Source organism: Furipterus horrens, unplaced genomic scaffold (genome assembly GCF_987537825.1).
Source record: "Furipterus horrens unplaced genomic scaffold, mFurHor1.1.pri manual_scaffold_5, whole genome shotgun sequence".
Taxonomy (NCBI): Eukaryota; Metazoa; Chordata; class Mammalia; order Chiroptera; family Furipteridae; genus Furipterus; species Furipterus horrens.
This window is the reverse complement of record NW_028327175.1, coordinates 4,629,386-4,701,474: the sequence shown is the minus strand read 5'-3', so window position 1 is coordinate 4,701,474 and position 72,089 is coordinate 4,629,386. Positions and strand designations below refer to the sequence as shown.

The 72,089-nt window shown below is 44.9% G+C and overlaps 1 protein-coding gene across 2 annotated transcripts; it reads right to left on the bottom strand.

The window, feature by feature from the left end:
- Positions 1-33,764: 33,764 nt before the first annotated feature.
- On the bottom strand, positions 33,765-71,553 carry EMB (embigin). 2 transcript variants are annotated; one of them, XM_090276129.1, is made up of 9 exons: positions 71,316-71,553; positions 61,798-61,887; positions 49,133-49,319; positions 48,812-48,900; positions 40,464-40,594; positions 38,199-38,475; positions 37,390-37,423; positions 34,484-34,538; positions 33,765-33,914 (listed from the first exon to the last, which is right to left on the bottom strand). In XM_090276129.1, exons 1-9 carry the CDS (start codon positions 71,425-71,427, stop codon positions 33,894-33,896), a joined length of 996 nt encoding a protein of 331 aa, XP_090132255.1. In that variant the 5' UTR covers positions 71,428-71,553; the 3' UTR covers positions 33,765-33,893. The 2 variants fall into 2 exon arrangements, with proteins under 2 accessions (XP_090132255.1, XP_090132254.1); XM_090276128.1 differs by lacking the exons at positions 33,765-33,914; positions 34,484-34,538 and adding an exon at positions 36,167-36,212 and having other exon boundaries at positions 71,316-71,442.
- Between the last annotated feature and the right edge of the window lie 536 nt (positions 71,554-72,089).

Sequence of the window (72,089 nt, the reverse complement as noted above, 5' to 3'; positions counted from 1 at the left end):
AGGGATGCAGGAGTCATCGTCACCGAGTAACAATGTGGGAGAGAGGGAGATCACTCAGCGGTTTCGATGCGACTCTTCCCTGACAGTATATTAAGTTCAGATGGCATGGAAGCCCACTGAACTGGTAGGAATCTGCCATCTCGTACTCTTCGCAATGTATCATAGTTCTAACGCGTTCCTGGTTAGCATGATTGTAAGGTCTTCCTGCCTGTCCTAGTTCCATCTCATCATTCTTCCAGGCAACTAAGGATGTGAAGGAGTGTTAAACTAATTAAACAGGAGGCCATTGGGGTGCAGTGGCTCTCATGGGTCAGTATTCTAACAGACAACCCAAAACCTAAGTCACAGCTAATCCCTGTACATACAATTCTACCCAAGAAAACGAAACTCAAGAACAACCAATCATAGCCGACTAGGCTCCCCTAGATAAAGCAACTGCTAAAGCTGCAGACAGTTCAATAATTTCCACCTTTGCTTCCATGGCTGCACTATAAAGCAGGAGCCTGTCCTCAGGTGCAGCGCAGAGTGCTCCTAACCACTTCTGGTCCGGTGCTTGCTCAAGTTCTTGAAAAGCTGATTGTGCCTTAGTTTGTCCTTTAACAGAAGGAAAAATATATGTAGAACACAAATGCAGTAATATCTGTCATATTTGAAAAAGCTGACCTTGATGATTTTCACCTGAGAAGAAATAGGTGAACTTGGAAAAGTTCCTAGCAAGTTATAAACAAGTGCTAATGCGCCACTAAACAGAACAAACCAACCTTTAGGACATTAAAACACGAAGGCTCTAAGGACTCTACTTACTGACCACCCTTCCGAAGTGGAAATCCATTTTATTGTCTGTCCCTAATTCCTCCTTCTGGAAACAACAGCTCAGTTTTACTTTAAGAGTACCGCCTTTCCTTGTGGGGTGCACCCTCGGTAAAACCATCAGGCAAGAGGGTCCACGTGTGACGGTACAGAAACGTCGCTCCTTCCACATCAGCTGTTCTTCTCTCTTTCCTTCTGATCGGAACTGGCCTCGTCCAGCGTCCTGACTCGCCTGTCTCCTTCTCCCCTGCACCGCCGCTGTCATTAAGGCCTCAGGACAGCGAGGTCTGGTCAGCATCGAACAGGGGTCAGGCCTGAGGACTGTCCCTGCGGCCTCCTCCCGGCACAGCACGCGAGGACGTCCACCGGCCCGGGCTCTGAGCTGCTGCGCGGCACCCCCGTACGCGACACCCCGTGGCGCGGCACCCCCCGTACGCGACACCCCGTGGCGCGGCACACCCCCCCCCGTACGCGACACCCCGTGGCGCGGCACACCCCCCCCGTACGCGACACCCCGTGGCGCGGCACCCCCCCCCCCCGTACGCGACACCCCGTGGCACGGCACCCCCCCCCCCCGTACGCGGCACACACCTGGTGGGGCACCCCCCTGGCGCGTGGGGAGCCCGTGGCTGCGTCCTGGGGCCCAGGGCCTGGCGCCCTATCTCCAGTCCCGCTGGCCTCCGCGCTGGGCCGGGGTCCGTCTGCACTCGTCTCTGGGCCTGTGGTCGGGTCGCCGTCACAGTGTGACTCTGGTGGCTGGATGGGCAAGTCCGGGGGAGGACCCAGGCTTGTCGGCAGGTGGCAGCAACCAGCCCCCGGGTGACAGTCCGGGCAGTGAGTCTGGGAGGCGTCACCGAAACGCCGGGTCCCCAGTCGCTTGCTGGCCCTGCTTTGCACTCCGCTCCTTGCGTGGAGATGCCAGGTGGAGAGGGGGGCTCCTTCGCGAACGTGGCCGTGGATACCGGCTTCCGGATGGTCTCCGAGGTGCACCGGACGCGGGCAGGGGCGGGAGGGCAGGACGGGCAGGCAGGGGACCTCCTTCCAGGTGACGCAGGGGCCCGAGCGCGCATGGGCGACCAGCACGCTGCGATTCGTTATCCTGGAGGGCTGGGGGACCCTGGGCTCATAACCAAAATCACAGTTGTCACTATTACAAACATGTGTTTACACATGCAAATCCTAACCTGAAATATAAAATATAGGCTCTCATAAATTTTACCTCTACATCAAAATAAACACGTACATAATTATTTCATTATTATTCATCATTGTTGTAATTAATACCTTTTCACCATTACGATTAATTTTGGAGGTTTCATAGTCATAGCAGTGATAGCAGCACCAACAACACACCCCGAATACAGTCTCTCTCCCCAAAATTCCCTGGTTATCTCTTAAGGTTGAATTTACAATCTAGTTACCATGTTAGACTATTACAGGTTGGATAACATAACCAATACTTCAGAAGGAGACATGTGAGCTTAGCTCCTGATCTGGGAGAGGAGGTTAGGAGACATGTCCTTCCAGAGGAGGAAGGGGTGTGGGGACTTCACGGGCCAGGAGTGACGGGCAGCAGTGTGTCACCAGGTGTGACGGAAAGTGAGAGACGGCGATGGGAAAGTGAGGGCAGGTGTCTCTGCTTCTCTGTAATCAGCAAACAAACCCCATGAGTATTAGGGGGATCAGGTGGAAATTTAATAACCCTCACTTGGGACCATCCCAATCCTCGTATGCGGTTGTAAATGTGGATTGTGCCATGAAATAATCTTTTAAAATGCAAAGCTGGCTTTCTATGCAATGTCTAAAGCTAGCAGAGTATAAAACTAAAACTTCAAGTCCAAAGACCTCTTATTTCCGTTCTCCTTCGTTTCTACCAGGAGAGGCCTTTACTGTGCTTCTTCAGAAGCCGGGAGTGGGAAAAGATCAACTTTCTGTTTCCCTCCAGTTGTGGGGTATCAGTGAAATTCTCCCCTCACTAAGGGGGCTCTGGGCTTGAGGCTGTGCCTTGCCCGTCTGCTCTGAAATGGACCGTTCTTCACTGAAAGCTTAGTTTGGTTTTTGCTTGGTTCTGTGTCGTGGTTTTTGAATTCAATTATGCCATTTACCTTATGTGGGCGGTGCTGGTGAATGTCTTGGTAGTTCCTTTTCCCTCCTTCCCTTTGTTTGGCTCCTCTTTTCAGGGGTTGATGGGGAGAGTGGAGTCTAGGAAGTGATAATCTTCTCTCTTAGCCCAGAAATACCATCTTTAGAATCTCTATGGAATCTGCGTACTTGATACATAAAATTATTTGGGATGAAACTTTGTAGTAACAAATAAGAGCTTTGAACATTTTGATTACAGTATAGAGTGCCTACAGCTTGGGTCCTGAGCCCAACGGCCTGGGTACAAAGCTCAGCTCTGCCTTTTCCTCTCGGAGGACCTGGGCAAGACTCAACCTCCTGAGACCTCACCTTCCCACCTGTCCGTGCAGCGCAGGAGCACTGCCTTCCTTGTGGACGTTTTCTGAGGATGAAATCATGTAAGGCATGTTGCTTAGCAATATCTGGCAGACAGAAGATGCTCAAGAAGCATTTATGAATCTTATGCCTTCCACCATTAAAGAATCTTGTTCTATTCTTAGAAACATAGAATACTAGAACTGGAAGATACCTTCATGCTTAGTCAATAATTTTAAATGCATGTGGTACTTGATTCTTTCTAGGTGCAATAAATAATGAATAAGATACTTTTGTCCAAATGGCAGGTTTTCTCAAGATGATTGCTTTCCTGGGAGGGAAGGTTATTGAGGAACTTGTGATTGATCTATAGTAAGAGGAACTATATTTAGAATGTGTTTTCAGCTAGATGATGTCATGACTTCAGGTGCTGGGAACCTTCTATATGTCAGTCTGGGGGCTTTTTGGTGGAAGAGGGGAGGGACTTGGAATGAGGTACAGACAAGTGGACTTTAATACTTTGAGGCTTCAAATTAACAACAAATAAATAAAGGTGTTCAGTAGTTGAGCCTCCCCAAGTGACGAGGAGTATCCGTGCAGAGCGTGAGAGTCTGTGGCCGGCTTTCCCCATGCCCCCCCCACCCCCCCCAAAGGCTGGCTGTACACTTCAGCTGCAATTCAGGTGCATCAGCAAGGTCAGGGCCCAGGACAGCAGCTGCCGTCAGACCTCAGACCCAGACCTGATTCAGCAGCCTGACAAGTGCATGTAGTTCTCTTGTCTGAGCTCAACTCTTATTTTAAAGTGTGGCTACATTTTGATTTGTAAGTGGGCAAAAGGGTGGGGGGAGTGATAGTTGGGAAATATTCCATCCAAACTGTTGTGCTGAAAGCATCTTTGTGAAATATATAAGATCCAGACAATTGCATTTGGGTAGAGACTTACACTGATAAAGGTAGGGTTACAAGTTCAATTCCCTCATGGACCAATTAGTTCTTTCCTTCCTCATCCAGGAAGGATTAAGTGCTTAGCACTGGCGAGGTGCAGGCCACAATCTAAGGAGAAATCCATACTTCGTTTGGGTTAGTCTTTGCAATCAAAGAGCATGTTCTATTTGCTGTGCCGTATGACCAAGCTATAAATGTGAGAAAAATCAAAGGACTGGAAAAAGGTGGAGAAATGAATGAAAATGTATTACCCTTTCTGGAAACTAGCCTCCGGAAGAATGAGTTTTGTATTTAAATGAAAGCTTACTCATCTCAACAGACAGTGCTTCATAAATCAGTAACCGCACCACAGCAGAGAATAATAATGCAGTGAAGCATGCTGGTTGGGGAACTCAAGGGACAAAAGACAAAATTGGGCCAGAGATTCACAGTACTTGGGGAAACAGACTTAGGTAGTTACGACAACTTGTTCATGTGACAGCAAAGTGTCCGTGACATTCCAGAAATGGTTCTAAGGGAGAGTTAAAGACCGGGAGCAGGGGCAGACGATTATAGATCCATGCTAATGAAGATCAATATTTTTTTTTATTTCACAAAGCAGTATCAAAATGTTTACTTTAGAGTCTCAAAACTGAGTTATTATCTGTCCAGTTAGGAGCCACCTCCGGATGTTATAGAAAAGATATTCCTATCAATTGTTTGGTTGATCATATTGTGAATTCAGTAGAGATCTTAAAATATAGAATTATCGTAAATGTTTTAAGGTATGCTTGTCCTGTCCAGCATGACACAATGCTCCATCAATCTCAACACATGGGAAGTTCAAGCAGACGACCGCCTAGCCTGGAGGCTCGCGGTCAGGCAAGGTACGTCACGTGCAGAGGCTGCGCGCAACGAGGCGGCGGCCCAGAAAAGATCGAGGCGGAAGCAGCGTCAACAGCAGCAACAACGGCCATCTGCCTTCACCTGTACCAAGTGCGGCAGGGATTGTCACTCCCGAGTCGGACTGCACAGCCATTCTCGGCGGTGCAGATAGACTCTCAGGAAGCTACGCCATCGTCTCTCGAGACGGTCGGCTGCCGATTTAAGGTATGCTTAGATTGATACAAATCATTTATCATTTATTTTATGGAGTTTAAGGCCATTCAGACATGCTCTGGTGGTGATATGTTATGCAAAAATATTTTATGTTTATTCAGCAACAGAAGAATGCCTTGTGAAGGTGGAAACTAAGTAGAATCAATAAGATGGCCTTCCTGGAGAAAAAGTAGGTGTTTTGCATGTTTTGGGACTATTGGTTGCTTGATAAGTTCTTTCCAAAGAATGAATGCCAATGCCATCGCCCAAACCCTAGCCCTCCAAAAAAAAAGGAAGAAAGGAAGGAAAACCAACCCTGTAAAAACCAGCTCAGTGAGCAGGAAGGAACAGCTGATAAATACAGTCAAGTCACAGACAGTTGTGGGAGTCTGGCTGTGGGTAATCAGGAGGCGCGAATTATGGGCTCTTTCAAAACTTGCACTGAATCTGTGCTTCTTGGCTGACAATAGGGAGTCCTGGCCGACCGTCACACACACTTGTGTCTTCCCACAGCTCGTGAGCTGCTTCTCCTGTGGGCTCTAGACACCTGAGGGCCCATTTGCTCCATCCGGTTTCATGAGAATCTTGAAACCTTGGCGTGACGACTTTGGTCAGCCTTCAGGAAACAGGGGTTTCCCTCCTCTTCTCTTTCTTCTCCTTCGGTCCTTCCCTGCTGGCGGCCTTCCAACTCTTAGCGCGTGTTTTTATTGTGTTTGTTTTGTTCTGCTTTGTTCACTGACCATTAGTCTGACTTGCTTTTGCACATAGAACCATTGGCCATCAAAAGCATTTGGACAAAACCTGTTGTAAAAACATATCATAAAGTGTTATTGCTATTTTAATTTTAGGTCAGTTTTAAATACTTGAAATAATTATTAAGTCAGTCAGAAAACTTTTGTGTCACATTAGGTCAAATCCATGATTAAAATTCCAAAAAGGCAAACTTAATCTTCATAAAAAGCAAAAACATCCACCCCCCCCAAAAAAAAACACCTCAATTTTGAAAGAAAACGGAAAGGCACTGAAACATACTTGTGATACTTCGTGGGGCTTTCTCTGCAGAGGCCACATTGGTGACGTGCCTTCCGAGGAGACTGAACACTGTCTAGACAGCTGGTGGAGCTTGGACCGGGTGGCAGTTTTCAGGGTTCAGAACTGAAGATATTAAATTAGAAGCCTTTCCTTATGATTTGACAATTAAGAGACTCTTAAAATTACATTTTTGGTAAATGGCCAGCTCTCTTCAGAACCTTATAGCATATAAATATTCTAAAAGACTTGGGGTCATTGATGGCAGCAGTTGTAACACTTTCTGTCCAACTTTTTTTATCTTCGGGACTATGCAGATTACCATCTATTAGACAAACATTTCTGGAAAGTACGAAGAACAGGCAGTACTTTTCCCCGCGATTTCTCCTATTAAAAACTCACCTGTCTTATTGTTTCCCAAATCCGTGCTCTTCCCGCATAAAGTTGGGGAACTGTATTCTCCAGGGCTGGGCTGTGCATATCCACAAACCATCCTCCCAGCAGGCATGATGGTCGACTCTAGCAAGGAACAGGGAAGCACGTGGTCTTGCTCATCCCTAATAATTTAAGAGTAAATCACACTCACTCTGATCGCAGAGGACACAGAAGACACCGTCACAGCCGGTCAGCTCACATCAGAAAACATGCGAGCCGGTGAGCAACAACAAAACCTCGACTCTGCCACAGGTGTGGCGATCTCCAGGCCAGGTGCGGCCATGCAAGTCCAGAAATCATTGACAACTACGTCCCAGGATTCCGAATGCCTAGCAGTTCCCCGATGGCAACTTCTTACCTCGTTTCGGTGGTGCCCAACGAACTCAGCATCAAAGGGGCGGAGCCATCCACAGGGCTCCCAGGTAATTCTTTCAGTTAGACCAGGGGCGATGCACTCAGTAGTCATTCCATTGAAAAGCCCCTCGCCCGTGGGAGCTGGAAACTGCTCACCTGAGTTACTGCTGAGATGATGCAAATATGGGGAAGAGCATACGAACATCGAACAAAGAAAACTCAGCCTAGAGAACCACTGACGTATAAAGCAATGGCTCCGAACAGCAGGGAAATAGCAGCAGGTGGAAAATGATTAAATTGTCCTAAAGTGATGAGTCTGTCTGTCTCTCGCTCAAAGAAAAGAGAACTTGAAAACTCAGTCTTCAGGTGTCTACTATTCGCCAACACACAAATAAAATGATTCCCTTTCATTTTAGAAACGACGGGAACCCCGGGCTGGGTTATTGCGGTATGAGATCGGGGAACACGTGCCCTGACGTAATCAGTACACACCTGACTTTTAAAATTTAATTTTCTCCTTTCAATGTGCAGTGATGTGTTATCAAAATATTTGTGAGATACTAATCAATGCTTTTTCCTGGCATTTTCTTTTATACCTTCCTTCTTCCTTTTGCTGTTTTCAAGCTACTGAGTCTTTGGTTGGTTGGTTGATTGGTTGGCTGGTTGGTTGGTTGGTTGGCTGTTTTTTACTGTTTGTCTCCTCGGGGCAGGAAAATGGGTGAGGGAAATCAGAGAGGCCTTAGAAAGAGTCAGCCCCACAGACAGGCTGGTGGGACTGCGGGCAGGAGGGAGGGTCCACGTGCCGCTGCAGGAGGGACATGCCTGGCCCCTGCAGGATCCCAGAGCGATGCTAGGCAGATGTCTGCTGTGCGGGGCTGCCCCGGGTGAAGGCTGCATCCTCAGAGAGTCACCCGAGCGGGGGCACAGGCGTGGGGCAGCTGAGAAAGGCCCGCGCTCGCAGGGATGGTGTACAGACAACGGAAAACCCCACTCGGTCTAAGGTGGCGTTAAAGACAGGAACAACCCTAAATTCCATTTCTTTACACCTGACTTCCCCGGGCTGAGATTTCTAAGCAGCTAATAACCGAAATAATTACCACTTTGAAATGTCATCATTCATCCATCTGGCATCTCTGCGATTAGCAGAGGAAGGACCAGCGTGGAATCTGACTGCTTGACTTCAAATCCAGCTCATTCTCCGCGAGGAGCGAAGCAGGCACCCGCCCGCCGCCCAGACCTCGTCCCGTTGGGGAAGGTCTGTCTCCACTGCTGTTTATAAGCTCATCAGATTACATCACAGAATGCAACAGGGGTAGATGCTGGGCAGAAGTAACTTGAAAAAATGTTCCTTTCTGGTAGGTATATCTTGTACAAAGCATATATATGCTAAAATATAGGTATTTTAAGAACTGGGGAAAAGGGGCACAGAGAAATAAAGCATTTAAACACAATAGCACCATCTATAAAGAATCACTTTTAATAATGCCATGCCCTATATTAGAGATACGCTTCTAAAAATGGTGATCCTATATATTCCAGTTAACAATATTATGAAAGAATTATCATATTTATGCATAAACGTTTCCCTCATTAAAAAAAAATTCAAATAGTATGACTTTTTAAAAAATCTCTACTGAATGGCAAATAACTTTCCAGACTTTGCCACCTCCTAATCAGGGGATTAATAGTTCTTATCTAGAAATGTTTTCAATGTGATTCTCCCAACTTCTGGAATAGTATTATGTATTTTTATCATTATATTTAACTTACTTTATTGACTAGCTCAAAAAAAAAATAACTCCAAACTGCTTGCCTGTTATTTCTCTGCAATATTGCATAGGCAGTAGGCGACTGCCATCTGCTGGCCAACTGTGAATTTGCACCGTTGTTATCAAAGGGAATTTCAATTTCAATTTCAGTTTATAAAACCTGGCTTGGGTCTCAGTGCTCCCTTGTGAGGTAAAAATCATGAGTGATTTTTTTAGGGCATTTCAGGTTTCAATTTTCTTTAGTAAGTGTATTATTTCTTATTTTTCTACTCTTAAAACAAAATGATGGGTCAATATTTTAAAAAGAACTATCTTTTAAGTATTTTGTTGATTATATTGTTACAATAGTTCCAATTTTTTCCCCTTTGCTCCCCTCCACCCAGCACCCCCTCCCTAAAATAACTTTTAATAAAGATTTAAACATCAATGTTACTTAAATTTTATTACATTAATTATTTGAAATAATCATTCTTTTTGGTTGGGATACATTTTATAGTATGAGATTCTTGATTTTACCTTTGTCTTCTTGGCAAATGATAAGCTTTTAATAACTATTTATTGAATAAATGAACGGTAAGGTTTGCATTATGTACTTAAAGGAATCCAAATGTACTGGTAATTTAATTTCTAGAGTTTTTACCATTAACAACTTTGTGTTTATTGTTAATAATGTTGACTGAGATGTTCTTTTGTCTTTGAATGTTCATCCTAGAAAATATTAAAACTGATATATGTAGTATAATTTTTAAAAATGATATTAGGGTCAAAAGGACTAATCAGGTTTGAATTTTGCCACTTTCTGGACTTGTGACCATGGGAAAAAACTCTTAAATGTATAATTTTCAATTTCCTTATCCTTAAAATGAGGACAATGAATGATAAATTCTCCCAGTCCTTCCCAAGTCTAATGTTCTGGGCTCTATTGCAATAACTCACCTCTCTGAGCTCAGAGTTGTAGAGGACGGTACTTTGCAGCTACACAACCCGAGTGCCATAGTAACGAATGTCCATAATGATGACCACAAGCATCCTCAGCTCCTAAACGGCCTCCTGAGTCATCCAAGACATCCTGCTGTTAACTTCCCCTCAGTCCTTCCCAAGGAATTCACACATGCGCCCGCACACTCTGGGGAAGTGACAGTCTGTGGGATTCTTCTTCCCCCTTGTTCCAGGATGCACGTGGGCTGATTTTCTTACGAGACCCCGCTGGCCTTTTGAAGAATAGACCCCTACTTGGGCTTTGTTTGCAACCTCATAAATACTGCCAATACCAGAGTTTTTCTGTAACTCCAGTTATCCATATATCTAATAATTACTACTTAGATCTACAAAATACATAATTTGGGATGTTTTCCTGTCATTTGAAACTCCTACGGCCAATCACTTCGGGAATGCCACCCTCCTCTGTGGGGGTGCCTGTCATGGTCTCCAAACGTTTGCAGCTCAATTTCAGTTTTCACTGTGAGAAGGTCCTTACAGATACAGGGGCCATGACAGGAAGGAAACAGTTCTCCAGACAAGTGCCAATGGAGAGGACTCCCCACATCCTGAAGACCCCGTGATGAACTTCCCCTTAATTTATATATATTCCAACTTAGGGTTGCCAGCTGTGTATTTTGCCAAAGACAATTTGTTTAAAGCAACTACTTTTTCTGTCTATATATGGTAACAGCCAGATATAAGAAAATATCAGAATAAAGAATAATCCTTTATGCTTTATAAATGTCATTTTCTAAACAGGTCCCCATATTGGCTTTTTTTTTTTCTGTTGTTGTTCTGTGGTCAGGAAATGACTAGGTGACCACTTAGTCCCAGTACGCTCACACTTGTCCTGGAGTCTGTGCTCTGTGACATTCCCTGGATCTCCCAGATTGCCCAGGAATGGGGGACCACTCCAGGCTCATCATGGGTGGGTGACACTCGGTTTTTTTATAGATTGAGGGTGAAAATTGTCAAAATGACAGAACTCAAGGTGGCCCTCTGAGAAGTCAAGATGTGTAGAGAGGGAATGTCATGGGGAGGAGACGTCCTCAGAGTTCTGTCACACTGTAAGCTGATCCTCCAGAGATCTGATCTGGGTGAACTTGAACGCCACTGCACCAGTTCCATAAACTGTGTAGCCCAGGTGGACCGTGACTACATTTTCTCTGTTTCCTCTTCTTTCCTCATGGGTGCTCCATTGCCCACCACCCTTAATCTCCATATTCTTCTAATAGGAACATGGAAGAGGAGAACTGGGAACAGGGAAGAAGGATGGTGTCCTTAGAAGGCAGTCGTCAAAGTGAGATGCAGTCGTCAAAATGGGTGCTGTAGACACCCTGGCCCACTGTCGCCTAGCTGCCCTATGTGCATTTGTCATCAAACCCAGAGGGCCTGGATCCTGAATGAATGAGTGAATGAATGAGTGAGTGAATTAATGAATGGGTGAATGAGTGAGTGAATGAATGCATGAATAAGTGAGTTAATGAATGTGTGAATGGGTGAATGAATGAATGGGTGAATGAATGAATGAGTGAATGAATGAATAAAAATTTATTCCATATGACTACAACATAGAATATAGGAAGAAATGATTGACCGGGAAAAAGAGTGGGGTTCTTAGGATAAAGAAGTAAAGGGAGGTCTGCTTTTGAATATGGAGAAATTAATGTTGCAGACGTGGTCAGTTCAGGGAGAAGAAGAAAGAGAACATTATAGGGACCGTCAGTAGTGAAGCATAGCTACTTGGAGGAATGCTGTCTCTCTTTGATACGGGATGAGAAACAAAGCCAGTTTAGCCACCACATTCGTTAAGATGCAGATTCAAGGTTAGGTCTAGAACAGGAAGCAGGTTCCACGTGCCTAAGAGGCCCGTGCCGGTCCGCGAACCACTGCGCACAGAGGAAGGTCTAGGCAGACACTGGGCACCAGGATCAACTGCCAGAGGTCTGAGCACATTCGACAGGGGTGACAGTGGGCCTCAGACCTATAGTCTCCAAACGCCTCTCGGCCTGGCTGATGAACTCCAAAGCCATGGGCCTGGCGTTGGCATCTGACTCTGTTACAGAGACTTTTGACCCCTCCTCACTTTAATTGTATCGAATTATGTTTTCTTCTCCCACCTCAATTCCCTTTTCATCTCCTATCCCTGAAGCCTCCTGGGAGTAGGCATGCTACAAAGTTCAGTCTTGGGGTTCTTCATAAACAAACCCTGTTTAGAACTTTCATTAAACCTGTTACATTGTATTTCCAGACTTGTATGTTGAATGACAGAGAGATTTACACAAAAAGTGAGATATTTTTTGTATAATGGGAGCAATGACATCTTCAGGCAAGGTTTGATCCAGCGTATACTCGATCACCAATAAAAAATTCCTTTTTTCTTTCTCCTGTCAGCTTCTGAAATGTTATCTTGATCTCAAACTTGACCTAGTTTTCCCTGGAATATGACATCTTCAGGCAAGGTTTGATCCAGCGTATACTCGATCACCAATAAAAAATTCCTTTTTTCTTTCTCCTGTCAGCTTCTGAAATGTTATCTTGATCTCAAACTTGACCTAGTTTTCCCTGGAATATCTGGGTTCCTACCTTCTGATAGGAAGAAGTGGTTATCAAAGGAGCAGACCTCACTTCCTGTAAAAGAAAGAGATATTTCCCATTCCCTGTAGTCCCACTAAACATCTCTTCACCTCTTATTGACTTAATTGGCCCAAACCTATGCTAATCATCAGGACAGGGCCTGGTACTAATTCATTGACTTAAGCAATGTGGATGAAGTTAACCCCACCCAAACCTCATAGCTGAAAACAGGAAAGGGTACTTGGGAGTTGGAAAGGAGGAATGTGTGTTGTGAAAAAATGATTACATGTCCACTCCACACAGAGCCAGCATTCTAACTCCAGGTTTCCCTTGTCTCCTGGCATTGCCTACCAGTCCAGTTCAGAGAATCTTCATAAAGGTGCCTCTCATCTCAAGGTCCCCTCCTTGCCTTTCACGCCAATAATTCACACCTTGCCCACCTCCTGGGCCTTACCTCCCAATTGACCCTTGACCTTTCTGAATCACATGCTTTGCATTTCCCCTCTCAATACCCTTTTCATTACATTATCGTTTAATTACTGCATCTACAGGGCATCCCCCAAAAATGTATACACAATTTAACTAATTATAAAGTCGGTGTTTATTAGACTACATTTCATTTTCAAAATGTAATAGAATCTACAGGCATTATTTACTTGTTTTGTCAACGCCTGTTTGCAAACTGACGTCCATTCTGGTCCAGGGACTGCTGCCTGTGCGAAGGAATGGAACCGCGAACCTCACGAAACAGCAAAGTGGGGCCCCCCTACATCGCCGTCCCGATGTTAGATCCTGCCTTGATGAGCTCTTGCCAAGCAGGTGGACTGGACGAAGGGGTTTCGCAGAACACCCTGCGCGTTCGCCAGACCTCACACCGCTAGACTTTTTTATGGGGATCCTTAAAAGACAAAGTCTACGCTCTGAACCCCGCAACGGTCGCTGACCTGAGAGCAGCCGTCGGACAGGAACGCATGCGAACACCAAACGGGATGCTTCGTGATGTTTGCGGTTCCGTCGTTTCCCATTTTCGGCAGCGTCTGGACCAGAACGGACGTCCGTTTGCGAACAGGCGTTGACAAAACAAATAATGTCTGTAGATTCTATTACATTTTGAAAATGAAATGTATTTTAACCAACACCGACTTTATAATTATTTAAAGGGTGTATACATTTTGGGGGGACACCCTGTATGTTTCTTTCTATCCACCTGGATGACGAGCACGTGAGCAGCTCGGGATGCGTTTTTCACCCTTCACATCCTCTTTCAGGACCAGTGATCACGCTCAGAGTCTGCACTCAACCCACTGTGGCAGGGCACGTGCTGTTATACTGAAACGGGCCGCATGTTGAGACGAAAGAGCGTGGAGGTGGGAGACAGGCTTGGGCCTTGGTTCCAGCTCTGCCTTCTACCAGCTGGTCGACCTTGCACCCGTTACTTAACCGATGGGCCTCATCTACGAAGCAGGCAGTTTTCCCTGTGCTCTGCCTGTTACAGAACCCCACGGGCTGTTCAGTGATGGGGGGCCGATCGCCTGCCGCCGCCACAAGCATAAGTCTCAACTCCAGAGTTTGGTGAAAAGAAAAAGGATTGTTTATTTAAAGATTATGCAGATTTCGATCTGTGGAGTTCCCAGCTTCCTTGCAAAGAAAGCTTGGATCGCCCCTCTACCTCTCTGCAAGGCTGCGGGTCTCTCTTTCTCTCCCTTTCTCTTTGTAAAGTGCCCAAGTCTCCTCCTCTGCCAGCCGCATGGAACTCTCTGCTTTTCTTCCTCCCCAAATGCCTGCTGCCCTCTCCTTCAATCCCTGACTGTGGCCTGTGATGCAGTAGGCGTGGTAACTGGTTCTGATCACGAGATACTCCTGAGAGCAATCTAAAACACCCAACGGGATTATTACCTAACAATACAGACAAACAGGTCTTGCTTATTCACTGCTCATTATTCCTTGGAGCTGTGGAAGAACCAAAGCTATTTACATAATTAAGACCCAAAGCTATTTACATAACAGCCGTAGATATGCTGTTTCCCTTCCCCCATCCTCCAAACCACAGGCTCTGGGGTTTTCTGGGGGACCCAACTCTGTAACATGCCTATTGCATATTTCATTGTGGAATCCATTGAAATGAAGTATTTTCTAAAGTAAGGAACAATCATGAAGGAATTCGGAGAAGGTTCTGGTGATGAATTCTGGAGTTTTTAGGGAACTCTTCCAGGAGAGTATAGCTGAGCTTATAGGTGTGAGTCCCTTAGAATGGTGGGTAAGGCACCTCAGCCTTCCCCTCGGGGGGAGGGAGGGGAATGGAATTCAGGAATGAACAGGGTGTTTCCCTGAAGCCCCAGAAACCAGCCTAACCAGTACATACTCATTCTTTTCAAATGCGATTGAAAAAAAAGAAACCTTTTGCAATCACTCTTTTGATCATTGGAAATACGGAATTTTCCAACATCTTCAGTGAATTCCTAACTCTGGCCCTACAAAAAATCAGGAGTTAGTTGAGAAAAATAAAAGCAGCCGTTCCCTGTCAAAGCACTTGTATCACGAGGTCACCGAATCGCAGAGGGAAAAGGAACAGGAAGGAAGTGTCTTATCCTTAGGTGAAGAAAATACCTCTACTCTCTCAATCAGATAAGAAGCCAATTTTTCGAGGCCTGTCAAAGCTTTCGCAATCCCCTTTCGATGTGAATTCTTATTCTGTCGCTACATTCGGCATAATATGCATAGAAATGCATTTCGTTGGGCCCAAATCCCAAAAAGCCTTCATTTTAGAAGAGACTGAGGCTACTGTCTCTCCTGTGAACTAAGCCTACAGCGGACTCTTTCCATTGCTGTGATCTTGCACTGTTAGCCTGTGGTTACTGTAAACGAGATACTCCTGAGAGAAATCTCAAACACCCAACAGGATTATTACCTAACAATGCAGACAAACAGGAACACAGATGAGCTCATTCCGGTATGTTTCAAACCCCAGGCCTCTTGACTCTGGCAAACAAATGTGAGCAGTTATAACAACAGGGACAGCAGTATGCCCTTGCTCTGACACGTGAGCCACCTCATTGTAGGAAAAGAACTCTTAGGAGTTATTGCCGATGAGCTTAGCAACCACACAATGAGAACTTTGCTCAATCATCAACTGTTGATCTTACTTTTTTAATGCTACTCAACAAGTTTCCTGAACTCAATGATACATTTTTATAAATGTCAACCTTATAACTATCATAAAAGCAATAAATAATATTATTGTGGTTAAATAATGATAGGTAATAAATATGTGTTCATTTCTTTATTCTATTTACTTAATTGTATCATTCACTAGGTATATGCTTTATTTCATAAAGGAGGAGCAATTATAACAACACTGTATTTCCTCAATACTTACCTTTCAATGTCTTACGTTTAAAGATATTTCTCAAATAAAAGGATTTTATTGCTAGTGGTGTTACCATGCCGCTGGGAACAAAGGGAACTGACATTGAGCCTAATAAACCCGGAAGCAGGAGCCTGTGCTCTTCACCAGGATGCTACAGCTTCACCTGCCAGGGGACCACAGGTGTTTCGCCTCCCCCCCGCCCCCAGTACCCAATTGCCAGGTGGGAGCAGGGGAAGGCAGGCACTTGTACCACAGAAGTCAAAATGGCACAGAGGGGAGGTGCTTGACCAAAGAAGCCTGTCAGTCAAGCCTGAGGAAAGAGGGGATTGGTTAGGGGGTAAGCCCTAGTCAAAGCCTGGAAAGTTTGGGACATCGGTCATTTTGGAAAAGTACCTGGTCCGTGATACGCTCTCCCCCACCACCCCCGCTTCTTTCAACTGTAGCCTGAGTTCTTTCTAGAAACGGACTTGTACTAAGTGGAAATTATATTTCAAAATCTAGTTCATCTGGCCTAGCAGGAGAATGTGCAAATTGTTTTGTCCTGAGACCATGTTCTGTAGTGAGTAACATGAAATTCAATTATTTTTCTAAAGGTTGCTGATAGCATCAGACATATATTAATTTGTTTTTGTCATCAATTTTGTCCACGTTTATGTATTTAACATACAGGTAGAATTGCCTGTCAGTGAGAAGTGACGTGCCCCTCAGTAGCACAGGTGGAATAGGTGTCGGAACAAAGGCCTCTGTATTCTCAATTGACTTTTCTTGTTTTTATTTTTGTTTTTTGTTTCTTTGTTTGTTTTGAAGTAAACGTTAAGGGAATAATCAAGGAAAGATAACCTTGGGAAAATAACACCAAAAAACTGGCGCGCGGTTAGTTCCAAGGTCAACCCTACAGCTACAAACCTACTAAGGTGTCGGTCAGGGGGCCTTACAGAACTTGGATCGCTACTGTGGGCCTTTATCGGGTCTTCCTGCTTTCACTCGTGCACGTCCCGTTCTCCACACGGCAGGTGAACCTTCAATATTGTAGAACAGGCTGTGCCCTGCTCTGCTCTGCCCCTCCCAATGGCTTCCCAGCTCACTGCCTTTCTTTTTCCTTTCTTTCTTTCTTTTTCAATTGTAGCCTGGGTTCTTACTAGAAACGGATTTGTACTAACTGGAAATCATATTTCAAAACAGAATTGGAGCCCACACGTATCCCTCCAGATAAAACTAGCTGGGGCGTGACAGTGGGGTCACGCCGCGGCATGGGCTGGGGCGTCACTAATCAATATCTATGTAACAATATAACCCCCAATAGCTTCACGAATGCCTAGGTTGGAAGGTCCATTTTCTACTTTCTCTTAGCGCTAGCTGTGACCCTAAGGCTGAGTTCTCTTCCATGGAATGTAAGTATAAATGTCTCAGATACTCTTCTGGGATGGAACTTTATAAATAGAAACATTTTCTTTGCTTCTCTGTACTTTCTTATAGTTGAAAAGAGGAGTGGATGGCTAAAGACCCCGAGGCTAAAGCCACCTTCTGAGGATGACGGAACAGCAAGATGGAAGGACCTCTGTTCCTGATGCATTTTGAAGCTGGGCAGCGTGACTCTATCTTGATGTCTTCATATGAAAGAGAATTAATATCCTATCTTTGTTCAGCTATTCTGAATATAAATTTTTCATCACTTGCCGCTGTACTTAATACCGAATTTTCACATGAATGAGAATAAAATTAAGATCCTCTTCATGACCTGCATGTCCCTTAGCTAATTATATCCCTTACTCCCTACCCTTCTTCTCCATTCAGCTGCTGGACTTCTTGCTACTCCTTGGACCACATCAAGCACAGTGGTATCTAATGGCCTGTGTACTTTCTGGCTTTCAGCCTGTTCTCTTTCTCCAGACATGTACATACCATTATTCCAGCCTCTGCTTGGAACCTGTAACCGCTCTATCTTACATAAAAGCCCACGTTAGCCTTTCTTCCCCTGTTTTATTTTTCTTCGTAGCATATATTAATCCCAGTTAATACATTATATATTTTCTTTGCCTTTCTGTGTGTCTGTCTTCTCCACTAGAAGGTAAGTTCCCGAAGGTGGGCTCTTCATTTGTTTGCCACTCTGTCTCCCAGACAAGGGCCATTCCAGTTGCACAGTGTGTACGCATGCAGAGCTGATGGCATGAGATCTGTCCAGCCATGTGATATGAAAAATAGAGACGCTTATTGAAAAAGATACAAGATACCAGAAGTATTGTACACAGGATAAGGACACCTCAGTCCCCTTCAAACTAGGCACCTTGGGACCTCACACCATTCTCCCAGTCATCATCAGCTACTCCTTCATGTTTTCCTGAATCTCATGGATGGTCTGAAATCTTTTCCTTTTCAAAGGTGATTTTAGTTTTGGGAAAGAACAGAAGTCACAGGGCCCCAAATCTGGGATGGAGGGGGGCTGAGTCACCTGGGTGATTTGATGTTTCACCAAAAATCTCTGTGTGAGACGTGATGCATGAGCAGGTGCGTTGTCGTGATGAGGCTGCCAATCACCAGCTGCCCACAGCTGCGGCCTCTGAGTCATCTGAATAGTTTCCATGGAGGAATGTTCGAGCTTAATGCAAAATTTGATGCAGGTTCGTTGCTCTACTTGCTCAGTCATTTTGAAAGTGGCAGCCACACAGTAAATGTGCTCACTCGATGGCATCTACCGCCCCCACTGACTAGTACAGCGAAGTCGTCATTGTTCACGCAGGCGCATTCCAGTCCACTCCTTGGCTGCCATGTTTCATTGAAATCATGCAAACCATTCTCCTTATACTAATAATTGGCTGGACTTTTTCCAGACAGACCTTGTACATGGACTCGGCCAGCTACTATTCTTGTACTGTCATGAAGTACACAACCTGTTACACCCAAGATAGGGTGGTCAGTCGATACGACGTTAGTCATTCTTTGGGTAGTAACTCTGTTAGAGGAATCTTTAAGAATGTTCAAAATGCCACTTGGTGAGTTATTATGTTATCGGTTTCATTTCCACTTAGGAAACAGGACAAATCTTGGTAAGATTAGACCCTAAATTTAGACTTGTTTTTTAATTTGCTAAGAAGAAACCAAAAAGGAAATGCAATGAATCTGCTGTATTCCATTCTGAGCCGGCCTGTTTGACCCGACAAGGTATCATTTAATGTTATAGAATTCAAAATCAGAAAATACACTGATCCCCCACTCCAGTGGGATTTTTGGCTTTGATTGTGTTGTGAACGGGAGTATAATTTTCAGTCACTCTGGAAATGTGTCAGGCCTGGAGAAGCAAACAAGCCTCGGAGGCTCACCTCAGGGGAGCAGTGTGAAAAGCTTTCATTTTCTCTAAGCTTTTGGACGGGTACCGGGACTCAGAGAGAGTGAGCTGTGGGGAGACCTATGCGTGGAGTGGCCAGGATTTGAACAGGAAGGAGGCCTGCTAATGACTCGGTAGCACAGGGCTGCAACATGTCATAATTGTAACCTATGTTCTAGGGCACACTTCCACCCAGTGCGCTCCAGCCTTCGGTGATATCTTAATGACTGCTGTGTCCTGAGGAATTAAGGGAAGGGAACTATTCCACATCTCAGGATGAAGCATTCAAAGAGAAAGCAGGGGTTTCTCCCCAAAGTCAGAGTGCCGCTCTCATCCTGGGTAGGACCGTGCCCAGGATTGTTGTTATAATGCCAAGTGTCAGGATGGCAATTAACCCAGGCAGTGCAGCCCAGGCTGACCGCCACAGCCTGCAGAGGGAGGCTGGAGGGGCAGACCAGAGGGGCCTGACACGTCAGAGCCAGCATGCTCGAAAACGTCAGGAACTGTTAAAACAGAGAATTGGAGAAGGTGTTCATTTCTGCCCCAACACCTCTGGGGAGGCCATCCCATTTTAACAAAGGTGACTGAACTGAGATCTCTTTTATGTGCTCTTTTCTATTTGTATTCCAGGAATTACTCAGCAAAGAAGAAAGCGTTTTTTTCACTTTTTAGTAAAAACAATGTTGCTTTTTTCTCCCCCCAACCCTGCCTGTAGATTCTTTAGACCTGCTTCTTCCATCCGTGTCCGTCTGTGGATATGGATTCCCAGGGACCAGCAAGCCCTGTGCAAGGGAGGCCCTCAGCAGCCATCGTGGGCGGCACACGCAAGCCTTTCTGACAGCGCTTACCGCCATGCCCTGGACTTGAATGAAATACCGTGGATAAAGCACTTGTCATCATGGTCAGCTGGATTTTAAATGGCGCTAAGGGCCTTTTACCAACGAATGCTAAAGTGTGCAGAAATGTTCAGGTACTGTCGTAGACACGGAGCTGACTCAAGGGAAAAGATGGCTCCGTACAACTTAAATTTAGGAAGTGCGTTTCCACGTGTTCTTCCATTTTTATTGTCTTTCGAAACATACAAAACTGGGAGTTGCGGGGAGAAGAGCCTGGGAGGAGATGCGCAAATAAAAGGGGCCTTTTCTCTCAGCCCAGCTGTGACTGATTTCCAGGAAAAAAGCCAGCTTCAAATTATGGCCTCTCTAAATACCTTAACTTCCCTCCCAAATGTAGGTTCTTGGGATCTTTGAGGCTAAAACAGGGCAAGGTCCTGGCTGATGCCCAGCTTCCTCCCTCACTAGAGACTGGTTAGCACCAATTTTGCCCAATATAACTTAGTACTAATATTACGGTGATCGGAACCCGTTTGGCCTGTGAGCTCCTGGTGGGGACCCAGACAGGACCTAGTGCTGTGGCGGACTCCCACGGTTAAAACAAAAAAGTAAGAAGGACAAGTTTCCCCTGTGATGCGTCAGGTGAAGGGCCCAAAATGACACGGTGTCTGTTGCCATTTCCCAAGGGAACGTCACATCTTCCTACTGCCGACGCTGAAGGACACGTTTTTGGATCATGAACTCACACCGTACTTTCCCTGTGAATTGCTGATCTCAAAATTATACCATGGAAAATGGGAAGGCTCTACCGGACCGGTGTGAGAACAGAACTCTAATTTTTACGGCAGGATTTATTTGCTTAATTTTTCTTTTCCCCATATACAAAGATTTGTATTATTTCTGCCATTTCTTCGTGTACTTGCACAACTTAAGAAAAACTTTGTTTTTTGTTTTTTTTTTTAGGTAAAATATATTTATTTCTGTACTGCTTTGGACTCCCTTATCCTGTATTTGGCTAAAGGATTTGTTTGCCCCAACTCAGGAACGTTCAGGGGCCTCCCGAAGAGCGAGATTACAGTGTAACTCGACCGTGGTTTCCTGACATTCGGGAGGCGTTCTCACAGCACAGACGACTCCGTGAAGCGCAGAGCCTACGTGCTCTGTGAGTGGCCTGCCCAACACGAACATGCAGCATGCAGGCTGGCTGCAGTACCATCGGACAGGCGGTGTCTGTCCCGCCTTAGCTCGTGCTCCAGCTGCAGTGACTGGGATGGCCTGGGGACCCCCATCAAGGAACAAGTGTAATTATGATGGGGACATAATGGGAGCATGAATATTTCCTCGGGTATTTTGTGTGTGGACAGGTTTTTATAAACGTGCAACGTTTTGATTATAGATTTATTTCCAAAATAAAACAACTTTTTTTTTTTTTTTTGGTCAGCATACAGTTAAGTAGCCCTTGTAAGGTACGGTTAGTTATAATGAGAAATTTAATATAAATAATTGCCATCTCTTATGTAACTACAAAAGCACACAATAAAGATCCTTTTGATCAAGTGATCTTAAGTTTGTACATAAATATTGTCAATCATTCAGTTAAGGGTGAGAACCTTAGGCCTGTGTTGTCTGTTAGTTAAGAATAGGAAACATATATACAGGGAAGGGCAACAGTAAGTTTACAGTTGTTTGCATCGGAAGTAATACAATAATTAATGAATAATATTAGAAGAAACTCGTGTGTTGCAGACTTACAACCGTCAACCTCCTTCTGCCCACTCTAGATGTTTTTTTTTTCTTCCTGGCAAACACTCTGGTAAAACATTGGCATCTGTGCTCATGGACTTGAAGAGGGATAGTTAGTTACATCCCTGTTCTTTGCCATTTTACTAATGGTTTTAGATGACCTTTTAGGTTGATTTTCTATCTGAACCTCATATTAAAAAGTAAAAACACAAACCAAAACAAAACTCTATCATCTTCTTTTCTAATTCGAATCATTTCATGCTTAGACTATTGAACTGATTTAAACATTTTTTAAATATTTCATTTTGAAAAAATTATAGATTCGTAAGAAATTGCAAAGATAGAACAAAGAGGTCCCATTTATCCTTAATCCCAATCCTCCCAATGGTTACATCTTAAGTGATTATAGTCCAGTATCAAAAGAAGGAAATTGACATTAATTAGTATAACATGTATTTATTGTTCCAAGTCTCTTACCATATACGGGGGGCCAAAAGTAGGTTTACAGTTGTGAGCATGCAAAACACAGCTTATTCTTGTACTATTATCTATTAATTATCATATTACTTATTCGCATTACAGTTGTACACCTGCTTTTGCCCACCTCTGTGTATAGATTCCTATAACCACTAAGATGCAGAACTCACCCATCACAAAGCTCTCCCTGATGCTACCTGTTCATAGTCACATTCACACCCTCTTCCTCCCAGCATTCTTAAGTCCTAACAAACAGATTTGTTCTTTATCTCTCTAATCTTGTCATTTTGACACTGTCCTGTAAATGCAATCATGCCTTTTGAGGTGAGCTTTTTTCACTCAGCACAATGCCCTTGCAATCTATCTTCACTGTTGCATGTATCAATAGTTTCTTTTTATTGCTGAGTAATATCCCATGGTATGGATGTAGCAAAGCTTGTTTAAATAGTCATCTAAAGTAAGACATTTCGGTTACTTACAGTTCTTACCTATTATAATCAAAGCTACGGATAGTCATGTTTGTGTGTGGGTTTGCATGTGTGTGTGTGTGTGTGTGTGTGCAGGCATACTTAGGCATGTGATTGCTGGGTCATATGAAAAGTATATGTTTATTTATTTTTTAACTGCTACATTCCCTTTCAGAGAGAACATGCATTGCCACAAGAAATGTGCAAGAGATCTTATTTCTGTGCATTTGGTATGGTTAATATTTTCCATTTTAGCTATTCTTGTAAGTACGTAGTGATAGCTCATTGTGATCCTGATTTGCATTTCCTCAACGGCTAGCGATGGTGAGCGTCTTTGCGTGCGTTTCTTTTCCATCCATGAGTCCTCTCTGGCAAAACGGGCCTTCATGTCTCTTGCTCATTTTCTGCTCGGATTATTTATTTTGTTGTTACTATTGAGTTTTGAGGTCGTTTCTGTATTAAATATCAGCCCTTTGTTAGGTATGTGGTTTGCAAATATGTTAATCCTCTTAAGAAAGTCTTTTGCGGATTAAAAGTTTTGGGCTTTAATGAAGGATCATTAATTGACTTTTTTCTTTCATGGGTGTTCTTTTGGTGTCATGCCTAGGCACTGAGCCGTGGGTCCCAAAGGTTTCCTCCTGTTTTTCTTCTACAGAGTTTATAGGTTGTTTCAATCCTATCGCTTTGTTATCATGGTAAAAAGAAATGCACACATAAAATTTACTGTGTTAACCATTTTGGGGGGCATACAGTTCAGCAGTGTTAAGTGTATCTACACTGTTGTAAAACAGGTCTGGGAACATTTCATGTTGCAGGGCTGAAACTTCACACCCACTAAACGGCAGCTCCTCCCCACCCCCACCCCCAGCCCCTGGTAACCAGCATCCTACTGAGTTTTTATGGATTTGGCTGCTTTAGATACCTCACAGAACTGGGATCATACAGTGTTTGTGGTTTGTGACTGGCATATTTCACTCCGCATACTCTCCTCAATGTTCATTCGTGTCCCAGGCATGTGACAGAGTGTGCTTTTTTAAAGCCGGAGGCTATTTCATTGTATGAATATACTACTGTTTTTTTTTTTTTTTACCCATTCATCTGTGGAAAGAACATTTCAGTTCTTTCCACCTCTTGGCTGTTGTAAATAGTGCTGCGATGAACGTGGGTGTAGAAGAGTTAGACTTGGTAAAATGTGTGGAGCTTAAGATGAGGTTCATTTTTTCTTTCTTTTTCTTTTCTTTTTTTTTTTTTTTTTGGTATCCAGCTCATCCAGCAGCATTTGTTGAAAAAGACTCTTTGGCAGCCGTTGTCCGGGACGATTTTGAGTTCCGCTCCATTGTTCTGTGTGTCTTCCAGTGCCACACAGCCCGGGTTGGAGGTAGCTGTGTAATAAATCCTTCTTCCTTTTTTTCTTTCTTCTTCTTCTTCTTCTTCTTTTTTTTAGTATTCTTCTACTTTTGTATACTTTGAACATCTTTTCATAACAAAAAATGAAAGGAAGTAAACATTCTCAATCTCTTATTGTGCTGCATCTTTTTTTTCCTTTTTATTGAATTTTTTGGAGTGACATTGGTTAATAAAATTATATAGGTTTCAGGTGTACGATTCTATAATACATCGTCTGTATATTGTGTTCACTACCCCGTCAGGTCTCCTTCCATCACCATTTCCACCCCTGCCCCTCTAACCTCCTTTCCTTCCGGTAATCACCATACTGTTATCTGTGCCCGAGTGATTTCTCCAACATCATTCTGGTTTTCATAACTGTTTTAGTTATTGTATTTATTTTCCTTTTCCAAATAAACTTTAGAATAATCTCACATTTACCTTTAGGAAAAAAACTCACTGGGATTTTTACAATTACATTAAATCAGTGTATCACATTGGAGAGGATTGATATCTCTATACTTTGAGTCTTCTAGTCATGAACACCGTGGCCTTTATTTATTTAGATCTTCTATGATTTCTTTCATTAATGTTTTGTAGTTTTCAGCATAGGAGTCCTGTGTATATCTTGTTAGATTTTTAACTAAGAGTTTTATTTTTGATTTTGAGAGATTATACTTGCTATATTTTTAACTTCAGTTTCCATGTGGTCATTGCTTTATATAAAAATGCAATTCATTTTTATGTGTCCTCCTTGGGTCTTAAGACACGAATGAATTCATTTATCAGTTCTAAGAGAGTATGGTGTATTCCTTGGGATTTTTTATGCTGACCGTCATGTCATCTGCAAGTAGGCACAGCTTCCTCTCTTCCTTTCCAGTCGGTGGGCCTTTCACTCCCTTTCTTGCGTCATGGAGCTTCCCAGAACCTCCTACAGCGTGTTGTCTGGCAGTGGGAACAAGGACCCTCTGCGTCGTTCCCAGTCACTTAAGAAGAAAGCCTTCCTCCACCTGCACCGTGACGTAGGATGTCATTACAGGATTTCTGCAGCTGGTTTTCACCAAGTTGAGGGTGTTGTCCTCTGTTCTGAGTTTTTTGAATTTCCATCATGATTGGGTATGGCATTTTATCAAAATTCACGATTTACAGTATAACTGGTGAGTTTTTACTGAAACCTGGATGTTGGAGGTGTTACGAGACGCGTGGGTGGGCAAAGGGACACTTCATCTCCTTTCCATCAGGTAGAGCTGGAAATACAGGGTCTTCGTTCGCCCTCCACCGACCCTTGAGAGGAGGAGGGCCACCTTGCTCCCCCAGAGCATGAGGGAGAGTCCAGGCTGCCCTGGGGGCGGAAGGGTGCCTGGTGGCACCAGCTGGGTGAGAATCGCAGCTTGGCCACTGGCTGTGGGGGCGGGGACGCAGTGGTGGTGCTCCGCGGGAGCACACTGGTGACTCTCCACGTTTTCCTGTGTCGCTAGGTTTCTCCTTTCCTGGTTCTTTGCCTAAAGAAAGCAGGCCCCGGGCGGGGGCTTTCTGCGCCTCTTACTTCGGTGCAGTACTTCCAGGCTGTTGGCCTCTCTGACACCGAGTCTGGGACGCGCGAGGCAAACAGGAAACTCAGGAATCTCACTGGGGTGTTACGCCCCGTGGCCCCCAGCACCTCCTCGGTCTGCATTGTTTTCTTCACCTTTTAGTATCTCCTACGCTTTGTTTAGGAAGGCCCCCCAGGCTGTGAAGTGTGCTGAGGGGAGCGCTAGGGGAAACGGTCTGCTCTGCCCTCCCGGAGTGGGGCTCCCCAACCCTTGCTTCTTAACCTGGCCTCTGCCCAAATGAAATAAATCCCCCCCTTGATGCCAGCCTCCCGTGCTATATAACGCACGCACTTCTTTATTAACTAGTAATCGTCTAAACAGATATGTAATTATTTCCATATACATAAGAATCGAGTTTAACCTAGAGTGAACCAGGCTGTTACTCTGCCTCATCTTTTGTCCCTGACTCTGGGGATCATTAAAGTGCCCCATTAGGAACGCTGATTCTCTTCTGTAGCAGGAGACATTGTCACGGAATACAAACTTGGAAACCATTTCTGCTGAATCAATTTAAAATGACACTGCAGTTTTTTTAAAAACCTACTCAGGACAACAAGCAAATATGTTCTATACATAAGTGTTCATTTCTTATCAAGGCCACAGTTGTCTTCTAAATGGTCCAAATATATTTGGCATGTCTTGAAAATTATTTTTTAACTTCCTGTTTGTTGTGTAAAAATAGATTCCCAGTTCTAGGCAGCCCTTTTTGTTGAGCTTGAGAAGGATGAATTGTTTTTAAAAGCTTGAATTTTCTTTGCATATAACCACAGAAAAAATTAGTATCTTCTATTATCTAGTGCCTTTAAATTCACTTTTTAACCTTAGTAAAATTTAAAATTAAAAGCATACTTTCTCATATTCACTAGAAATTTTAATTTAGAGTAAATTTATTGAATTTCACTGCACATTAGATATACTCCTTAAGTTATATGCAACAGAAGTTTTTAAAACATTCCAATAGAGATATTTTCTGTGCTATTTACCTAATGAAGAAAGGCATTAATGAGAATTTAGACACATATAGTAAAAAAGAAAACATTACTAGGGAACATGTTATAATAAATCCATGATTCTTTATTTTTAAAAACAGTAAAGTTTATCATCAAATTTATACCATAAGAGATAAGCAATTAATATATACTTTGTAATATTTTTGTACATTTAATAGCTATATGTCTGTTTCATTTGTTTTTCAAATAAATTTTAGAAAAATAAGAATTTATGCTAAATTATCTTCTGAAATAAATTACAAATTAAATGGCAGAATCACTTTCTATGAACAAAATTTCTTAAAAATAATAAAGGACACACCAAAATAATATATACATTCTAACCATACCCTAAACAAGTTTCCCGGACATTTTCCTATTTGGGAAATGAGACAGTAAAAAATACAGATGTTACAGGTTGACCACGTGATGAGAAGTGATTTTGACAATGTTATTCATGAGCGATCGCTGATTGCATAAGGGAATTCTGTTGTAAAGGCATAAGCAGGCATCCTGACTCATTGAGAATCACACAGATGCTATTAATAGGACACATTCATCATGAAAGTAAACAAGCTCAAAGAATCGTCCAGTTCACAGGCCATCATCAAATATATGACTTTCCCAGCCTTGAGTGCTAATACATTTAAAATTATTATTGGAAAGTAATAAATCTGTAAGCTTACTAGAGGCACTTCTCACAGTGAGACCGATATGGTGTTTGATAAAGACAGTTCTTTCCCTAAAGTGGATGTAGGGTTCCCAGGCACACTGCTGTGGTGTCATGCTGTGCCCCTAAAATACTTCACTATTCCCTGCAGGCCAAGAAGGTGGCCCTCCAGCCCCTTTGCTGGCCGTTGTCCTGGTAAAATTATAAAGAGCACCTTCTGTCCTTCTCAGTGTTTGCGTGACACATTTTACGATAGCATCACTATTGAGAAGTAAGATTGGGGTGGTGGGAAGGCTCCTAAAACAAACAGAAGGGCACTGATTCCCAGGATCTCACCAGGGGCACATGCCTGCCAGAGTGTAGGGCCCCCGAGCCTTACAGAGATTATGGAACTTGTTATTTATCTGACCATCAAAAGGAGTGACATTTAAAAATTAAAAAAAGATAGCTGACAGATAATAGCCTCATTTCCTAGGAAACAGGTAAGGAGCAAGCTGAGGCTCTTCAATGTGGTTATTAAATCGGAACTCTTGAAGAGGGCTCCTTGGATTTCAATCCCAGCTCCCAACAATCTCTCTAAGCTTCAGAATCCTCATCTATGTAAAAGCAGGTGATAACAGTTCTTATGCATAAGATGATATGGAGCTTAAATGAGTTTGCACATTTCAAAGCATGGAGCACAGTGCCTGTCATAGGCTAAGCACTCAAGACATGTCAGTTATTATTATGTAATAGTATTATATATTCTCAAAGAACTCAGGTGATGAACAGGGCATGGAACTGACCTTCACTCCTAAATATCACATGAAAGAAATGCACAGAGAGTCCTAGTTTTCTTATCTATACGAGAGCAGGATAAATTCACAATTAATCAAAATCAAAGTAGGTATTACATAAATAGGTATAATTTAAGATTTCAGAATAATTAAGCCATTTATCTATTTTTCATTTATTGAATAAATAGTGCAGAGCATGCTACAAGTAGGTTTCTGTACCTTTTAAATTAATTCTGGAACACATACCTGAATTTATTCCCACCTAAAGATGAAGAGTACTAATACGGAGTAAGTCCCTATTCACTGCATAGCCATGGTCAGTTAGCATTGTTCATTTTCTATAAAAAAGTGTAATAGATATTCAGTAAATCATTTTGTATACATGTATTTAAATGACTCAAAGATGAAGACCCAGGGTATAAGGAAGCAGAATCAACATTTTTTTCTTTTGATGAATTTGATTAAAGACAAATTTTCAGCCATCAAAACTGAACAATTAAAATGTTCTAGGGATTTCCAGCCAAGATGGAGACCTAGACAGACACGCTGCGTCTCCCTCCACAATTAAGAAGGAATACAACTACCTCAAAACTAGAGACAACCGGAAGTACCAGAAAATCAAGCTGCATGGAAGTCCAAAAAAACAAAGATATAAAGAAGAAACACTCATCCAGGCAGGTAGGAGGGGTGGAAACAGGGTGGAGAGGACACGGTGTGGTGGTGGCAGTGGCGGCAGTAGCAGGCCAGCGCAAAGTGCAGTCACACATTTTTAAAAGTTGGGAGGGACACCTGGAGAGCACTCCTAGCACCAGACCAGACCTCACAGCTCACGGTCCCAGCACCAGGGAAAGTCAAGCCTCATTGCTTCTGACTGTGCAAACCAGTGGGGGTTGGAGTGGAGGCAGAAACTGCCAGTCTCTCAGCAGAGTCCACTTGTTTAAAGGGCCCCCACAGTCCTAGAACATCCACAGACCCACCTACTCTGGGAACGATGCCAGGGCAACAGCTAAAGAGGCGCCAGTCCCATACGGAAGTGGGAGAACTGCTTGGAAAAGGAGCAAGTGCTGAGCAAGCAGCATTGTTCCCTCTCAGACCCCTCCCTCACATACAGTGCCACAACATGGTGAAATGGGTCACCATGTACTGACAAATCCCTATGGCTCCACTCCTTACAATGTAACAGGTGCAACAGCTCTACATAAGACATAGAGGCAAGTGAACACAGGAGCCTGTCAAGATGAGGAGACAGAGAAGTATGGCCCAAAAGGGGGAACGGATCAAGGTTCTAGTGGGAGAACTAAGCAACGAGGAGAGAGCCAACCTAACAGATGAAGAGTTCAAAACACTGGTGATAAAGATGCTCACAGGCTTGACAGATATGTTTAAGTGTGGCAGATGCATAAGGGAAGAAATGAAGGCTATGCTAAGTGAAACAAAGGAAAACCGACACAAAACCAATGGTGAAGGGAAAAAAACTAGGGTTCAAATCAATGATTTGGAGCATAAGGAAGAAAAAAGCAGTCAACCAGTACAAAATGAGGAAACAAGAATTGAAAAAAATGAGGAGAGGCTTAGGAACCTCTGGGACAACTTTAAACATGCCAACATCTGAACCACAGGAGTGCCAGAAGGAGAAGAGAAAGAACAAGAAATTGAAAACTTACATGAGAAAATAATAAAGGAAAACTCCAAATTTGGCAAAGAGAATAGACATACAAGTCCAGGAAGCACAGAGAGTCCCAAACAAGCTAAACCCAACAAGGACCACACCAAGACACATCATTATTAAAATGCCAAAGGTTAACGATAAAGAGAGAATCTTAAAAGCAGCAAGAGAAAAGAAGAGAGTTTCCTACAAAGGGTGCCTATAAGACTCTCAGATGATTTCTCAAAAGGAACTTTGCAGGTAAGAAGGGACTGGCAAGAAGTATTCAGGGTTATGAAAAGCAAGGCCTTACAACCAAGACTATTCTATCCAGCAAAGCTATCATTTAGAATGGAAGGGCAGATAAAGTGCTTCCCAGACAAGGAAAAGCTAAAGGAATTCATCATCACCAAGCCATTATTATATGAAATGTCAAAGGGACTTACTTAAAAAGAAGATAAGAATTATGAACATTAAAATGACAACAAACTCACAACTATCAACAACTGAATCTAAAATATAAAAACAGAATCCAACTAAGCAAACCAGAACAGGAACGGAATCATAGGTATGGGGATCATTTGGAGGGTTATCAGCTGGGAGGGGGGAGGGGGAAAATTGGGGAAATGGTGCAGGGATTAAGAAGCATAATTTGTTGATACAAAACAGACAGGGGGAAGGTAAGAATAACATAGGAAAGGGCGAAGCCAAAGAACTTACATGCATGATGCATGGACATGAACTAAGGGGGTGGGATTGCTGGAGGGAAGGGGGATACTGGGCAGAGGGGAGCAAAGGGAAGAAAAAATTGGGACTATAAACAACATAATCAATAAAATATACTTAAAAATAAAAATAAAATAAAATGTTCTAAAATCTCCTTTAGGACACACTTTTGCGTTGGGCTCCGAGGTATTCTGAGATGCTGTAAAGCACCGCCGGGGAGGCAGAATGAGGAGCCCCGCGGAGTGGGCGCACGTACCAGCCGTCACCCACAGTGCCGTGAGAAGGGGGTCAGTGCTCCGGTTCTTTACGTTTAAAGAAAGTCTACTCACTGGCTCACTAAAAGCAAGGGTAAAGTTAAGATGAAAATCTGCGCTGTCCATGAGGAGCAAAGGGCAACAGGAGTGTAAATAAGCTGAAAGCAACCTACCCTGTCTACTAGTTTAGGAATCTGACAAGACGTTTTATTTTATCACTGTGTGTTTTTCAAAGTAATAGAAGCAAAAATTGAAGTTATAAAATCTTGCTTATCTCTTAAAATATTTTGTATTCTGATGGCACAAGTTACATTGTTCTTCTAAAAATAAGAAAACATGTATGACATTTGATTGACTTTTACTTATATAGTTATCCATTTCCACACATACATTATGGCACCTCAGATGTATCCTCTCTGTGGCACATCAGGACACAAATAAGCAGCACAATAATCTAGGAAGGAGACAAGTAAGATGTATTTACAATACAGGGTAATAAGCACAAAGAGATGTGGTTATCTGAGCACCTAGGAAGGTACACATGCCCCTAGCTATGAGGGTTCCTGCAGGAAGTAACACCTGAGGAAAGCCTGAAGCGCTCCCCTTGTGTTAGTCCGTGGGGCTGGGGGCTGGGACGGCCTTCTGAACCAGACCCTGGTAGGTCAAAGCCCATTTAAGGCGTCAGAGAGGGAGCAGGAATTTGGCAAAGGGCAAAGGGGAGCCCGCAGAGGTTTGACAGGTAGCTGCCGCGTTCAGGTCCGTGGGGAGATCCGTGCTTTAGAAAGATGATTTAGGCAGCAACTGGGGAAAGAAAAAAGATGAACAGAAGCTGAGACTGGGGTAGGGAAATCAAGAATTTGGTTGTGGTCGCTGCATAGGGTGTGCAGGGGGGCAGTGGGAGGGTTAATGAGCTGTCAGCAGGCGAAGGAAGACCAGTTCGTGACTCACAGGTTCTAGTTAACAGAGGAGAAAGCATCACAGTGAGATCTAGTTTTGACCTAATACATGGATACTGAGGGAAAAGAGAAGGCTACAAAGGGAGAAAATTACATTAGAGTTTAAGCCAATCTAAAAGTCTCTGGGCATTTTAAGACATTAAATCTACCTCATAAGGTGCAAAATCGTTAGCTGGAAAAAGTAAGTTTCCCGTCTAATGCATCCGTGTGCGCGGTCCTCCTATCTGAGCTTTTCTGCTCACTTAGTATTTTCAGTCGGCTGGCAATGGGCATGAGTTAATCCATTTATCATCTCCATGAGGTTAGTTCATGGAAGCATTCCACGCTTAACCCAGCATTGGTGACGTCATTTTCCAGAAGCCTTCCAGAGAGACTCTGAAAAGCCGAAATTCAACTTTAATCTTCTGAGTACTTTTTTCTGCTTCAAGTTACTGAAGTAAGTTGTCTTTGCTAGAAAAAACAGCAAGCCACTGCCACTTGAACATTCGATTTACTCTGTAAATATTCCAGATTGTCTTACCTTGGGGCAGCCATTTTTCTTGCCGGAAAAGTATTTTAGCTTTTAGTGGTCACGGCAAAATGTTAGGCTGCACAGTGTCTGAGCTACAGACTGTTTGGGGTTTGTACACACACAGCCACAAATACGCCGTTCTGAAGTGGACTCATCAAACAACAGGTCTAATTTCTCACTGAATTCAAATTGTTCAGATTAGGTGAACTGATTTGTTCTCTGTCATCACGTAGATATCACCCATGATTATGTTATCGAAGTGATAATGAATGAAACCAAATAAATACACAGCTTACGGCCCAGAATAACATGGAATGTGCCATGACTTAAGGGATGTTTTCTAGTTCAGCAAAACCTGTTTGTAGAGTTAACATGCTGGGCACAAAATCCTACAATGAAATAATGAGCAGCTTCCAAGTGACAACTTGATGTGTATTAGTCACACAAGTGCCATTTTTAACATTCGTTAGGATGCCATAAACAGATCTCACTACTATAATTTTATTATAACCTCAGCCAGCACATAGTATAAATTTCTATAAAGGTTTAACTCATTAAACGCTTTTCCACATTCTAGTCCCCTAATCACCAAGAATCGTGGGCCCCTGGCCACCGTCCCAAACCACACTTTGCTTCCGACTGTTCTGTGGGCAGTGGGACAGGGGACCCACACCACCAAGGCCCCAGCAGCTTTCATGTCACCGTCTTCGACCCAACTCAGCGTTCTGAAGCATTACTCTAATATTGCAGTCAAAGCCGTTGACACATTTCCATGTCTACTGCGTTCACGTGATTTGGGCAGAGTGATTTCATATTTCCGTGGCCTATGCAACAGAAACTACGCGGTCTATCTTTGAGGAAAAGTCTCAGGCATTTGCGGCATCATAGAAGCACTCCAGTACTGGATTTAGACAGGAGAATTGCAAATGAGTAATAATGCACTTTTAGGTATTGAGGCAGCCGTGGACACCAGGAAGCCGTGACTCCCAGAAGCATCCTTGTAGCAGTGCCACATGGTGACGATACGGCCCTGGACCCGACAACATCAGGACTCGATGGATCTTAGGAAATCCAAAACTGGCTTAGAAAAAAAAAAAAAATACTCTCCATAAAGACGCAGCAGCACTGCAGCTGGTGTGGCAAAGCAGGGTGGCTGAGCAAACACAGACTGGGGAATTTGCTTCTGTGGTGGAGTTTGAGGAATATCGGTCTCTTACCTTAAACCAGCGTTTTTGGAGGAAAACTGTTTGTCTTGTGGTGACTGTAGAGTAACTATCAACAGCAAAGACAAAGTATTCCCTTCCTGGTAAAGGCACACTTTCCTTCAATTTGACAGAAGGATGACCTTTATATAAATATTGTTACGAACAGTTTTATACATAGTAAGCACGACTAGGGACAATAGTTATCAAAGCAAACAGCAAAGGCTTCCTTTTAAATGAATTCTTTGGTTGTGAGCTGCTCCTGCGTGGCAGCAGATGAACTATTCCCTAGTTGTGCTGGTATCTGGTCTGTGTCCCCCAAGGACCAGAATGAGAACATATTTAATACAATTTACTTTTTATGTAAAATAATGACAGAACAAAAATATCTTTAGATCTGAGATAGTATCTATTATTCATGAAGCTACTGCTGAACATGTTCCTGAAATTTTATTTTTTTAAAAAAATAAAAATAAAAGTTCAGAGGTTCTTAACAGGAAACGTAGACAAAGCAGGAATACAGACTTTCTGTCCATCTTCCCATGATGGTTGGCATGACGCTTCTCATTCACTGGTCACAGAGTCCTGAGTTGAAGAGAACACAATGAAGCTTAATTAGCATGTCCTGGTTATTCTATAATGACTTATCATCACTTTAGCAAAGCAAAAATTACTGGGAAAGGGTGATCCAAACTATCTCTAAAACCAACAGTTCCTACTCTAACTACTTGGGGAAAAAATACTGATAAATTATGAAAGTTTTTATTCTAATCAGTAAAGAAACAAAGCTAATATAAATGAAAAATATGGGAATATATGAGAATAAATTAGAAGAATCCAGAAAAATGGAGCAAGGAAAAAGAAAGAACTACATGAAAAATTGTAAAAGATAGCCCATGGTGACAAAAGAAAAAACTATATTTAGGCAACAGATTTACTGTTAGATTGGTTCTCTGGTGGGGAAAATAAAAGTCATTTATTTTTGTATAACTTTATATTTTCTCCCATAATATTGGGAACAAACATATCCAGACACATAGTGATTGACTAGGTTTTTAATGAAATAAACAAACAAACAGAAATGTAGCTAGATTAACAGCCTATGTATAATGGAGTTTACCTTTTACTTGGAGTACCATTTAGAAGTAACTTACGTTTTTTCTGAGCCTGGGGGCATTATTTTCTATGCCATTGCTGTCATCTGATTTCCTGTATTGAAAATTAAAAAAAGAAAATCACTAGGTGTTTACACTGCGGAAAATTAAGTCAGTAACCATCTGTCTCACAGCTCTCAGGTTCATGGGAAAGGTAACTACAGAGAGAATTCACTCCTCTCAGATACGTTTTGCTCCTAATGTTGATTTTTTTATGCCGTTGATTTTGTTGCCACAGATGAAGTGCCAAAGGCCTGTTTATTTCACTCAGAGGGAGAACCGCTTCTCCCCAAACACAAGCGGGAGCATGGGGATATGGCTGTAATGTGTGTGTTGTTTTGACACGTGCAAGATAATAATAGCCAGTCGGGAGCTCGGCCAATCTGTGAGATACAGGTGCTATAATTTTACATGTTTATTATCTTGAATTAGAGGCTAAACATGGTTCTTTGCCTACCCGGTGTGCATCAGAGCAAGAATATAAGGCTGGGCCTCGGACTCTTCAGGGTGTATAACGAATGTCTTTCTAGGTCTTATGAGCAGATTTGGGCTCACTGAGCTATGAACACCAGAGAATAAATTCAACCACTAAATCAATTATGTCAGAATTTGGGGGCAGGAGGCAGGCAGGTGAGATCGTGTGGATTAAATATCGGAGTGGGTCAGATAATGAGTGAGGTCCTCATTGCACTATTTGAATGAGTCTTAAAACCAGTCTGTTTAGATGTTATATGTTTAGTACTATTTTTTAAAATCATTTTCACCAACAAACTAGGAATCACTGGTATCTAACTAAACACACATGTATGTAAAGACATTATATATAAAATGGATTGACACGTAATATTTATTCTCTGTCAAAAATAAATTTATCTCCTAACTAAGAATTCTAAAAGAGCATTGGTAAGAGATTGGTCCAAGTGAGTCCAAGTACCCTTGATCCTGGTATGAAAGCTAAGGATGAGGCTATAAACTACAGACGGGAAAAATGAAAAGTGGTCTTAGTGGACCAGTAAGGGATGGAAACGTGACGTACAATATCCCAATTTTCAAAAAGCAAAAAGCTAAGGCACTATACTAGAGGCATTGTACTGCCATGGCTAAAATAGTCTAGAAAAAATATTTTTGAAGTATTTCTTAAATAGGGTGAATGAGAACTGAATTATTGAGAACTGATCATCAGCTCCACGTTGTTTGGGCACCAACCTTTCTGAGTGTGTCCGAAATAGACCAGAGCCTACGGGGCCCAGAGCAGCCCCCATGGTCACTGCCAAGGGGAAGGCTGGGAATACCGGGAGGCTGGGCTGGAGGTGGGGAGAGGGCCCGGCTAGGCTCGGACCGTTCCAGGCATTGGCGTGACTGCCACGTGTTTCCTACGACTTTAAGTATAAGAGATGAGAACCAGAAAGATGAAAGGTTCGCATTAATATAAATAAGATGTCCAGGTTGTCCAGAAAGAGGGACAATAAATTCTCTTCCAACCGTGAGAGTCGTGATTCTAAGACAACACCGTTGTATTCCTATCTGGGGTTACGGGACTCCTGACGTAATTATTTTATGCCCTTTATTTAGAAGCTCGTATAGCATTGATTTATTTCACCTGCCATATGTGAATTGAGTAAAAATAACTATTCTGAATAATGTCTACAAATATCTAAATGACAACCGGACACTCACATCCTACTCTTTATGTGTGGCTAATGCACCCGCACCTCAGCGCTCCTGCTGGCTGAGAGACAGAAAATTGAAATGCGATTTTTTTGTTGGTGGTGGTGGTGGTGACAGTCACTCAGGCCTCCAGTTTCTGGGGCTTCTCTTGGCCGCTTTCATCTGGTCTCATTTTCCTGCTCCCCGGTCCTGGGCTCTGCACCCGGGTTTTTTACAGGGTCGTTGGCATACAGTATGACCATTCCAAGTAGCGATGCTGCTGCTGCTTATCTTCTCTACGCTGTACATGACCTCCCTGTGGCTTATTTATGGGCCTACGGGGCATCATGCTGAGTGAAAGAAGTCAGAGGAAGACAAATACCGTATGATCTCACTGATACGCGGAATCAAAAAAACCGAACAAACGAAATAGAAACAGAGACAGAGAACAAACAGGGGGTGGCCGGAGGGGAGGGGCTGGAGCACAAGGTGAAGCAGAGTGAGAGCTACGAACTTCCAGGTATAAGCTGGGGGTTGCTCCGATGCGGGGCCCCATCTTGGCCACCGGTATCACTGGACTCCACCCCTCAGCTCTCTGGTGGGAGGAACCAGCAAGTCCCAAAGTCCCAGCACCCAGACTCCGTCCCAGCGCGCGTCACTCAGCCCGACACAGAGGCGCTGCGCCAGCCCGCGGCCCGACCTGGGCGCCGTCCGCGGTAACGACTCATGGGATTCCAGGCCAGCCGTTCTCAACGCGACAGGGAATCGGCCTCGGTGGTTGACACGGGGAAGAAACGCAGATGCCCAGGCCCCAAGCCCAGGGGCCCTGCCCCGGAGGTCCAGGGGGTCTGAGTGACTGAGCGCCCTGCGTGATCGGAAACACCGCAGGGTGGGGCATCAGCGCTTCACACAACAAGGCTTCCTCGTGGGTGCAGAACTCCTTCTGTGCATCAGATCCGCGCCAGCCCTTCACGTATATAAAACCACTGAGCCCCACAGCCTTCCGTGGCAAGTGCTGTCATTAAACCTACTTTCTGGGGGGAAAGGGAAGCACAGAGACGTGGACGTGACCGCACGGAGCAGCGCGGATTCCAGCGTCAGCGGGCAGGTCCCAGACGTTTCACCGCAACATGGACGGAACGGAATACACGCGTCATGTACTCTAGGGGGTTCCCCCTGGCTGTAAACATCTCATCCTATTTTATGTCTATCTGACATGTGTCTCAAGTGAAAATGAACCTAGAAATAAAAATACTTACAGCTGCTCAACTTGCTCAAACTCTTTCCCGTCATCTGTGTAACAAAGGAAGAATGGAAACGTTACGATCGGTTAATGCTTCTCATGGAGCGTACATGTTCGAGTCGACTTTCCCCGGACGCGCGGGGCCGTTACCCCCTCGCGATGAACGAGGGACGGGCCCCACTAACAGCTGCCCCTGCCTCCCGTCCCCCCGCCTTCCACACGTCACCTGAAGTTTCCATCACCCAATGTCTAGCGCCTCGACTTTTCAAGACAGGGTTGATCGACAGATGGGTTTAAAATGACTACAGTTATTAAAAATGTACTACAAAATCAGGAAAGAATAGAGAACTTAAGATAATTTTTCTGACGGGGGGTCTCATTGGTTTCTCAACCCATAATCCATCAGGTGGAGGCTACAAAAACTAGAAACTGACAGGACAGCGTCTCCCTTAGGAGAACTCTAGAACGAGTGATAAAATCATTTTAAATGAGTTCTCTCCGTGAAAAAGTAATTGTTTGTCTTTTATATGAAGCTGCCACCAAACGTCCCAATAGTCTAGTCCCAAAGCGCGTATCACCGAAGTGGGACGTAGGGACCGGTAACACCAAAGGCAAGGGGGGAATATATTTTACAACTAAAATATTTCAACGAGTTGGAACAGGAAGACCATCAATACAAGCTCACCGCTTGCCGTCACCACTGATACTAACGTAAATATCACTCCAGATAACAAAAACTAGATTTTCCCCCCAAAACTCCTAAAGCCGTGTCATGAGATGACTCAACCTGAGAACGTTTTCTAAAAGGAAATGAACAAATCCTACCTGGGCGCTGCTTTTTCTTCTGGGTGTACATCTCACAGAGCAGAATCACAGCCACTAAGAGAACCACCTCCGCAGCTATTATGAGGAACGGTTTGAGGGGCACCAGGTAGCTCAGAACGACGAGCTCAACGCGATCTTCGCTCACGCCCAAGGGGAACACCGCGCGGCAGTGGTAAGCCCCCTGGTCTTCCTCCGAAAGGTGCGTTAACTTGAGCCGAGTTTCATTGGCATGTGTCCCGTTGATCATGAACTTCTTGTCTGTTTGATCAAGAGGAACCTAAGAGAAGGAGACATTAAAATCCACTGCTGTCATAGTGCCTACGAGCCACGTGCCCTACATGCCCCAGTTCTGAGCGGAAGCTGTAAGGTAGTGCCGAGGAAACTGCCTACCAGAAAAAGGCCTGTTCGAATGTGTGAGAAGTTACACAGAACAGAGACCTGGTCCTGCAGAGCCTGATCTCCAAGCGGGAGCAAACAAAGGAAACCTATACTTTGTTTTAAATACTTAACACTGAATATTCAAAGCTGCAGCAGGTGGGTCCTCGTGGGTAAATATTATGTGAGAATTAAAATTACAGACAAATTCCAGCTCTCTGGGCTTCACGTTCCCATTCTTGAGGACTTTCTCCTCCGCAAGCACAGGCATACATTAAACCAAGTATTAAATTAATGAAGCTATGAACTCTGATCGTTCCTACAGAGGAAGACCCCTGGCTCCTGGCATTGGGAGTTCCTCTGACCGGAACTGAAGATGAAAACTTCAGGCCTTTAAACATGATGTGGAAGAACTGGTAGAAATCCCCAGGGATTCTGGTGTATTCGGTGCTCCGCCCATTCTCCATCTTTTCATACCCAAATTTTCTGTCTCTCCCAGGCAAGCCAGCTTCTGAGATTCACCAGATTTTCCCAGTCACTCAAGTGCCCCCCTAAGCGATTAGGGGGCTTATTTACTTGCTCCATGTAAATTAAATTTTATTCTCAGGCCGTTTGCTGGCTTCCCTGCTCTGTTGCTCAGCTGCACCGTGCAATAAATGCTCACCTGCACGCATTCGCAGAGGTGATCTGCTGAGGACCTGTCTGTAAGTCTGTTATTTGCCCCCCAAAATTAGAGCAGGGTGGCTCCCTGTGCACAGCAGTGCCTGTACCCTCTCTAGCTCAGAGCCGATGAACCAGAGCCCATGAGTATTGGGCATCCCAGGTGGGTGGTTCTTACACACAGTTGGTCTGCATTTTGAAAAAACACTTGACCTGCACCCTCTTCCCTGCATTTAAAAAAAAAAAGTTTACATACAAAAAAGGATTGATTGCCTTTCCTAATCATCAATAAGAAGAGAAGCAGAAATATTAATGGTTTACGTCTACGCCTAGGTGATTTGGAGCCATGTCTTTGAAAAATCGAACCAATGTTATCCCAGAATCAGTCAGTCTCCCTTCGGAGTCCTTTCTCTGTCCTCCTTCAACAGTATGAGTTTTGTCTCAGAAGGAATTTAATATGTCATTGGAAGATCTATACTGTCTCATACTGTTCCTTCTAGAATTACAGCTTGCCGTTACAGAATTTAATTTCCATGATCATTAGCAGCAGGGCAATAGATGATGTCCCTGAAAGGACAGTTTCTTAAATTTCCTCACTATTTGAGGCTAGCTGGGAGGAAGAAAGCAAGCCAGAAGTGATTTCTTGAATACTCATGTTTTTCTTGATATCAGCTCTTTGAATATCCATTAATTCCTTGATAGGAATTTTAAGTATTTGGCTTTTCTTAAGTCTCTGGAAGGCCAGAAGAGGCCAAAGAGAGTTACTGAAAGAACCTGAGACCTAAATTTAATTACTAAGTTTTCATTCTTTTCTCAGATGGCAGATCAAAAGCGTTTCCAGAGACAGGCGCAGGAATAGAAAACTGACTTTTTTTCCTAGTTACTTTCATGAAACGATAAAAAAAGAAAGTATCTTTGTTGTTGGGTTATTTCTAAGGTCATCAACTAAAAATGAATTATAAGTTCCTTTCAAAACTTTTAAACAAATTGCTAAATCTAAAAAACGAAGTACCAGCCAATGAAACACTGAGTATTTTCAGATGTATAATGTAATAAGCTAAAAACACCAATGACATCTCCATTTATCACTGTCCTCTCTTTATGAAAACATCCTAGAAATGATAACAGACATACCAATAACCCTAGGAATTCTGAGTCTAATAAAATCTTATTATTTATGAAATAAATAATTATTTTTGTTTTCTTCAAATCAAAGACATACAATCTTACCTGTACACTGCCATTACTACTACTGTACCAGGTCCAATTTAAAGGAAAACAATCTTTGCATTTACATGTCAAGACAGCCGAATCCCCCACGTAAGTGACCAATCGTTTGTTTTCTCCATGAAGTTCAGGGACTAAGAGAAGTTTAGAGAAATGAATATTACTGAAAGAGTTTGAATACGGAGGACATATTCAAGTTGAGGTCAGTTTCTTGCATTTCCTCATTAAAATTACTTTCTTTATGTAGCTTTTGTTCTATATAAAATGAAACTAGTTTATAGCAGTCAGGATGTATAATAGAAACCTTGGAGTAGACAGATAGCTCAATATAATTGTCTGTAATGCAGAAATACAAGAAAGGTCATCTATTAGTGAGCCTACTGACACTTTCAAGGACTATAATAAGCTGTTACCTGTCTGAATAAGAAAGAAACTTTGTGTTTCAACCCTATTTCTTCCCACCTACTAAATTTCTTTAGAACAAATATTTTTTCAAAGTTTTATCCTTAGATGGCATTTGATTGAGGAGATACAATTGTCAGGCTATAAATTCTTTAGCTGATACCGATTTCTGAAAAGCCATCAAAGACTTAGAGAAGGTGGGAACATGAAAAGGCACCTGGGAAAACTAAGCGCAAGAGAACAGAGTAGGAAAGAAAAGAGATTTAAAAACTTTCATGTGGTTTTGTAAAAATGTATATATTAATATTCATAACAAATTTCTTAAGAAAGTTTGAAGTAGATGCCATTGGGAACAATAAAAATGACCACTGATTTTAGAAAAATTAAGTATTAAGGACCAAATGACTTGGCCAATATGTTAAAACATAAACGAAGTGACAAAACGCCAACCAATAGTTCCCATGGTGGAATCAGTTCCTTCTGATTTCACCTCAAATGACATGTAGCGTGGTCAACTATGATGACTGTCGTTGATTGTTTTATTTTTATTTTACTAAATTAAGCAGGGCTTTGGTTCTGTGTTTTCTTTTCCTTGTTGCTGTTGTTTGGTATCGTTTGGTATTTACTTGTTATCCTATTTTTAGATTTTATTTTGGAGAGCGTGAGGGTGGGGAATAGAAAGATCAGTTTTAGTTACTAAAATTAAGTTTCTAAATTAGGTACATTTTCCCAGTTCTCTGGGCTTTCTCCTACCCAAAGATAATTAGGTCCCTGCTGGCTGCGTGAACTGTAAAGATGAGGAAGGGAAAATAACTGGTAATAACTACAAAAGGAATTCTCGCTTGTATAAGCACCAGAGAAGGGGTAGATCAAGTTACAGAGTAGGATTTCTTTGTGGGTTCTGTCCCTAGGTGGTTACTGCTCCGACCATGAGGGCGGGAAGTATTCTTTTCCCCTTACAGTTTAAGTCAGGCCTAAGTGAATACAACATCATTACACCGTCACCTCTCCCTCGTCAGGCCCCGTGACCGCAGCGCTGACTGAGGCACTGCTGATAATCATGAGAGCAAGGACCGTCACCCACAAACACATACATGCTTCAGGGACCCTATGAATGATGACAGAGCCGTCTGTAAGACAGTGGGTCCCCACTTTTCAGCACCAAGGAGACATGTGGCGATGAAACTGAATGGTCTGCAAGTTTCCATAACCAAAGGCGTGACTTGCCAATTAGAATTTCTGTTTGCCTCACGAGTAGTTTATGATAGCCTGAGAAGGTAGCACTAGGGTGTTCCCGAGGGACTAGGGACAGGGGTGCGTGTGACTAGCTTGACCGACGTCATCGCAGCCAGAAGGAACTGGGGGGCTGGCCTTGCCAGAAGATATGTCCCACATGCCCAATTGGTCCTCATTAGGCTGAGGGACATTAAGGGACAAGTGGTTACTGTGTGTTCATTCCAAAGGTCAGGTCATGAGTGTCTGAGACAGCACACGGGACCAGTGACATGACAAAGTGAGATCTGGGTCCACAGCAGGTCCGAATGAGCACGGCCGCTTCAGTGTTGCTGGTACTGAGGACAGGCGTGGTGGCCCTGCTGCACAGTGCTGCTGTCGAGGATGCAGTACGGGAACGTGCTATGTAAAGCGGGCGGTGCACAGCAAACCCCATGACATTCAGATCTGTGTTGTGATCATGTATGTGCTGCTCTTCTCGACCAGGCTATTTGTCATGCCCACAGCTTTTCTCCACGGCGGCCATTAGCCAGCTCAGGAGGGCGGGTTATCGTCACATGCAGGGATGACCGGGCCAGCTGGCCACGTGGGACAGAGAAGAAATAAGACCTAGAATAAAAAGGAGAGCTGGACATGCATCTGAACTCATCTCAGAACCAAAATGAGGAAAAGGCTCCAAACGGAGTCCCTTACACACCAGCCAGCCTGCTTGAAAGAGGAGATTAAAATGGAAAAATGATGAAAACTAGAGGAATTGACAGGAGACAAGGCACAGAAGAACGAAGGAAGAGCAGCTTTGAGACGCGGCGGTGGCAGCAACCCACACTTCAGACAGCTTCTCCGTGAAACGACAAAGCAAATGCTGCTGCTCGGAGCGCCCTTTCAAGGGCTTGGTGTAAGCAGTTGAAGAAGGTTTTGTCTGTTATAAATATTACAACTTAAGTATAAATCGGAACATTTAAAATCAGGGTGCCTAATTGCCTCATTACTACTCCTTACCATAAAAGAAACAGAATGCAATTGGTTAAAACCTTAAAAAGAAAAATCTTGTTTTCGGACCTCGGTAGTATATGGAACAGGGAAAATACATGGACTAACTTCACATATTATGATAAAGCCTAAGAATAAAAATGAAAGGTCCCATTCATCACATACTGCTTTTACCAAGAAAAGGCAGAATAAAGCAAATAATATTTCAAACAACCATGAGCTATCATTTTAAGGGAGTAATTGTTATCCACACGCCTTTTTAAAACTAGAAGTAGAAACAGTGTCTCTCTGTAGTGTAAGACCTGAGATTTGTTTTCTTTTGTTCATTCTTTCTTTTTTGATGCAAGCGCCTGACTTCAGCTTTGATTGCTGAGGCACTGCTTCAAAGGCTGTCTCTTCAAAGGCCGTCTGGGATAAACACTTGCCAACAGCAGGACCAGATAACAAGCCTGCTTGCACCCATTGAGGTCCCTCTATTTTAGAGATCTTAGTTGATTTCAATAATGACCATTACAATGGTCACCTGTTCGGTTCCTCTTCCCGGGCTTTAAATTCCTACTCTTTTCGTTTAAATTCACCAATAAGGAGTAAGCCCGTGAAACTCTAGGCTCCACCTGCAGCTCCAATAAAAACAGAACCCCAATCCCCGAGCTCACTCAAGTCTCTCCACGACCTCTGTGGCCCCACCTGGGCTGTGGAATTGCCAGGTCTTGTAAGTAACAAACCTGTACCTTTCAAGAGTTTATTTATGAAGGACAGGTGTCTTGCAATCATAATAAGAACCACAAGGGTGAGTCCAGGTACAACCCTGATTATTGACAGGCTGACTCCAGTGCACAACACTCTCACATAAGTGTTCTGTCCTATTCGGTCAAGCTACTTCTTTTAGTTTGCTTCAGCCGGCTCAGTCTGTGGCTGCCCCTTCAGGGCTCCTCTGTAGACTCTCAGAGGGCATTCTAGTGGGGGAAAACCACCAATACGAGAAAACTGGAAGCAACTCTAGGGTCCAAGAGAATTGGTTGATCATCTGATGTTAACATAATAAGTAAACTGTAAGCTTTTGAGAAACAAGAAAATAAGTGTAAATGTCAAAACAGAAAAGGCCTAAATTCGGCTGAACCATAGAACAATTTTTTGTTTTCCTTATGGTAGAGCCAGTTTTCTTAGCTAGGCACTGCACAGGGTGGCGACCAAAGGCAGGACAGAGGTCTGTGGACTTAAAGTCCCTGGTGACCTCGATGTGAATTCCCTCCTCTCCGCCAGTCCTCTCGTTTTCTGATCCAGAGAGGACTGTCCAGACTGGTCACGTTTCAGGGCGCTGATTGGGCCCTGCTTCCGAAGGCTGGGAATTTGGATCCCCATGATCAGCATATGTGTTCCTGGTCATGAGGGTGTGTCCCCCTACATGGAATAGTAGCTACCAAATCGAGCTCGGTCTGGGAAGGAGTCGATACCTGTGCTTCGGTATAAGATTAGTGAGACCCCCCTGAGGAGAACGAAGCTGCCTGGCTGGAAGGGCCTTCCAAAGACTTCAGCAAGGTCTGTGGCCAAGGCTGGCTAATCCTCATTGTCATCATCATCATCGTATGTTATCTGGCTTTGGTGTCTTTTTTTTGTGAATATTTCTATAATTGACATTTTGTTGTGAAGAAGAATGATTGGACCAAGTGAGCACAAAGTTATTCTTGGGCTTTCTGACAAAACGCTGTCCATCTGTCAGCTCGGTACCGCGCTCTAATCACGCTCCATTCTGATACACCCAACCCCTGGTGCGGTTTTATCATTAAATGAAGTAGGAGAACACATAAGCGCTGGAGATATCAAGTCCCACTTGGGAAGACTGACCCAGAAGAGGCCCCCCCGGGGGAAGACGTGCAGATTAAGCAGAGAGCTGAGCCTGGCCCAAACAGGGGTTCTCCTCTGAAGCCCCAGGCTCCTTCCAGACCGCAGAGGGCGCGGAGGTACACGCGTGAGGACCACCGGGAGAGGTTCAGCGCTTTCATGCTCGGGGCCGGCACTGCCTCTAACAGAGCAGCTGTGACACAGCCTCGTGCGGAGCCAGATGGTGCTCCCCTGAGAACCGGCGCTGCCCTGGAGGCAGGCTGGCCCCGGGCGCCAGTCAAGAGCATGTTTCCTGCTCCCCGCCAGCCCGCCTGCATGGAGAGCAGTTCCGTCAGGAGTCAGCAGGCAAATGTGTGTTGGGATAGGACCCGAACATTTACTCAGAGGCTAACAGTCACAAGTGGGATAAAAGCAATGGTTTGGGGAAACCCCAGCGGAAGATAACACTTTCTCTCGGTCAGGCTCTAAGAGGCCCCGGCGTGGCAAGCATGCCTGCTAGCTGAGAGGGACTTGTCAAGAAAATCGTGGGTGTTTCATGAAGTTTGGGGGCGGGACGCATTGTTGTGCTATTAAACCATCTCCATGACATGTGAAGATCAGGGTGCAGACTGCAGATGACAGTGACAGTGATGGCAGAGGGAAACAAAGCCACACCTCTGTCTCCTTCTCAACCCTTCTGCTGCTTTTCCACTGCGGCCTGGGCAAATGGCCACCACGCTGGTGACTGCCGCCCCGCTCTGCCTTGGGTGGCCGACACCCGGTGCCGGCAGCAGGGGTCCGAACGGTGAGCGTTGCGTGCTCGCGGACATCACTGGGTGGAACTGCTCCCCAGGTGCAGCTGGTCTGGGCTGCTGCTGACGCCTGGAAATACTGATGCCCAGAAGGACAGTGACACTGCACTCTGAGGTGTCCTGCTGCCCGTTTGGAACTTGCGATGAACTAGGACACACAAGAGTCTTGGGATTAGAAGCATCCATTCTTAAAGATGGGGACATTGCTGGTTCAGTCTGAGCTCCAGGAAAATGGGGTGTAGGGTCCACGCAAGGAAAGAGAAGGCCCTGTGGCGTCGTGAGGGTGGCGATCTCTGTCCGCGTGTTCATGGACCCGAAAAAATCCAGCCTGGTCATTGCGGTCTCCAGGATGTTTATGTGTTTTTCAAATTAGGAAAGGATTCTTCCATGTGGTCCAAGACAGCTAACTTCAACACTGGAGCCTGAAGCTGAGGTTCCAGCTACCCTGTCGTGCCGCCCTGCCGGACTTTGACTCCTGGGGTGCTTCCCTATGAAGACGGGTGGATGGGTGGGCCAAGACACGTTTCAGAGCACGTGGCACCATCAAAACCTCACCATGATGTCCCAACGTTGTGTGTCCTGTTACCTGTCCTTTACCAAGTAAACTGCATTTTTCTGCTAAGGGATGTTAACACTGATGGATAGTGTAGCAACGACCACAGAATATTGGACCCACTACGGGGAGACGCTGGGAACCATCACTCATCCTCCTCGGATGAAAAGTAATCACCGACATTTGCCGACACCATCACGGGCATCGGCAGGCAAATACACAAAGTCAGCAGGGTTTTCTGCATCGGGCTAATCAGTGATGAGGAGGCCCTTTTCCCATCTTGTAGTAATAAATCAACCGGCACGCGGAAAGGCGGACGCAGGAACACTGCTGATGAATTGGTTTGAGAACACGCTCTATAGCTGACTCATGAAGTCACCGGCAGAATATTTTCTATTTTGGCTCAATTTAAAATAGAGGCTAAAGCAGGCTTTCCAACCACACACAACTGTAGTGCTGCTAAGGAAAAGTAATCCTTCTTCTTAGGGAAAACCATAAGCAACCCACGTGGAGAAAGCATAATAGAACACTGATAAAAATACGTATCATTCCATAACCTCCACAGACCTTATTCGATAACTATGAGTTGTTCTGCAGATGTCAAACTCCTCTAACTTATAATCAAATGAAATTATTTTTCCAAACAATATTAATTTAGATGAATTACAGAAAATTATTATTTTACCAAAAAGATCTAGAAGGGCTCAACTTACTAATTTTATAAATTTCTTCATGATATAGTACAGACTTAAAAGTTATATTAATGTTAAGTAGGCATTAAAAACTAATAAACTGAACTAAACTGCTTCAAGAAAACTATTTTTTTAAAGAAATAAATATTAAATGGTTCTTTTGTTCCTCAAACCGTTGATTTCACATCTAGGCTTTATGCTGGTGGTCCAGCCAGCATTCAGACTCAATGGACATGAAATCAAGAGGCCTTCTCCAAGAGTATTGACATTAAGTCTATTGGTATATTAAAAAGGGAAATGTTCCTGTTAGTCTTCACATTAGAGGAAAAAATGATCGCTTCCAAATAATAGCTCAGGTAACTTATTATAAGGAAACTAATGAGAAACATGTTACCTAGTCAATAAACTTTGAACAGGCATAACTAGTACATATTTCTAGAAAACAGAGCCATTTAGAAGAAGGAAAAAGGCAATTTTTAAAGTGGAATTTTCCTGGAATCACATTAAGCCTCAAGATTTGATGAGTATTTCCTTAAGACCTAGAGGTCTTCTTTACATATTTAAAGGAGACTCAATAAAATGTTTACTAGAATTGTGTATCTGTGCATGCACATGTGTGTGTACATGTGTTCAATATCCTTTTAGCTCACTGGGAAGGGAGGGAAGGTGGGAGGGAGGGAGAGAGGGAAAAAGAAGGAAAAGGAAAACACAAAGAGAAGGGAAGGGATGAATAAAGGAAGGAACTGTACATAGTTTACCCTTCACTAAGTTAAATCAGGCAAACGAAGGGAAGAAGGTTAAGAGAGAGTGTACGTGATCAAAATAACCAAAAGATGGTAACAGTTTCTGCCTTTACGGAGACCAAGTTGCACAAACACCAGGATTTATTATATTTACCAAGAAGGCACATTTACAAAACCACAGGAAGGAAATGAGCCAGTGAGCAGAGAGGGAATGCAGGGAGGGCTGCAGGAGCGGGCCCCCTTAAATCATGGTGATGACGGAGCAGGCCGCTCTGCTGTGGCTAGGGCCCTGGGGACAGCGTCCCTATTTTTGTCAAAGCTGCCAGCCAGACTTAACGACTTCTTGTGTAAGCCTGTAAACTGATGTGCAGAAATGCCCAAAACAGTTAACACGGCAACAGCCCGCATGTCGCAAATATCAGCATAGACACACTGTTCACTGATCTGTCGCAGCACCTGAGTTTTCCAACTTGAATGACTGGGTTTTATTATGAGTTGGAGATCTGTCAGGTTTTGTTTTAATGATGGAAGGAGTAAACTACTTTGATTTGTCTGTTTCCACAAAGGAGAGCTGCGGATTATCCTCTAGGGTTGTCCTTTACTTGATAAGATCCAAAGCAGGCCACCCTTTTGCCTCCCTGTATTATTTTTAAATTTTATAGTACCCCTAAATTTCCCTATGTGACACAAACTCTCACAGTGTCAGAGGGCAGTAACTCAGACACACCCAGAGGGCTATTGTGGAAGCTCTGAGTTTAGAGGGAGGGATGGATGGGGGGCGTGAGGGGATGGACAGATAGAGGACAGATAGATTCAAGACTGCTATGGTTCACAAATAACCTGGCAGCCTGGTCCTTCTAATTAAGACCTGGGCTCAAACGAGGGCAGGGAAGCTCAGTGGGAGTGGGCTGGGAAATGCAAACCCAACCACGGGGCAGAAGCTAGGGGGCACTATTTTAAGGGTTGCCACTTACAATCCAATGGAAAGCACATTATGACTTTCATTCAGCTGTTTTATGTTTAGTATTGTAATAATAATTCAAAAATTGGGGGACTCAGAATTCTTAGAATACTGGTGATAACTTTATAATTTATTAGTACTGACCTTTGAGATTAAATGTGCCCCTTTGCTCCTTTTCCTCTTGAAACAAACAAGAATAACTTCCCATTTGTTTGCTACTGAGGATGATGAACCTAAAGATAATGTAAGTTATTAATCCAGGCTTAGTTCTCAGAACACTTCTTCATGAGGAGACAAAGCTATTAATCAAAACTGTAAAATAGAAAAACATTCTGTACATATGCAAATTAAAATATTAGCATAACATTCAAGTGATACCACAGGAAAGAAGGCCAGGAACAAACGTGTTCAGAATTTAACTCGTAATTTCCTGTAAGCTCACAGGCCCCCCGCTGGGGTGCTCACTTGTACTGGGTAGACAGGATGTTTCCTGTCACATCGATGGAATGATCGTCGTCCAGGGGCTCCTCATCCTTCTTCCAAGTCACGTTTACTGAATGCAGATCCCCTGACGCGGTGAAGTAGCATGTCAGTTCCACATTCGAAGGTCTTTCTAACGGGATCATTTTTTCTTCTGCAACGCCAGAATGTCCTATCAGCCACAAAAAGAAAACGACCACAAAGGGGACATTGTAAAAGCTACCTTTAAGGGAAATCCAATATATAAAACAGTGTAAATCATCAACAGGGGGGCTCTACTGAGTTTCTCCGTGGGACATTCCTTCCAAGAATTAGTTCATCAACAGGGATTTGGTTTCCTTGATTACTCCCTTCCTAGGCGTAGCTGAAGAAAAGTTTTGGTAAAACATTAACAGAATTGCAAAAGCCTCAGGCTGTGTTCTCAGCTTCCTTCAGCTCTAGCTGACGGATGTGGGAGGAAGAAGGTGCACAGAGCGGTGCTGTCCGTCAGAGACAGGCCCTGTGCAAACAAACAGGAGCGGGAAGTCGGCGGAATGACCGATTTTTCACGGACGTGTCACCAGGAGTTACTACAGACGCACCTGTGTGACCGACTAACTCCATCCTTTCCCAGACTCATTCCGGAGAAGCTGGAGGAGCTGGGTCAAGATACAGTTCGAAGACGGAAGAACTTAAGTATTCACACTGGGGTTCTGAGTTTTCACTGCATTTGAAATGTTAATACAAAGCCAGGAGGTGCGTTATCTATATGTAAGTATATACAGATAGAGAGACAGAGATGGAGATACAGATATAGAGCTTCTGAAGGACACAAAGAACCAACTGTTTTCTTTATTTTGAACAGTGGTAAATGTTTAAAAATATTACACAAGTACACTGCTCTGTCTAAATGGACTGGTGGTAACCAACTAATAGAGAAGGGAAACTCTCTTTATAGAACTTCAGCAAGGAAGTGAAGAAATGTAATACAATGATGTTGCAACCACTAACGAATCAGTCCTACAATCACCTCGAAAGCAGAACACCCCACTACCTAGGAAGTCATCTGGGAAAAAGGGGAGGGGGTCCTAAAACTGACTAAGTCTCTAGATCCAGTTACCGGCTTAGAGGAAAGGCAGAGGGTAGGCAGACATGTTTAAACGACACTCCATGAAGGGAATCAACAACATCTAGATCGTGAGAAAACTTATGAGATAAATCATCTTTTTTTTTCCCAACAGATACATTAATTAGAAAGGGGAGAGAGATAAGACTAAAAATGATAAGGTACTTTTAAAACACGCCTTTTAAAAAGAAGTCAAACTAAGCGATAACTCTTAGGAATGCATACCTGGGCAATAAAACAATTTTAAAAAGCAAGCAAGTGACTATATAGAAATCAGAGCAGTGATGGTTACGCCCAAGGGGAAGGAAAGGGCCGTCTGCAAGAGGGACACGCTGTGCAAACACGCTTCTCAATTTCGAGCTCCGAGGTGTGGTGTCCTTCAAAGCGGAGTGCAGAGCAGACAAAAATAGGACTCATAAATTAACGTGCAATCACTTTCCCTTATATTTAAAACTTTACAGAAATGCTTCCTTCAGCAACGACCAGGTGCGAAGTTTGCAAACAGGTAAGGAGAGCGAGTGTGAATTGCTTTGTGAGCAACGCTGGGAAGAACGGCTCACGTAGTTCCAAAATTGCTGAATTGAGTTTTATGCTCAAAAAGAAAGAAGAGAAACACATTTGGTATAATAAGACCGTAACAAGATTCAATTATGTAGGGAAAGAACTGAGTCAGTAAACGAAAATGATTTATCCATTGCAGCATATTTTCTCAGCATCAGAAATTCTCCTAAGCACTAGTAACAGGAGAAAACATTTCAAGATTTGCTGTATTTGGTCTTGAGCTTGTTTTCTGTAAACGTTCCTCCCTGCACCTTTAGCTGTCCCCTCTCCGTGCTGAGAAATTTACTTCGTTAGGCAATTTCATGGAGGAGTTCTCCCTCTTCCGCTGAATTCTCATTCCAGGAGAGCACATCACACACATCACCCAAGTGCTTTCTCTTGGGTTCCAAGTGGCCTCATTGTTTAACCTGACAACCTCCCTTCAGAGCCGATGTTCTGGTTGCTGTTGCCGAGGTGTTAGACTTAGCCAGAAACTATTGACTCCTGGAAACTTCCGTCACTTTGCCTCTGTTTCATGGTCTAACATTCTGCTAGCCACACCAACTCTTCCTCCTACCAGTACATGCTGATGTCCATTGGGACTGTGCTCTCTGGCCTCTTTACTTTTTGATTTTACACTCCATGTTAGATGTAGTGATTACCTCTCAAATCCTTTATTTGCAAAATGCTTGGCTCCATTCAAACTTCCTTCTTGTTCCCCCCGGCCCATAGCTCTAGATGTCTACTGAGCATCTGATCCTAGACATCCCTTAGGCACTTCTAAGTCCCTCTGTCCAAGGGAGATGTATTAGTCCTCTCTCTTCCCTTGACCATGACACTGAATCATATACAATACAATTCAGGTGATTCTACTGCTGAACTGTCAAACCAATTTGTCCTGCTTACTATAGGCCGTTGTTGGGATTCCGCCACACTAATCCCAAAATAATGGCACCTTGGTATGTTGAATATTTTAAGCTGAAGGGTTTGAGAAAACAGCAGAAGCACAAAGGTCACTCCATGCCCCCCCCCCCCAATCCTCCCATCTTCCCTGAAGCAGGTCCTCAAACTCTCAAGTGAGAGGTGCCCTTCCTATACCTGGAGGAAAGGAGGGAACATCCTTATCCCTGAAGAGAGGGGCGCAGAGAAGGACCCTAACAATCAAGCTCTGCCAAGGTCCCCCCAGCTTGTTCCACTGGCCCATCATGTCCCCCACAACAGTCCACGCTCCACCAAACCTAGTGTCAGACACTCTGGTCTGCTTCTTCAGGGCATCATCCCCCCATGAAGTCTCCCCTGTCACGTAAAATATATTAAATAACGGTGTGTGCTTTTCTCCTGTTACTCTGTCTTCGTCAGTTTAATTTTCAGACCCAGTCAAGGACCCTAAGAGGGTGAAGGAAGACTGTTGCCATCCTTACACCTTCGTTATTGTCCTCTAGGACCAGACGATGACCTTCAAACTTGTCTTGGCTACAGTTTCTCTTCCTCCACAGATTTCCACAACACCAAAGCTGTGCTTCTAAATAAAACTAAGATTATTTAATTGCCCTGATTAGATACCTTCCTTTTGCAAAAAAAAAAAAAAAAAAAAAAAAGTAACTTTGTCTTTTTTTAATTGAGGTTAAGTACAAGAGTTTACTATTTTAACAGGTTTTTTCGGTGCACTACACAGTTTTGTAACCAAGAAGCACACGCTGTGCGGATCCCTAGAACTCACTCATCTTGCAACACTGAAACTTAGTACCTAATACTTCCCCACTCTCTCCCCATCCCCACTCCCTGCCCCACCCCCACAGCCACCATTCTGTTGTTTTGCTTCTATGAGTTTGACTATTTTAGGTCCCTCATATCACAACAGCCAAGATGTGGAAACAATCCAAACGGCCACTGATGGATGAATGGTCCACAAATATGTAGTAACGTGTACACAACTGAACATCAGTCTTTAAATAGATGGAAATCCAGTGACTTGTGACAACCTGGAAGAGCCCCAAGGACACTGTTATAGGTCAAACAAGCCCGCCACAAGAGGACAGGCTCTGCACGATCCCCCCCACCCCACCCGGGACAGAGAGGGCTGCATCCCAACAGTCTCCGCTCCTGGCACTTGGTCTTCATGGGAACTGCACGCATCCTTGGAAGGCTGAGCTGCTGTGGTCTGTTGCCTTGCTCGTGTGTAAAAGGACATCTTCACTTGGACAGAGAGGGGCTCAGGAGGTCAGAACGCCGGGGACGCGTGGCAGATAAGCCCCAGGAAACACTTCCGCATCCTGGAAAGCTCTGCTCAGACGTTGCTTCAGAGACCAAGACTCAGAGGCTTCTCTGAGTCTCTTCCCCGGGTCTGAGCTGAATGTCACCCATGACTGCTGGTCCCTGCTCAGCCCGAGTCCACTTCTGCTGGGCCACCGTGCTCAGACCAGGAGAGCCGGGCCTCTTTTCACTCCTACATTATTTCTGACTCTGGGCACCTCATGGGGTTGGTGGCAAACCACTTTCTTGGGAAAGGACTGGCAAGGAGGTGCGGCAGCCTTGTCACTCCCAGCGGGACAGACCACAGAGACACATACACCTCAGAAGATGACGCTCTTTTCAGTGATGCAGCTCATCGGAACCTCCTAAGACAGCGGGAGGCTGGAATCTGAGTCGTCACTTCCGTTTTACAAGGCAGCAGCCCCACGTCTGGGGTTCTCCACCCCAGGGTGTTCACAGGGCCAAACAGGATGTCTCTAGCTTGCATACCTTGGTGTTCACACTTGTAAAATAGGATAATGTGTTTCATGAGACCCTGAAAAGGATTAGATGAACTCTCCTAAGAAAAGTCTTAGGAATGTATCAACTGCTAAATAATTACCCACTTCTTCTCTCCATTTACCTCATTGCAGAATGTCACAGAAGATGTGACACATGTTGCTGACAGTTACATATTGATCCGATCGCTTTCTCCTCACAGTGCTCCTATAACTACCGTCACTGTCCTTCCCGCTTCCCAGGTGAGGAGGCCGAGGTCTCCAGCTCACTTATCGATAATGACAGAGGAAACCTCAGATTTGGGGGAGGCTGAGTCCAGGTTCTACTCGCCAGCAGCGTCTTACCGACTCTCAAAGACAGGAAACTCTCATGACTGCGGAATTAACTTCACTGCCTCCAAGCTCCTGAACCAAGGTTTCGGTGGGAAACAAAGTATTAACAGAAGATGACGGGACAGGCAGAGGAGGGGTGGGGTCGATACATCTTAGACATTCACACCTGCCACTGACTGCGAGGCCGTCCTGCAGCCTGAGTATTGTCTGTTTCCCGAGCTCTCGGGGGCTCTGCAGCTTGCTTTCCGATCAGGAAACCACAAGCATCAAAATATGTAAAGACAGTTTTATCTCTTCTACTCTGTGGTGAGCCAACACACTAACAGGTCCATTGAACTCAGGGTACAATGTTCCGGCTCCCCCAAAACCCCACAGCTGCGGAACGTACTTCTGCTCCTGCAGCATTAAAAAGCACCCGTGCCATCTGAACTTCCAAGAGCGTACCCACATGCTCCGTTTCGGAGCTGTGTTTTAAAAAGATGGTTCTCAAAGTCACACAGGAACTTACACCTGTCTAAATACTCTTATTTTTATAATTAAACATGTAAAAGTATAGGGACCTTCAAGCAATTTGTAACCGTCAGAAAAACGACACATTAGACCTTAACGAGACTCCTCATTTCACTTGAAATAAAAGTCTCCTTTGATGCCCTGGCTGTGACTCAGTTGGTTCAAGCATTGTCCCATGACCAAAGGTTGCAGGTTCAATCCCCACTCTGGGCATGTACAGGTGGCAACCAATCGATGCTTCGCTCATGCATTTCCTCTCCCCTTCCTCTCCCCTTCCTCTCCCCCTTCCTCTCCCCTCCTCTCCCCCCTCCTCTCCCTCTTCCTCTCCCCCCTCCTCTCCCTCTTCCTCTCCCCCTTCCTCTCCCCTCCTTTCCCCCTCCTCTCCCCCCTCCTCTCCCCCTTCCTCTCCCCTCCTCTCCCCCCTCCTCTCCCTCTTCCTCTCCCCCCTCCTCTCCCTCTTCCTCTCCCCATTCCTCTCCCCCCTCCTCTCCCTCTTCCTCTCCCCCTTCCTCTCCCCTCCTTTCCCCCTCCTCTCCCCCCTCCTCTCCCCCTTCCTCTCCCCTCCTCTCCCCCTTCCTCTCCCCCCTCCTCTCCCCTCTCCTCTCCCTCTCCCCTTCCTCTCCCTCTTCCTCTCCCCTCCTTTCCCCCCTCCTCTCCCTCTTCCTCTCCCCTTCCTCTCCCCTTCCTCTCCCCCCTCCTCTCCCCACTCCTCTCCCCCTTCCTCTCCCCTCCTCTCCCCCCTCCTCTCCCCTCCTCTCCCCCCTCCTCTCCCTCTTCCTCTCCCCCCTCCTCTCCCTCTTCCTCTCCCCCTTCCTCTCCCCTCCTTTCCCCCTCCTCTCCCCCCTCCTCTCCCCCTTTCTCTCCCTCTTCCTCTCCCCTTCCTCTCCCCCCTCCTCTCCCCCTTCCTCTCCCCCCTCCTCTCCCTCTTCCTCTCCCCCTTCCTCTCCCCTCCTTTCCCCCTCCTCTCCCCCCTCCTCTCCCCCTTCCTCTCCCCTCCTCTCCCCCCTCCTCTCCCTCTTCCTCTCCCCCTTCCTCTCCCCCCTCCTCTCCCTCTTCCTCTCCCCCTTCCTCTCCCCTCCTTTCCCCCTCCTCTCCCCCCTCCTCTCCCTCTTCCTCTCCCCCTTCCTCTCCCCTCCTTTCCCCCTCCTCTCCCTCTTCCTCTCCCCTTCCTCTCCCCCTTCCTCTCCCCTCCTTTCCCCCTCCTCTCCCCTCCTTTCCCCCTCCTCTCCCTCTTCCTCTCCCCTTCCTCTCCCCCTTCCTCTCCCCCTTCCTCTGCCCTCCTTTCCCCCCTCCTCTCCCCCTTCCTCTCCCCCCTCCTCTCCCCCCTCCTCTCCCCCCTCCTCTCCCTCTTCCTCTCCCCTCCTTTCCCCCTCCTCTCCCTCTTCCTCTCCCCTTCCTCTCCCCCCTCCTCTCCCCACTCCTCTCCCCCTTCCTCTCCCCACTCCTCTCCCCACTCCTCTCCCCCTTTCTCTCCCCCTTCCTCTCCCCCCTCCTCTCCCCCTTCCTCTCCCCCCTCCTCTCCCTCTTCCTCTCCCCTCCTTTCCCCCCTCCTCTCCCCCCTCCTCTCCTCCTTTCTCTCCCTCTTCCTCTCCCCTTCCTCTCCCCCTTCCTCTCCCCCCTCCTCTCCTCCTTCCTCTCCCCCTTCCTCTTCCCTCCTCTCCCCCTTTCTCTCCCTCTTCCTCTCCCCTTCCTCTCCCCCTCCTCTCCCCCTTCCTCTCCTCCTTTCTCTCCCTCTTCCTCTCCCCCTTCCTCTCCCCTCCTTTCCCCCCTCCTCTCCCCCCTCCTCTCCCCCTTCCTCTCCCCTCCTCTCCCCCCTCCTCTCCCCCCTCCTCTCCCCCCTCCTCTCCCCCTTCCTCTGTCTCTAAAAGCAATAAAAAAAAAGTCTTCAGGTGAGAATTTTTTTTAAAAGGTCTCCTTAGATCTATTATGAAAGAGAAAAAAATGGATAAAGAACATTAACAAAACATGCACGTACAAGTATGTCCAATTCCCAAATGTAAATTAAAACAACAGTTATATAGCTTTTCATGCTCATGATTGCAAAGACAAACAAAGTTTAATAAAATCAAGTGCTGGTCAGGATCTAGAGAAAAGACCTACTCAACTCTGAGGTGGGGGGAATGGGTAAACTGTTAAGACACTTCGGAGAGCAATCTGCCAGTACCTATTAAAAATAAAAATGCAAGTGCTTTCTGACTCAGCAATTCTACACTGTGGAATTTATCTAAGGGAATGCACACCGTCGTCCCGAGAGAGAGCGAGCGAGAGCAAGAGAGAGAAGTGTCAAAGTGTTCGTTGCTGCGTGGTTTACAAGAGAGAACAATTCCAACAAACTAGGGGCCATGAAGAGAAAAATGTCTAAGTAAGCTGGTAGGTTTCTACTGTGTACACAAGTCAAAGCAGAAGAACCAGGCTAGTTCCGTGTAATGTGGCTAGATCCCCATGAGGAGTGTCGAATGGTAGCATGAAGCACTTTCAGAACAACACATCTGGGTTTACGCCAGTAACATTAAAGAACACAAAACAGCATCGTCCAGTAACCTACAGTTTCTAAGGAGACATACGTACACACGTGCCCACACTGAGCGGAGACAGAAGCGCTGACTGTTCACAGGGGCTTTGACTTCCTCTGACAAGTTTGGTTTCTATCTGCAGCTATTTTTTCAGACACGTTTTGTCCTTTTCTAATTGATAGCAGAGTATGATATTCTCGTGTTTTCATATTTCTTCTTTTACGTCCTCACCTAGTGTTTCTACATCTACAGTTCGGGCCTGCCGATTCTTGCTGCTCCGTACTGAGCTCACGCTCAGTGCTGGGGTCGCTTCGCTGTTCCTGGTGTCTGTCTTGGAAGCTGGTGCTCAGTAGGGATGCCACAGCCTGTGGGGACGAGTCATCCTTCCACGGGTGGTTGTCATTGGCTTTCCTGCGGAAACACCACCTACCTGGGGTCATTTCTGTGCTGTCGGCTTGGAAAGCTCCTGTATCACGCAGGTGGTGTAAATCTGCGAGCTACACCTCGTTGAGGGCAGGCCTTTGTCTTTGAAAACTCAAGGGAGCTTTTGTTTTTGATGCAGTAGAAGCCTAAAACCCAGATTCCAACTACTCATCCCCTTGTGGCGGTGAGCTAATTTTTTTCCCGTGTGTTACACCTTTCACTGTTTTTATATCTTATGAAGGATCAGCTTTTGGAGGGTTTTCAGTTCCAACTCGCCTCCTTGCCTGGGTTCGAGGCTTTGTTCTTACAACCGTGGCTCTACAAAACTCAAGTGCCCTGGCCCCACACTCAAGGAAATCTAACCCGTTATCAGTTCAGAGTTTCGATGTCTTGGTTACCAGTCTCAGTTCGTGGAAACTGTCTTGACTTCTTTGTGTGCTTAGCTCTGCGTTTAAAAGAACACTCGCTGTAGTTTATATTTTATAGTCCCTAGCTGTGGCAGGAGCTTTTCACATTCTCTGAATTACTATATTGCGGGAAATAAGATCATGTGTTAATACTTTTAAACGAACTCATTTCTTGACTTATGTAATTAAGATAAATAAAATATGCTAAATACAGATCTGAGAAATAGAAACAGTACTTGATATGTACTTGACTGAAGATGTAGCTTCTGACTGCATTGTGAAAGACTGGGGGGATGTGAACACCAGCAGGAGGGACGGAGAAAGACGGGATCATAGCCCATCAAGTTCCCTGTCCCACCAAGTTCCCCAAGTTCTTTGTCCCGCTCCTGGCTCCTGCTGGGAGGCCCACACCCATCACTTGGCCCCGTCAGCCGACTTTACAGTGACCTTCTTTATTCAACGTTAACCGCCATGGGATTATTAAGTTACGTGTCTTCCCATGGTGAGGGGGCCGGGAGGCAGTTACATGGCTACCTTTCCTCACCTTGACGACTCTTTTCAAATTTTACTCTCTACTTAATCTACACACCTGTGCCTCCAATGAGTGCTCTGTCTACCTCCATCCGTCCTGCACCAGGAATGACATCGGGCCAGCGGCTCACATCTCAACATGGGGAATAAAACGTGCCGTGGGAGGGCTTACAGCAACGTTATCAGAGCGGGCAAGAAGGCTGTCGGCCGATGTTTTGATTTTAACTTCTGGTTAAACTATAACACATTGACTGAGATGCCAAGCAGTACAATATGCAGAGGGAGAGGGAAAATAGGAGTAACAATAAAGACACACTCTAATTGCTGTAGACGAACTGAATTCCAAGTACGGACACGGGGGAACTTAGTATAGGGATGTAAAAACAGTCCAATATCAAAAGATAGTTTTAAAAATACAGTGATATAGAAAGAAAACGTTATTCTTACATCAATTATACCTTCACAATATATTCATTATCTCAGTGAATGCAGTTTCTAACACAAACCTATTCATAAATAACGCAGTTACAATAGCTTAGTTTTCATTGTTTTCTAAAACTTTTCCCCTGAAGTAGGTATAATTATTTCAATGGTACTGTTGAAAGATACTGTAATTAAGCAGTCAGATGAGCTGCATGATATCCTGGTAAATGACATGGCCCCTGGTGCCAGGCTACCTGAGTTCAAGATTGAGCTCTGAGGTGCCACCCATGACCTTGGTCAGTTCACTTACTCTTTCGAGCCTCTTTCCCCTCATCTGAAAATTACAAATAATAATAATAATAATAATACCCATTGCATAGGGTTGCTATAGGGATTAAATTAATTTTTATTTAGAAATACATGTAGTCACATGTTGCATAATGACTTCTGGGCAATGACTGACTGACTGTATGTGCAACGGTGGTTTACCAGATGGCCTGGGTGTGGAATAGGTCATACTGTCTGTAGTTGTGTAAGTACATTCTTTTGCACAGTAATGAAATTGCCAAATAACACATTTCTCAGAAAGGATGACTGTCTTTTAAGCAATGCATGAGTGTACATGGTACACAGTCAACACTATGTTTCTGTTATGTAAATAGCAATACTTTAAAAACATAAAATAATAAACACCCAGGCTTTCATGAATCGAAGGTCAAGTTTTTCATTCTCTCAGGCACTGGGCCATGTTTCCTAGTCTGAAGCATCTCTGGATAAGTCAGTACACTAAGAACCCAGCCAATGTGGTCACATTGCTCTGAAATTTGCAACTAATGTATTACATTTCTCTACAAGAAACATTTTATGCTACAAGAGAGATCAACTTCTAAACCGCCCAGAGGAAAAGAGAAAATAAAATTAAAAATAACTGTTGTCAGCATCATTGACAGATCAGCTTGAGTAATGATATAATCAATATTGGTACAAATCAAATAAACAATGTTATAACAATGTGAAAACATTCTATTTATAAAGTCAGTTAAATACCCTAGTGAGAGCAGTGGGAATAAAGCTTATGGTTCCTAACAATCAACAGATCTTCAGATTTAAATTCTACATTTCAGTAAAAGCAGTTCCTAGAACCAGACTTTCGGACGAGAAGGTAACCAGAGCGACAACCTACACGTAACTGTAATCATCTGAGTCAGAGCTCAGAGATGCAATATTTCAGAATGAAGGGCAGGCATTTTCTTCTGTCAAATAAAAGCAAATCCAGACGTGAGGGGAAAATTGATTCAAAAACTCTACTGTAATGGAGAACGCGATCTAAACTTTGGATCTGCAAGCATCTCCAAGTCAAACAGAAATAGGCCTTGCTTTTATAGGAAAGGGAAAGCCTGCTCACCGGGAACTTTTGAGAGGAAGTTGGGCCGACTGCTGAGTGGAAGCAGACAGCAGGACTGGGCTGTCCTTTCCTGCACGTAGGCATGGCTCTGACTTGGGGCAAGCTGAAGTTCAGGGGCCCGGGAGGGAGAGAAAACGGCCTGATTACAGAGCATCAGGCCACCGTGAAGGTCAGGAAGCAATGAATTGTGAACACTTGATCTCTTCCTAACAATGGGAATGCTGGTTTTCATAGCAGTCACTGAATAAAAGTGTGGTCGGGAGTTAAACCCTGCAAACAGGTTAGGTAAGCAAATAACCAGCCTGGCATCAACTGAAAAGTCCATTCTTGTTCTCGCCCCAGGCACCTTCCTTCCTCCGGTGCCAGCTGGGCCTGGTAGAGGAGGGCAGGATGTTGCCAACATTCCCGGGCTGCTCAAAGCCAGGGCCACTCAGAGGACTTGCAAACGCTGTTGTCACATGAATCTCTCTCAAACACGTCAGCTCGCAAAAGGGAAAAAGCAAGTAACCCAGGAGTGTGGTGTTACTTTGTACAAGTAAGAATAAATGGTATATACCGGAACGGGCATAGCTGGGGAAAAACAGAAGCTGTACAATATCATTAAAACATTCTACAGAAAAGTTCAGAGCAGATACCCCACTGGAATCGGATTGGAGAGGGAAAAGCCCACCCTTTCTTCATGTGAAACGGAACTACGAACACAGCTTTCCATAGAAGAGGACACAGGCTGGACATATTATTGGATAAAAGTTGTTATTGACTCAACAAAGAGGTTTAAAATATTTTAAATGACAACGAAACCTTTAATATTTTGACACAAACAGAGAGCTACTCTCACTCGGTTACAGGACTCTGGGATCACTTTTGAAACACTGGCACCAAAACCATGGCAAGAGGATGCAAAGCTGAGTGTCATCTCAGAGCGGATGCCCACACGGACTCACCCACAGCATCTTCCAGTTGTCTGCCTGAAGGTCTTTCACTAGCCACAAGAATTCCCCTCCTAAGGCAGGGTGATTTGAGTGGATACACGAGCAAGAACTGATGAAAAATAAGAGTGCCCGCAAATCGCCATGAACTCTCTTCTCCTCCCATGGAGTGAGAAACGTGTCCCTTTTCTCAAGAGCCCGCCTTAGCCTCCCCCGTCTGTCCTGGCCGCCTCCTCCCCGCACAGGACACAGGCATTATTACTCCCACATTCTATACTCAGTAGTCAATAGCATCAGGCAGCGGTTCTCAACCTGTGGGTCGCGACCCCTTTGGGGGTTGAACGACCTTTTCGCAGGGGTCGTCTAAGACCATCAGAAAACACATAGATAATTACATATTGTTTTTGTGATTCATCACTCTGCTTTAATTATGTTCAATGTGTAACCATGAAAATACATCCTGCATATCAGATATTTACATGACGATTCATAACAGTAGCAAAATTAGAGTTATGAAGTAGCAACGGAAATAATTTTATGGTTGGGGGGTCACCACAACACGAGGAGCTGTATTAAAGGGTCACGGCATTAGGAAGGTTGAGAACCACTGGCGTAAGGTAATATATGTGCTATTCAGACAGTGCAGTTGTATCTGGGACTGGTGGGCTTCTCCCACCAGACTGTAAGCAGGGATCAGTACTTCACAAGGCAATAAGCAGTGGCTTAATTAAAAATAAAAACTTATTTCGGCATTGAATTATTTGAAATATGATACATTTACCAGTCAGTGATATGTTATGACTCTCCAAGGTGAGGTTGGAGTATTTGCCCAGCATTTTTTCTCGAAGAGGAAGACTTGTATAATCTGAAGCTGTAAGAAAAAGGACATGTGATTATAAATTCTCAACAAAATTACATAACTATCCAAAGGCTAGTTTACAACAGCTACAATGTTCTATACTATTAATGAAAAATAATGTTTTCAAGAAGATCTGATTACTGGGTCTTATATGTTCCACAGATATTCAGAAATACATCAGGCATTAAGTGTGATCAAATTTTCAATCATTTCTATGTTCTTTTTTCTTTTACTGAGAAATCCCTATTGATTTACATCCAGTGGCTTTAAGAAAAAAAAAAAAGACTTTGATTTTCGTACCCTACAATTTGAAGTTTCTTTATAAAACGTAAATGAAGACACGGAGGACTGGGGAGAGTGGCAGGAAAAGGGAGGTGTGACAGGCAGCACAGAGGAGGGGACAGGGACAGACTGAGCGCAGCAAAGGGCATGAAAAGGAACAGCGCAGCCCCGGACGCCGGAGGCCAGAGGAGGAGGAGGGACCCGGAGTCCACGCTGCTCTTCCCTGCCCAGCTGTGGCCACGGGACAGTGCTCTCCTCTTGGCTTCACACCTACTGGGAACTTAGACCAAAAAACCGGTTTGGCTTTCCTATCGTCCTCACTCGCCTCAGAACTTCTTTTCCTGACACTGGCGACGGTTCCTTTGACCTCAGGGCGCCGGACCTTACCGCCTATAAAGACTACAGCTGTTCTAGCAAACACGGCCGAGAAGAACACCAAGGGCTGGCTGTTGTCAACTGGGCCGCGTTCCTTGCACTGCATTCGGTGTAAATTAGTCCTGGCCTCCTTTGCTTCATTTTCTTACAGGTCACTCAAAAGTTGTCGCCAGTTACTTCCTCTTCTTCGGTGTACGGAAAACCTCCTCACAGTTAGTGCTTGCTTGTGTCCCTCCGGCTCGCACACAGCTTTCACGTGACGGCTACTGAAGGAAATGTGCGGGGCCAGACCCACTTCTCAGGGAGCTGTGTTCCAGAGGCTCTGTCGCTTCCACGGTGGCTTTGGAAGGCGGAACGCCCGTGGCCATAAAACAATCCTTTCATGAACTAAAGACCCAAATCGTACTACCGTCTGGCAGCGGTTCTAAAGGGAAATGTGCCCCGAGTGTTCCGTGGGCCACAAGAAACGCAAAGCCTTTCCTTCACCCACACTTAATACGTATCCACACTCTGTCACTCCCACACACATGCACACAAGCGTACACACACACACACACACTGCCAAAAACATTCTTTTTTTCCTTCTTGGGCATAGTTCACTGAGAGGTTACAGTAAAGTGTCTCAGGAAGGTCACGGCAGAGGCGGATGGGACAGAAGGAGCTGCTCGACTGTGGCCTCGGTTCAGTGAAACGTAAACACCACCAGGTCTGATGTCTTCGCTTCCTTGCCGGGAGCTCTTTCCCGGCCTGGCCTCCCTGCCGCACGACACAACGCCAGGGTTCTCCCCACAGTCCTGATGGCCCCCCGAAGCAGCCCATAGTCCTTGATTGTTAGTAATCACCCTGTCAGCAGCAATGAGAGTGACAGAGCCGGGAAAACATGCTCTCCTTCTTATTCTTACCCCATCTCAGGGCTGCCGCAGGCTGTGAGGCGGAGCGAAGCCGGTCCCTAGGGGTATGGGAACCAGGCCGCAGCAGTAGAGGCCCCAGGGTGCGACAGAGAGTCAGAATTTTAGACCGTCCTCAGCCTGCATATTTTATAAAGGTTGGTGTGTGACCTACAGTGTACAAGGCCTGACCGTCACCTAGGAGGGACCCTGGAGGTAGAGCAGAGGAAGGGAACACCCAGGAGGTGAGCTCGGAGGCTGTGGCGTGTTCCCCAAGACCTGAGTGGAAGGGCCCACGAGGTCTTGAGTTAGAACAAGGCAGAAGAGGGGGCCAGGCTCGGACTGGGCGAAATCTAAGCAAATAGAAGCCAAAGGAATAGAAGGAAAAAGAAAAACCAAGTTTCAAGAGTAGGGAAGCTGTGGAGCTGCAGAATAGCCTAGCTGTTGTGACCACTTCCAATTGCCAGATCCTGTAATAGACGTGCAGTCAGACATCCACAAACCGGCCGCGCCTGCATCCCAACTTCGCATCCCCTTTATTCGTAGGGAGCGGGCTCCAGGTTCCACAGAACAAGCCCCGAGCTCAAAAGGACATGCGCATCTGCTGGGATGTTTGCCGGGGGAAGAGTCCCTTTAAGAAGCAACTGATACAAACATCTGGGTGCAGAAGCAGGACGTGTACAGAAGGTGTAAGGACAGCGACAGTGAGACATCCTTCATTCAGCCAGGTTTTTTTTAATTAAAAAAAAAAAAGTGAGAATGTAAATGTAATGCTTTCAGCTGCCGGGAACCCGTCAGCTGGTGTTTGAAGAAAATTGGCTGGAAATTCAGGCAGATGTGGTCTAAACACTTCCCTGAAAGGGTTAGGCTGAGTCACAAAAAGAAATATGAAATGGAGAGGCGGGACTTCTGAATCCTCATCCAAGTCCTGCCGCTGGCTTGTTGCCTGACGTTCCATTTCATGGAGGAAGAGGGGAGGGTGAGGAAAGTGTGTGACACCGAGCGATGGAGCCAAGTCCATACACGCGCCCCTCGGGTGAGCATGCTCTCCCGCTTCCCGGTCACGGCTGGGGGGCTTCCATGTGGCATTCTTTTACCGGCAGCAGCAGAAATGCCAACAGGAAGGAGTAACCCCTACTAGCTGCTCCAGAGAGTCAAGGTTTTGTTTTTCTCCCTCTGCAGGGAGATGGGGCATGAGGCCGCTGCATCGAAGAACTGAATAACATCCTCACTTGCACCTGTTAATATTTCATGGGACTTGGCAAAATGGTATCTATTTAAGGACGCGTCACATGGCACATGTAAAACTGACATGGCTGGAGGGACTTATGTATGCTGTTGGCATTTTCATATGAAATGAGCATGCTGTCATTTCTACTTAAGATTTTAAAGTGGCATCTTCATGTATTTAATTTTGGGGCCCCATTAAACCGAAGAAAATGGGGAAGGAAAGGAAGAGGGTGAGTAACACTAGGAAACTGCTTTGGGTTTTAAGGTTTGCTTTTGTTTAAATCAGAAAATTAGTTCAATTGTACCTCTGTTTAAGGAGAAGCATTTTCTCTAGCCCCTCCCCCTAATTTCTTTCTTATACACTGGAACCTCAGTTCTCTCACTGAATTCCTTCTGGAAAACCATTCAAGAAGAGATTTGTTCCAAAACTGAATCTCCTTTTATTTGTCGCCAGAGAGACATGTGACTGATTATACAGGTATTGGCATGAAAGGGTTGTTGAGTAGAGAAATCAAGACACAGTTTTATTTGACAACTGGGACATTTTTTCCACGAACAACTTGGTCAAGAACTGAATTGTGAGAACCAGGATATTCAAGAACTGAGGTCTGACTGTATTTTTAAATCATGGAAGGGTCTAGACTTCATTTAGAGAAAGATGTAAGAAAAAGCTATTATTCAGAGAAATATCATTCTCTCTTTCCCTCATCCAGATAATATATTTATTGCTAGTAATATGAATGAGTAACTTACTTAAATAAATCTTAATTTTCATTTTGATATTTAGCATTATAAATATGCAACCCAATTACAGAAACACTGTAGTCGAAAAATAGATCATCCATACTATTTATAAAACAGATTTTTGGAACTCAAAATATATGTTCACATGGAAGCTACTATAAATTAACCATGCCAAGTTGTGAAGGCCATTTAAAAGCCATGACGTGGTTGAACTATAGCAGTAAAATATGTAATTGCCGGTATCGCTCATAAACGGTGCATTTAGGGTTCTACGTCTGGGTTTTGGGACCACAGCATCCCTGCCCCCCGGCTGTGACCGCAGTGTAGAAAGAAGAGACGGGGAATCCCCAGACACTAAACCCAAGGGAGACTTTGTCAAGAAAATACATTCCTGATGGGGACATGACAAGTCAGATTTTCAGGGTCAGAAAACAGTTCATGTCGTTTGGTTTTCTTAATAGTATGGGCACTATTGGACAGAAGGTCCTTTTTAGACTAGTTAAAAAAAATCAAGAACAATTAAAAGCCTAATGACAGAAAACGTGCCCTTTTACACAGCCTTGTAAAACTAGTTTTAAAACGTGATCATTATAGGAAAATAAGTGGATCTTTTCTTAAAATATGACTCTTGAAATTAAATATTTTTTCAAGTACAGTATGGAAATGCTTATGATTCAAGCTGCCCCCACACAGATCACTAGGATATTTTAACAGTGAAAAGTATGCCAGGTAAAACTCTTTAAAAATAAAAACCCAAAACACTTGAGTGGGATTTCTGCTCTCTCTAAAGACAGTACGGTTTTACATTGTTTCAGCCTCTAGGCTAGTCTTCAATAAGACCGAGATTTTATTCAGTGTTTCTCAGCTGGGGGTCACCTGGCCCCCCGGGGGCTGTTTAGCAATATTTGGAGACACTGTGGCTGTCAAACTTGGGGAAGAGGACTCTTTGTTTCTAGTAGGTTATGCCAGTTTCCTAGAGCTGCCGTAACAAATAGTCACAAACTCAGTGGCTTAAAACGACTGAAGTGTATTCTCTCACAGTTCTGGAAGCCAGAAGCCTTTAATCAAGGTGCAGGGCCATGCTCCTTCTGAAGGCTCCAAGGAACCTTCATTCCAGCCTCGCCCGTCCTCAGGTGGAGGCCAGCATCCTCCATGACCCTTGGCTTGTGGCTGCATCCCTCCAATCGATGACTCCATCTTTACGTGGCCGTCTTCCATCTGTGATTCTTCATCTCTGAATCCAAATCTCCCTCGTCTTCCTTTCATAAAGACCACAGTCATGGGGCTACGGGCCTATCCTAATCTAGTATGACCTCATCGTACCCTGATTACATCTGCAAAGTCCTGACTCTCAAATAAGGTCACTTTCACCGATACCAAGGGTCAGGACCTACACATTTCTTTTTGTGGGACACAAAGATGCTAAGCCTCTTATAATGACAGCCCCTCAAAACAGATTTATCCAACCCAAAATGTCAATAATGCCAAGGTTGAGAAACTCTCATTTCAGAACAGGTACATCCTCCACTCTGATTCTTCAATATGACGATATTTAATAATCTTCAGCAGCCCTGTCCTATCACATCGTTTAGGTGCAGATATTTTAAAGCATGGACGTTTCTTGCAACCCTTCCTTGCCCTTTTTCTTTCCCCCAAAACTAAGTATTTATTTATAACAGGAACAGAAAGGGCTGCAGCTTCATCATCTTCAAGTTCATCCACTTCTAGCAGAACCTTGGTCAGGCCTCCCCCTCTCCTAAGCACCCACCTCCACTTGGGCCCGACGCCCCAGACAGCCCTGGGTGAGGAATCCGGGGGAGGCCACTCAGGGCCGCCTCCCTCCTCAACTCCCCAGACATCCCTGCTGGCGGGGGCCAATTTTCAGATCCCTTTAGGAAGAGGCACCCACTGCTGGATGGAGTTTTGAAATGCAAAACAGGAAACCAGTTATAGCTCTCAGCTAGCTGCAGGCTCTTGACTTCATCAAAAAGTACTTTGGGCTTTCAGATCAATCAAATATGAAATCTCAATTCCCTTTTGGATCCCAGGACTATGTAATTACAAGGCTATATAAAAAAAGATTCCGTCTTGGGAGTAGGGATACATTAGTAATGGCATAAGGACAATCACTTTAAGAATGCCAACTTTCAATTAAAAGAACACCATTTTAAACACCTATTATTTTTATACTAACAGTACAGTATTTGAGATATCTTCTTATGCATGAACAGTGATTATTATAATACAGAGTTTGTATTTAATTCAACATGATGAGGTTTTTTTCTCTTGTATGTCAATGTATGTCCTAAGTTAGTTCTACCATCCATGTCATGTTATGAAATGTAATGTTCGGAAATGGGAGGCCAGCTAGACAGATGTAACTTCAAAAGGTTGCCGTTGAGGACATGCCGTCATACCGTGTCAGCTGCGACTGTTGAGGAACTGGAAACAGAAGGGAATGACACTCACTGAAGACCATTTCTCAGCTAGCCCCTGAGATTTAATGCCAGCCAGTCTCAGAAAAAGTGGAAATTCTTTTTGCTTCTTTTCCAATTACCTCACACTAGCGGAAAAGTTTCACGTGCAGAACGCTTGAAAACACGTGGGTGGCGTGATGGCCGTTCCCTGCTAAAACCCAACTGCGTTTGATACAGAGGACCCACCCCGCCACCATCCCAACGCCGCTGGGGAAACTGGGAGATGAGCGTTTAGGCCTCACCATCCCACCCCATCCCCCACCCGAGCTTCCGCAGAAGTCCTTTCGCCGAGACGGACTTCTTAGCCAAAGGTCCCAGCTCAGAGTCACATGTGGCCATTAGCCGCCACGTCCCTCTGTTCTCCTTCACTCTGAACAACCTTAATCTTGCCTGACTGTCCTTAACAGGACAGTGACATCGTCACATAATTAGATTCAGAGTAGAGCCCTTTGGCAGGAACGTCAGAGGCGATAGTGTTTTTTATTGTGTCCTGTTGGATGGCCCACACTTTTCATTTCTCCCTGTTCTGATAATTTTCAGTTTGATCATTAGATTAAAACCATATATGGCAGGCTTCTCCGCTCTACATTTATTCTTTTTTCTCTTTTCATTAGTAGGAGTGTTGTGTGAAGTTACCTGGACACTATGCAATATTCTGTGCCACATCAAACTTTTACCTGATTCATTTAATTAATTTACCTAAGTACATACCTATTGTTACTCAATGGGCATTATTCGGTGGATATTAATGGAGACTAGATGTTCAGTGTGTCCCAGCTTTGTCTAGTGGGAGCCCCTTCACTCTGGCTCCTGGATCCACTGGGCATGACCTATCATTCTGTGATCACTTCTCTGCTTTCTGGTACAAGATGTTCCGGGCTTATTACTTACTTCCCCCCACCCCAGTCGTGAAACCAACCATGTCTCCAAGCCAAGTCACTGGTAACAAAGCATGGTACTTAGAATCAAGATGTGGGTGCTGAGTATGCTCACCGCTCGTGGGAAATCACTGCTCCATCCCAGTGAACGAAGCTAGGAATACACACACGCGCACACACGCACACACACATCACCTAGAAGTTAAGAATGATAATTTCAAATTACTGCCCTGCAAACATTTTTCAAAGGATGAAGACCCATTCCCTTGACTAGCTCCATAGAATAATCATCACAATGGTGTCTGAATGTTCCTATTTAAGTCATATGTCTCCTTTGCAAAGATATCTTACATTTCTTCTTTGATTGAAACAGCCTAGGAGTCAAGGTGAACCCCGTTGCCTACTTTTATTCCAGGGCCCTCCCCGGGTCAGCAAGCCGTTCAGCTCCAAACAAGCCTCTGGATGCACACCCTGCACTGCCTGTCGGTGGCTCCAGACTGGCAGAGCCGTGCCCGGTTACCTCAGAGCGACAACCGGGCGCTGTGTTTCAGGAATCAAGCTCCGGAGCTGGACTGCGCAATGCTAAATTTCCTGCTCCACGACTTGTTCAGTGTGTGTACCTGGGCACTGGGTAGCCTCGCCAGGTTCCAGTTTCCTCATCTCAGGTTGGCCTCAATCAAAGCGAACACACAGTGCTACGAACCGCATAATGCAACTCCCACGCAATGCGCGCGGTTGTTACATAATAAGTATGAAAAGTGGTAACCCTTTTAAGAGTAAAATTTGGCCAAAAGCCTCTGGTTATAGAACACCTATATCTAAGCAGTTCAAAGCATCTAGATGGGAAAATAAAAGGGGGGGCAGTAAACCTCACCATGTCCTTCAGCAAACAGGAAACTGAATCTCACGGAGATCAACACAGACTTTACAAAACAACATGAGGTTGCCTGACAACTTTTAGTTCTTCCTTAAAATTTCATGCTAACGTCATGCCTTTTATACGGCCCATTACCCCACCACTTTGGCTTCGGAGAAGCTGAAAGGACATCACTGACGACATACACACACGCAGACATCGGCCATACAGACACTCGATTTGCTAATGCATTCCCCTTCCATCTGTTTCCTCTTTGTGTCCCTTTAGAAGTCTACTCTGAACGTCAGTTTAAACCTGGCTTCCTGGTGCCGACAGAACAAATAACTACCCAACAGTGCAATCTCCGGGCCACATCATTTTAAGCACTGGTTTCCAACCTGTTTCGGATCACATGATTAAAGGCACAGAGGATTTTAAAAACTCCTGATGTCCAGGCTGAATCCCAGACCAACTGAATCAGAATTTTTGAAGGCAGGATCCAGGTAGTACTTCTAAGTTCCCAGGCAATTCCAAGAGACAGCCAAATCGAGAACCCAAGTTCTAGGACTAACCCAGGGCGCACTGGTCCCATTTTGTGCAATATTCTGGGGTGAAGGAAGGACGAACCAAGGAGAGTAGAATCAAGGGCAGCCTGAGCAGGAAAAATGTGTAGACAACTCTTTACAAGCAGCACGAATGAAAAAGAGACTTAGAAACTGAAGGAAACCAAAAGGTTTTGTCCAAATTATGAACAATGAGGCCTCTGAGAGGGTATTTACTAAAAAACAAATAATCGTATCCTTTGATTATCTTTCCACCTTTGTAGTATCTTATGAAAAATCTACAAGCTCATAAAATGAATTCCTGTGAAAAGCTAAAAACCCTGTGTAGAATAATATCCTGATTTCAGTGAACCAATGGATAACACTTGCCAACTTGAGAGGCAGTCTATTATCCTCACTGGCTACTGACACTGAAATTTATAACTCCGGAGTGTGCAGAGAAAATAGATTAGATGGAAAAACTTCACCATAAAATGTAATTACAAACAGGTGAAGCTAAACATGGCAAATCTGGTGTTGTTTTTGATAACGCTATGCCCATAATTCCCTCTTTCAACAGGTCTTTAGCAAAACAACCTCAGAAAACTTCACTGGCAAAGGCCAAGGTGTAAAAGAGTACACCACACACACGGCCTGCGTCGCCAGGGTGTGTTTGTTTGGTGGTTTGGTTGGTTGACGAGCGTGTTCCACATCCTCAAAGCCAACCCGCCCCGGGAACAGAGTAGGTGCTACTTAAGCCGCACTAGCAGTTCAGGTGAAGGGAGTTGGCCTTGGTGAGCGTGGCTTGCACGATACTGTCACTTCCTCCGAAGCCGGTCGCCGCCTGTGCCCGGCCCGACCGCGCCCCGGCACGGTACTGCCCTCTTCTTCGGAACACGGAGACAGTGCCCTACTGCCGACACCCCGACTCCCGGGGCTGTGGGTTCCAGACTCACCACCCACAGCAGAGCCCCTCCCCCCCCCCGCCCCCCAGTCTCCGCGCCAAGCGTGGCCAGCGAGGCGGGGCCGCTGTTACCGGGGTCGCCAGCATCCTTGCGCCCCTCCCCACCGCCGTGCCCCTCGCGCCGGCTGCCCTCCGCCCGCGGGCCCGACCTCCCGGGCCCCTTCCCACGCCCCTCCGCCCCTGCGCGCTCCGGCAGCCGTCACACCTGAGGTCTGGCCGTCCGCCGAGCTCGGGCGCGCCGCGGCCAGGAGGCACAGGAGGAGCAGCGGCCGGGGCGGTGGCGCCCGGGGCCCCCGCAGGCCTGGGAGGGCGCGCATGGTGCTGGCGGGTCCCGAGCGGTCCTCGCCAAGGCCGGGCCCTCGGGGCACTACCGTGGGTGCCTGGAGTCCCTGCGCACGCTCGCAGGCGGCCCGGCGCCCGATGCCAATCCCGGGGACTGGGCGCGCGAGAAAAGCGGAGTGGGAGGGGCCCGGCGCTCTGCCCTCCTCCCCTGGGACTCTCGCCGCGCCCGAAGCCGCCCCACAACCGTGCCCGGCCCTCCATCAATTACGCAGCACGCGCCCCGCTCGCTCGCTGCCTGCGCGCCGGATGTGCGGGGGCCACTGCCCAGCGCAGCCTCTCCCGCCTCCATCCGGTGGGATCTGGCAGGTCTGGGGGCGCAGCTCGCTCCCGACCCGGGCAGGTGATGTCTGTCTAAGTCTGCCTAACCCATGTCCTGGGGGGAGAGGCTGAAACTCTATGTAGTTATAACATGTTGTATATAACGTATTATGTTGCACATACAATGTCTGCAGACTATTCTTTGCAGTACATTTGCAGCAGGTTCGCGTGTGCACTTTGGTGGGACAGAGGAGAGGACGGAGGACACTTGTCTGCTTCCGCCAGCCCGTGGGCTGTTAAGGAGACAAACGGCTGCACCTGGAGAGGCGCTACCCGGCCGCCCCGCCTCGCGGCCTTGGCTCCGCTCACCAAAGGCCAA

Coding starts and splice junctions, on each gene's coding strand:
- EMB (XM_090276129.1), bottom strand. CDS start 71,427: ATGCGCGCCCTCCCAGGCCTGCGGGGGCCCCGGGCGCCACCGCCCCGG. Junction 61,888..71,315: donor GGCGGACGGCCAGACCTCAG/GTGTGACGGCTG, acceptor TTTTTCTTACAG/CTTCAGATTATACAAGTCTT. Junction 48,901..49,132: donor ATCCTGTCTACCCAGTACAA/GTGAGCACCCCA, acceptor CATTATCTTTAG/GTTCATCATCCTCAGTAGCA.